This window comes from Staurois parvus, unplaced genomic scaffold (genome assembly GCF_062004578.1).
Source record: "Staurois parvus isolate SC_StPar_1 unplaced genomic scaffold, SC_StPar_1.0 ptg000340l, whole genome shotgun sequence".
Lineage (NCBI taxonomy): Eukaryota > Metazoa > Chordata > Amphibia > Anura > Ranidae > Staurois > Staurois parvus.
Genome location: NW_028318136.1, coordinates 1,609,165 through 1,681,253, shown reverse-complemented (window position 1 = coordinate 1,681,253; position 72,089 = coordinate 1,609,165). Strand labels below are relative to the sequence as shown.

The 72,089-nt window shown below is 41.5% G+C and overlaps 1 protein-coding gene across 1 annotated transcript; it reads right to left on the bottom strand.

The window, feature by feature from the left end:
- Positions 1-58,871: 58,871 nt before the first annotated feature.
- Positions 58,872-64,199, bottom strand: LOC149456943 (homeobox protein Nkx-2.4-like). Its single transcript, XM_089684214.1, has 2 exons — positions 63,944-64,199; positions 58,872-59,433 (listed from the first exon to the last, which is right to left on the bottom strand). Exons 1-2 carry the CDS (start codon positions 64,197-64,199, stop codon positions 58,898-58,900), a joined length of 792 nt encoding a protein of 263 aa, XP_089540340.1. The 3' UTR covers positions 58,872-58,897.
- Positions 64,200-72,089: the final 7,890 nt, after the last annotated feature.

Sequence of the window (72,089 nt, the reverse complement as noted above, 5' to 3'; positions counted from 1 at the left end):
ATAAAAAGAATTAAAAACAACTCAGTCTCAGGAACCCCTACCTGTGTACACAGACACATTACAGACAAAGACTGGGCACACACGTGCACTGACCTTGATGTTAGACTTTGACTATTTTTACATTCAACGATTTCAAGTTCCTCTGGGTGCTGCAGACAGAGTGTGCCATCGTAAATATTAGAGGGGTTCATGTGATACAGTTGCAAGAAAAAGTATGTGAACCCCTTGGGATTACGTGGAGTTTTGCATGAATTGGGCATAAAATGTGCTCTGAACGTCATCTAAGTCACAACAATAGAAGAACACAGTCTGCTGAACATAATACTACAAAAACATTAGATGTTGCCATGGTTTAATTGCACATAACATGTAAACATTCACAAAGCAGGGAGGAAAAGGTATGTGAACCTTTGGACTTAATAACTGGTTGACCCTCCTTTGGCAGCAATAACCTCAACCAAACGTTTCCTGTAGTTGCAGATCAGACCTGCACAACGATCTGGAGTAATTTTGGACCACTCCTCTTCACAAAACTGTTTCAGTGTAGCAATATTCTTGGGATGTCTGGTGTGAATCGCTCTCTTAAGGTCATGCCACAGCATTTCAATCGGGTTGAGGTCAGGACTCTGACTGGGCCACTCCAGAAGGCGTATTCTGTGCTGTTGCAGCCATTGTTTTCTTGAATTACTTGTATGCTTTGGGTCATTGTCCTGTTGCATCACCCATCCTCTGCGGATGTAGTAGTATTATGTTCAGCAGACTGTGTTCTTCTATTGTTGTGACTTAGATTACGTTCAGAGCACATTTTATGCCCAATTCATGCAAAACTCCACGTAATCCCAAGGAGTTCACATACTTTTTCTTCCAACTGTATGTGCTCTTCTTCTTTGGAACATTAAATATAGAAAAGCGCAATGAAAGCTTGGGTTATTTATAAGGAATATTTAGTCATTGCAATGTAAACATGTAAAAGAATTCAGCTTGATGTAAGTAATCTCATTAAAATGGGTTAATCTTTGAAAAAAAAAAAGTTTCTGGGTGTAATTTACATTTATATAGTTACATAGGGGTGGCATATTTGCTCACTATATACGCAAGCTTAGCTTTCTTTGCAGTGCCGTAGAGTGGTTATGCTTTACTGCTCCTTCTCTAGAAGTGAATTGCTAACTTATTGAAGCTAAAGAAATAGAGACAGTTCACTTAACAAAGTGAATGTTCACTGAGCTTAGTAAATAAAGAGAAGCTTGGTTAACTTGCAATCAACCAATATGAAAAAAATGCAAAACACACCTGAAAACAGGCCACAAAAATGCATCAATCACACATGTATATATGTGAACTGTGCCCCCAATGAGGTCAGATGTGACAAAACGCGTAAGACAGAGTTTGTGTCATCACCATGCTCGTTGTATTAGGAAGCTATTGGATCAGATCCCAGGACTGGTCTTTGAATGTTGAAATGCTTGTTTGTTTTTAACATTGTGAGTGGCAAAGTTACACATTTATTATTAAATTACTTATACAATTTTTACACTAATGTTGGATGGGAAATCCTGGTGAGTACAAGTGGAAGATTGGTGGCAATGTTGTTCCTTTTATAGATGGCACACTCGTTCATAAGCCTTCATGGCTCTTTATTTCAAAAGGTTCTTTCTTTTCTGTTTCATTTTCACTTTTTTATATATTAAGTCACTTTTTAATTATTATTATTATTGGTCTTTTTTAGCACAGCAATTTAGCTTTATATACACTATATTACAAAAAGTATTGGGCCAGCCCTCCAAATCATTGGATTCAGGTGTTCCAATCACCTCCATGGCCACAGGTGTATAAAATCAAGCCCCTAGGTATGCAGACTGCTTCTACAAACATTTGTGAAAGAATGGGTCGCTCTCAGATGCTCAGTGAATTCAAGCGTGGTCCCGTGATAGGTTGCCACCTGTACAATAAGTCCATCCGTGAGATTTCCTTTCTACTAAATATTCCACGGTCAACTGTTAGTGGTATTATAACAAAGTGGAAGCAACTGGGAACAACAGCAACTCAGCCACCAAGTGGTAGGCCATGTAAAATGGCAGAGCGTGATCAGCACATGCTGAAGCGCACAGTGTGCAGAAGTCGCCAACTGTCTGCAGAGTGAATAGCTAAAGACCTCCAAACTTCATGTGGCCTTCAAAGTAGCACAACAACAGTGTGTAGAGAGCTTCATGGAATGGGTTTCCATGGCCGAGCAGCTTCATCCAAGACTTACATCACCAAGTGCAATGCAAAGTGTCAGATGCAGTGGTGTAAAGCGCGCTACCACTGGACTCTAGAGCAGTGGAGACGTGTTCTCTGGAGTGACGAATCATGCTTCTTTGTCTGGCAATCCGATGGACGTGTCCAGGTTTGGTGGTTGCCAGGAGAATGGTACTTGCCTGACTGCATTGTGCCAAGTGTAAGGTTTGGTGGAGGGGGGATTATGATGTGGGGTTGTTTTTCAGGGGTTGGGCTTGGTCCCCTAGTTCCAGTGAAGGGAACTCTTAAGGCGTCAGCATACCAAGACATTTTGGACAATTTCATTCTCTCAACTTCGTGGGAATAGTTTGGGGATGGCCCCTTCCTGTTCCAACATGACTGCACACCAGTGCACAAAGCAAGGTCCATAAAGACGTGGATGAGCCAGTTTGGGGTGGAGGAACTTGACTGGCCTGCACAGTGTCCTGACCTCAACCCGATAGAACACCTTTGGAATGAATTAGAGTGGAGAGTGCGATCCAGGCCTTCTCCTCTGACATCAGTGCCTGACCTCACAAATGTGCTTCTGGAAGAATGGTCAAACCTTCCCATAGACACACTCCTAAACCTTGTGGACAGCCTTCCCAGAAGAGTTGAAGCTGTTATATCTGCAAAGGGCGGGGCCAACTCAATATTGAACCCTACAGACTAAGACTGGGATGTCATTAAAGGTCATGTGCATGTAAAGGCAGGCCGACCAATACTTTTGGCAGTATAGTGTATCTGTATGCAATTGGTCTGATTGCTTTTGCTTTTGATCTTTTGATCTGCCAGCGTGATATCTGTTTGTTTATAACTTGGTATAACAGATGTGAACCTAGCCCAAGGAAAAATACTGTTTTTGACTTTTTGTTTTCTTTGTTTTTTGTTTTTCTCTCCATTTCCAGGCACAACTGGATATTCAGTGTGAACACTCGTTCTTCTTAAACCTCATTAAAACCAATGCACTCTCCGCGTGGCTGATACCATAGAAGAAGGAACTAAACTCACTTTCTCATTCCAGAAATGTGGCAGTTAAACCACGGTATAAAATAGGTAAAAAATAGTAGGGGTGGTAAATATAGGGGGCAGTTTTACTGTTCAACCTAACCACTTATAGACCACTCATCCGCAATGTACTGCAGATGGGCGGCAGCTACAGGACCAGCAATGTACCCGTACCGCAGTTTTATTTTCCAGGGTTTGAAGCGTGTATGCACTCCCCCCCACTTACCCCCGCCGTCGTTCACTGCAGGACATGTTTGTCAGCGAAAATCATTGGCTGGGATTCTACTGATCTCCTGCAACGAATGGAGAAGCAGTGTTGTGCCTGTATTTGTAAATACAGGCACAAAATTTAGCTGGATCTTCTCTCCATAGAACTTTTTCATTCCAGGGAGATAAGAAAGACACACCATATGAGAGTAAAAGCAGCACTTTTACACCCACACAATAGTTAGATACATATTATCCCCTTGATTGCCATTTTTAACTCTTTGATCACCTTAGATGTTAACCCCTTCCTGCCCAGTGTCATTAGTACAGTGTCAGTGCTATTTATTTATCGCTGATTGCCGCCATTATTAGTATAAGAAAATAAATAAAGATTCCATTATATATACCGCCATTTGTAGACGATATAACTTTCATGTAAACCAATTAATATATACTTATTGGGATCTTCTTTACCAAAGACATGTAGCAGAATACATTTTGGCCTAAATTTATGAAGAAATTGTATTTTTAAAATTTTCTTTATTGGATATGTTTTATAGCAAAAAGCAAAAAATATTGCTGTTTTTACTGTGCACATTTGTTTGTGTGTGTTTCTTTCCGTTATTTTTTTTTCCTCCCCCTTTCAACATCTCTTATAACATTCTGCTAAAACTTTGTGAAATAGTACTGCTTGGACTTTGAAGAAGGGGACATACCCCGAAAGCTTGTCCTCAAAATTGTATGTTAGTGCAAATAAAAAAAGTATCACGCCAATACTCAATTTTTTTCAAAATTGTCGGTCTTTTTTTGTTTATAGCGTAAAAAATAAAATATGCAAAAAGGTGATCAAACACCACCAAAAGAAAGCTCTATTTGGGCAAAAAAATTACATAAATTTAATTTATGTACAGAGTTGCATGACCGCGCAATTGTCAGTTAAATTAATGCAGTGCTATAACTCAAATAATGGTCTGGTCATGGAGGGGGTAAATATTTTGGAGGGCAAGTGGTTAAGCTGTAAAAACAGCTAGGTGAGGTTGTACACATACTGTGGCTGTGATGCTTTGCTCTGCAAAGTGCGTAATGATCCCCTGTGTAGTGATCAGCAGGTAGTACCACCGCTGAATGTGACCCATTCAAGTGAATAGTCATGTCACAAATGCAAGCCAAAAGCCACACTTTTGATTTTGGTGCAGTTTTTTCATTAAAAACCCCATTTACTGTAAAAAGAAAAACAGACACTGCTGCCTCCTGAATACCTATCAGCTGCACCTGCACCACTGGAGGTCGCTTTTCAGAGAGCAACACAGGTGTAAACGATCCCTTTAAATCTTATGGAAGGACATAATTATAGAGCTGTAAAAGTCACATAAGAAAACAACTTATAGTGGGGAAAATAATTATTTGATCCCCTGCAGATTTTGTAAGTTTGCCCACTTACAAATAAATGAAGGGTCTATAATTTTTTGTCATAGTTGTATTTTAAATGGTAGAGACAGAATATCAACCACTGCACTTGACTGTAGGTATGGTGTTCCTAGGGTCAGAGTCAGCATTTGTCTTCCTCCAAACACTGTAAGTTGAGTTAATGGCAAATAGTTCAGCTTTGGTCTCATTTGACCACAGCACTTGCTCCCAATCCTTCTCTGAATCATTTAGATGATCATTGGCAAGACAGGCCTGTACATGTGCCTTCTTGAGGAGGAGGGCCTTGCGAGCGCTGCAGGATTTCAGCCAGAATATTAACCAAAAATCCAGAAAAAACACACGATACAAATGCTATAAGTTGAGTTGCAGTTCAGTGTGTATTTGATCCCCTACCAACCAACAAAAATTCTGGCTCCCACAGACCGGCTATGTGCGCATGTGGTACACAGATTAGTTCTGTCAATAAAAGAAGGTGCTTCTAACAACTCATTATGAGTATAAAAAACACTTGCCCACAGAATCTCTTTCTTGGGCAAGACCAAAGAGCTGTCAAAGGACCTCAGGGACAAGATTGTAGAGCTTCACAAGGCTGGAATGGGCTACAAGACCATCAGCAGGATGCTTAGGGAGAAAGAGACAACTTTTGAAGTGATTATTTACAAATGGAAGAAATACAAAATACCCATCAATCACCCTCGACCTGGAGCTCCATGCAAGATTTCGCCTCATGAGAAAAGTGAGGGATCAACTCAGAACTACACGGGAGCATCTTGTGAATGACCTCAAGACAGTTGGGACCACAGTCACCAAACAAGCCATTGGTAACACAATATACTGCCATGGATTGAAATCCTGCAGCGCTCGCCAGGTCCTCCTTCTCAAGAAGGCACATGTACAGGCCCATCTGAAGTTTGTCAATGATCATCTAAATAATTCAGAGAAGGATTGGGAGCAAGTGCTGTGGTCAAATGAGACCAAAACTGAACTATTTGACATTAACTTGACTTGCAGTGTTTGGAGGAAGAAAAATGCTGACTATGACCCTAAGAACACCATCCCTACAGTCAAGCAGGGAGGTGGAAACATTATGCTTTGGGTCTGTTTCTCTGGTAAAGGAACAGGCCGACTTTGCTGCATTGAGGGGCCAATGGATGGGGCCGTGTATTGTAAAATCTTGGATGAGAACCTTCTTCCCTCTTCCAAAACACTAAAGATGGGTCATGGATGGGTCTTCCAGCATGACAATGACCCAAAACATACCACCAAGGCAACCAAGGAGTGGCTCAAGAAAAAGCACATTAAGGCCATAGAGTGGCCTAGCTAGTCTCCAGACCTTAATCCTATAGAACATTTATGGAGGGAGCTGAAACTTTGAGTTGCCAAGCAACAGCCAAGAAACCTTAAGGATGTAGCGAAGATCTGTATAGAAGAGTGGACCAAAATCCCTCCTGAGATGTGTGCAAACCTGGTAACCATCTAGAAGAAACGTCTTACCTCTGTGCTTGCCAACAAGGGTTTCTCCACCAAGTACTAAGTCAGTTTTTGCTTGGGGATCAAATACTTATTTTACTCACTGAATTGCAACTCAATTTATAACTTTTTTATCATGTGGATTTTTTGTTGATATTCAGTCTCTATCATTTAAAATACACCTATGATAAAAACTATAAACTCTTCAATTCTTTGCAAGTGGGCCAGCTTACAAAATCTGCAGGGGGTCAAATAATTATTTCCCCCTCTGTACTTTAGGCAAACACTGCAATAGAAAACTTGAAATACTATATATGCTGCTGAATATACTATATTATTTACCTTTAAACATAAATATGAAATTCAATCTATGATTATGTGAAAGTTTAAAAATGCTGCAATTTTAAGTTCCATGACTAAAATAACCTAACACTACTTTCTATTAGTAAACGAATGCATATCCCCACGATAAATACTCTCAGGCATTTACGCTCATATGAATCTTCAGGTTCGCTATTTATAAATCCGACAGGTGTCCCTGGCTCATCAAGACTGACAACTCAGCCAGCAAGCTTACAACCTTAGTAAATCAGACCCTCTGAATCTCCAAGACAACTGCAGAGATTAATGATACCTTCTGTCCTGTCTTCTGTGTATGCTTTGTCAACTATACTTAGTATTTCAATGTATGAGCTTTTGAAAGAATTCAGTTTCTGTGTTTGAATACAATATGCTGTTATACCTAGTATAATACCAAGGGGTCTTTTTCTAAAATAATTTTCCGGATGAATATCACAGGCATTTACCCAGGCCTCACCAATTCTGACTGTAGTTTGCTTATACATTGATTTCCTATGATCGTTAGCTCCATCTAGTGGCCATAATGTTGTATTTTTCCTAAAATACTCGGATGAAGGAACATATTGCATAGTAGACACTAGATGGAGCTGACACTCATAGGAAATCACTATAAAATTCCAAACCAACTCCAGGAAACATACATATTACTATGGAGCTGTGCCTGCAAGGTAAGGGTTAATTGCCCATTCAGAACTAGGGGACTTAAAGTTAATTTACTTACCTGCACTCAAGTTCTCCCCTTCTTCAGTTACAGAAAACTTTATATTCTATGAGAGGAATACAAGATGTTTTATGAATGGAAGAGGTGGAGTGTCACCAACCTACATAGCCTTCACTGTATGCAGTGCACTAGTGTTGGGAGTGTAATTTTCAGTTCTGCACAGTGCTATCAGAATAAATGAATGTTAGAGTGTTTGCAGAAGCATTCACCAATGTGGAACACATCATTATGAGTAGTGAATGTTAACAAATATTATTTCCCCCCCCCCCCCCCCAGAGTTCCACTTTAACCGCTTTCCACCTAAGGCTATAACAAATGTTAATGCCTAAGCGCAATTTTGCAATTTTGACATGTGTTAGTAAAACCGTACATATCATCACAAATACTCTGTGCATCCAGGAGGATTATACCTTGTTTTTTTCAGGACAAATTGGGCTTTCATTTGGTGGTAAATGGTAATGGATATCTCCTGAGTTTTTGTATTAACAAAGGAAAACTGGCCCAAAATGGTAAAAAAAAACATTTTTTTAATGCAGCTGTATATTTCTTGCTACTACCATAACCTATTACCCAAAATAAATTCTCCTGCTCCCAAAGATCGCAGCAATATATTAGTTTTTTGTACCCGTAGTACAGCCCAGAAACAATAGTGCACATTTTGCTTTTTTTTAATCCTACCTAAATCACACACAATAACTGATGCTGATACTAATTAAAAAAAAATGTTTTTTTATTTAAATCCTGCCCAAAATATACTGTCCCTGACCTTTGACCCTAACACTAGCAGGTCAGTGTCTAGGGCAGCTGATAGCATGTCGTTATAACCCCTAACCACACGTAGCATTAGACCCCGACCGCTTCAACCCTGGCAGAACGACCACACTAAACATCTTAAACGACGCAGTCGTGCGCTGGAACGATTCTGGCACAAAACCAAATCCCCTCAAGCATTCTCCCTCTGCAAATCCGCCTTCCTCACCTACACCTCCTCCCTCCACGCCGCCACCACCCAGCACCTCACTCACCGCCCACGAGATTGCCATTCACTTCCAAAATAAGATCGACACAATCCGTAAGAACATTACCAATGCTCCACCTACCTCCCCACCTAGCCTCCCTCCCACTACAACCCCTCCAACTCTCCCCTCCTCTGACTTCGCAACCGCCCTGCCCCCCACCACCCTTAACATCTTGCACACCATAACGCCCCAACACTCCTTCAGCCTTGCCACCACTGAGGAGGTCACCAAGGTTTTCTCAGAAGCCCGCCTCACCACTTGCCCCCTTGACCCTGTCCCCACACAACTCCTCTGGGCACCCTCCCCCTCCATCCTACGCCCCCTCACCCACATCTTCAATCTTTCCCTCTCTACTGGCGCATTCCCCTCCCCCCTAAAGCACGCGCACATCACCCCCATACTCAAAAAACCCTCCTTGGACCCCACTGACCTGAACAACCTTAGACCCATCTCCCTGCTGCCATTCACTTCCAAGCTCCTTGAGTGCTTAATCTACAATCGCCTAAGCTCCCACCTCACTGACAACAACCTCCTCGATCCACTACAGTCCCTACACTCCACCGAAACCGCCTTAATCAAAATCACTAATGACCTTCTAACCGCCAAAGCTAATGGCCACTACTCAGTCCTCTTACTCCTCGACCTCTCCGCGGCCTTCGACACAGTTGACCACCCCTCCTCCTCGATAACTACACTCCCTCGGCATCAGAGACTCCGCTCTCTCCTGGCTCTCCTCCTATCTCTCCCAATGCTCCTTCAGCGTTACCTATAACGTTACCACCTCCCCCTCTCTCCCCCTCTCTGTTGGGGTCCCCCAAGGCTCTGTCCTCGGGCCCCTTCTCTTCTCCATCTACACCTCCTCCCTTGCAAACTGATACACTCCCACGGCTTCAATTACCACCTCTACGCCGATGACACGCAAATTTACCTCTCCACCCCTCACCTCACCCTCTCAGTCTCCGCCCGCATCGCCCACCTGCTGAACGACATATCAGACTGGATGTCGCTCCATTTCCTCAAACTGAACCTTTCCAAAACCGAGCTCCTAATTTTCCCCCCAGCCCGCGCCCCCCCCCCACCTTCTCCATCACGACCAACAACGCCACCATCACTCCCACCCCACACGCCAAAGTCCTAGGTGTCACTCTAGATTCAAACCTGTCCTTCCAACCCCATGTCCAATCGCTAGCAAGCTCATGCAGGCTCCACCTCCGTAACATCTCCAAGATGCGTACGTTCCTAACCCCAGACACTACTAAAATACTCGTTCACTTCCTCATTATCTCACGCCTGGACTACTGCAACTCCCTCCTCACCGGCCTACCTCATCACAGACTATCCCCGCTTCAGTCTATCCTGAACTCAGCGGCCAGACTCATCCACCTCACCAACCGCTCCTCTTCTGCCACCCCCCTCTGTCATTCCCTCCACTGGCTTCCGATTGCCCAACGCATCAAATTCAAACTACTAACACTGACATATAAAGCCATTCATAACGCTGCCCCAAACTACCTCACTGACCTGATACCCAAATACCACCCTATCCGTATTCTTCGCTCCTCACAAGACCTCCTACTTTCTAGCTCCCTGGTCTCCTCCTCCCACGCCTGACTGCAGGACTTCTCCAGGACTTCCCCCATCCTCTAGAACTCACTACCCCAATCCATCAGACTGTCACCTACCCTCCTCACCTTTAGGCGCACCCTGAAAACCCATCTCTTCAGGGAAGCCTACCCCACCCTCACCTAACTGCCGATCTCCTCCACTCCTCCTACCACTCCATCCCCCACAGCCACTTCCTCCTGTGCCATTATCCCCTCCCTCCTAGATTGTAATCTCGAAAGAGCAGGGCCCTCGAACCCCTTGTGTATTGTTTTGTTACTGTATTGTCTCATGTTCTGTCCCCACTATAATGCACAGCGCTGAGCAAACCTTTTGGCGCTATATAAATACTGTATAATAATAATAATACAGTGTCAGAGCTTTTTATTAGCACTGATCACTGTATTAGTGTCACTGGTGGTGTCAGTGGGCAGTTAGTCAGTTCCCCCCCAGTGTCAGAATGCCCTCTGCAGTCCCGCTATAATTTGCTGATCACCGCCATTACTAGTATAAAAAAAAAATCCCAGTATATATACCACCATCTGTAGACGCTATAACTTTCACATAAACCAATTAAATTACACGTATTGGGATTTTTTTTTAACAAAGATATGGAGCAGAATACATTTTGGCCTAAATTTATGATGAAATTTGTTTTTTTTATTTTCTTACTAGACATGTTTCATAGCAGAAAGTCAAAAATACATTTTCTTTTTCAAAAATTTTGATTTTTTTTGTTTATAGTGCAAAAAATAAAAACCGCACAGGAGATCAAATACCACCGAAATCTCCATTTGTGGGAAAAAAGGACATAAATTTCATTTGGGTGCAGCATTGCACGACCGTGCAATTGTCAGTTAAAATAATGCAGTATAGCAAAAAATGGCCTGGTCAGGAAGGGGGGTAAATCCTCTGGAGGGCAAGTGGTTAATTAGCCACATCTGAGTAATTAATATGTGTTCGGTTTTAAAAGGATGAGGTGGCAACCCTAGTGCAGAATGAGACTCAGAAAGTAGGCCCATGTGAAAGAGTCCTGAGTTACCAGATATAAGGTATGAGCAGAGGCGGACTGACCATTTGGAAACTCGGGCACTACCCGAGGGCCCGGGGTCAGTAGGGGGCCCCATGAGATGCCCCTGGTACCTTTTTCATAGGCTTTTTTGAGTTTGGGTAAGGACCCAGGGGCCCCATGATCTCCTATCGCCCGGGGGCCCCATGAGTTGTCAGTCCGCCCCTGGGTATGAGTTACAACTACATACAAGGTATGAACTCCAAGCTCTCTCCATTGATCGATGGCTCATGCGGTACAAGACTCCATACTCTTTTCAGGTTATAATACAATTAATGGAAAATCATAACAGTTTCCCTTTAATGGAGACCCAACATGTCTGTACTTGTGGCCATCACAGATTACTCATGTTTGTTTCATGTGATTTGCCTGTTATCAGGGCTTTTCTCCCTTCATCTCACTGATTTATCACTTTCTTCTACACTGCAGACAATGGATGGCTGTCATTTTTTTACCAATTAGCTGATAGTGTTGTCTGCGGGTCAGAAAGTCAGCAATGTTGTGACTAATCCGGAGTGTTTAACTGATATGGTCTGTATATTACTAGACAGGGATGGAACGAACTTCTCAAGGACAGAGACACAACTCACTTCACAGGCTCCTGCTACACAATATAACATGATGTCCCTCATGTAACCCACAGAACTCCCCGGTCACATCAAGCCCGACTTTGAAATCATGCGAATTACAGTGAAGTTGGACAATTTCAAAGTCGGGTGACATGCCGATTTCAGGTGCGATTTGCAAGACCTCTCACACAGATGTCTATGCAAATCACACCAAAAGTAAGGCATGTACTACTTTAGAAACCAGTGCGGCTCCGACCAAGTCAGAACCGAACCACACCAATTTGGCCCTTGTAATTGTGGACAATAGGGTGCGACTTGACATATGATTTGCAAGTCGCATAGCATGCAAATTGCATGCCAAGTCACACCCAGTGCGACTGGAGTGTTAAAGTGGACCTTACCCGAAAATTAAAGCGGAACTAAAATTAAAATTGTGAACAGGCAAGCTTTTTATTAAACGAGACATGAAATGTCTGTTCTGCAATAAAGCACCATTAAGGTGTTACTAAACCCACAACAGTAAAATCAGTCTGTATATGCAGTAAAGCATGCTTGTTATACTCACTGTGGAACCTAAGGGGTTAATCCACTGCATTGTGTAAAATGGATGTTTGATACTGTCTTCTCTGATCCTCCCCTTCTTCCACAGACCCCAATCCATCCGCTAATAGAACTGAGCCTTGGGGGCAAGCTGCACATGATCAGTTTGGTGTGTATTGCTTGGGTTTTTTTTTTTTCTTGGGAAGGTGCATGTGATCAACACAGGGCCAATCAGCACTGACCAGACAGAGGGTCAGGGGTCCTGCAGTCTCTTAGAACAGTCAGGGGAGAATGAAAACTCCTACAAGCTTTAACCAGTGCTCTGCTGGACACTGATAGAAGTCACAAGACTGCTCTAACTACTGATGAGAAAAGGTATTTAGCAGTTTATATTTACTAAAATTGCATTTCCATGTACTGTGGGAGACCAGATATAGTGAATGCAGGGTCGGGGACAGTGGATATAGTGAATGCAGGGTCCGGGGACAGTGGATATAGTGAATGCAGGGTCCGGGGACAGTGGATATAGTGAATGCAGGATCTGGGGAGATCAGATATAGTGAATGCAGAGTCCAGGGAGACCAGATATAGTGAATGCAGGGTCCGGGGAGAGCGGATCTAGTGAATACAGAGTCCAGGGAGACCAGATATAGTGAATGCAGGGTCCTGGGAGACCGGATATAGTGAATGTAGGGTCCGGGGAGACCGGATATAGTGAATGCAGGGTCCAGGGAGACCAGATGTAGTGAATGCAGGGCCCGGGGAGACCAGATATAATGAATGCAGGGCCCGGGGAGACCAGATATAGTGAATGCAGGGCCAGTGGAGAGCGGATATAGTGAATGCAGGGTCCAGGGAGAGCAGATATAGTGAATGCAGGGTCCAGGGAGAGCGGATATAGTGAATGCAGTGTCCTGGGAGAGCGGATATAGTGAATGCAGGGTCCGGGGAGAGCGGATATAGTGAAGGCAGGGTCCTGGGAGAGCGGATATAGTGAATGCAGGGTCTGAGGAGACCAGATATAGTGAATGCAGGGTCTGGGGAGAGCGGATATAGTGAAGGCAGGGTCCTGGGAGAGCGGATATAGTGAATGCAGGGTCCGAGGAGACCAGATATAGTGAATGCAGGGTCCTGGGTTTGGTAACACTTTAACTGCCTATTTGCAATCCACTGAGCTCCGTATGTACAGCTCAGTTTCCAGTCTGGCACATGGATGACTGTACTCCTGCGCATGTGTGGGAGTGATGTCATCCCATGCCAAGCAATCAAAAGAGGTCCAGCACCCAAAAGAACCCGAAACAAAGATGCTGGCACCGGAAAGGGACCTCATGGGTGTTGGATCGTTGGAACTATTGTAAGTATTCATGTCCAGTTCTTCTTGAAAGTTCTCATTGTTTTCCCTACCCAGTCTGGTCAGAAATCAGAGATGTTTTTAGTTTTGTCGGGAAGCCAGCACCTTTTCTTGCAGGTACCTGCTTCCACTTCCTCCTTACTTGTCTAGGTGAGGATGACATCATCTCAGCCAGCCCCTATGCCTGCAGTGTCCTGGGATCATGACATCAACCCAGGAGTCTCCAGGACCAATCTCACAGCCTGCCACCCTCTCATCGATGCACAGGGGAGCCAGCTGCAAATCATTAGGAATTCACAGTCGGCTCCCAAATCCAAGATGGTGGCACTGGGGATCCACAGTGCTGAGGAGAATTGACTGCGGGGAATACAGCGCTGGACTCCATGGGCTGGTAAGTATCTGTTTATTTTTTCCAAAATCAGGGTCAAGCTCCTCTTTAAACTTCTTAGTGTTCTGCTCACTCCAAGAAGTATTCAATAATCAAACTGTTTTTATATGTAGAGAATATGTGCCCACACAGTTGATATACAAGTAAGAAGAACAGTCAACACTGGGCCCCTTGACCTCATGGGCCCCAAAATGATTGTCTTCTCTGCTTCCTGCTGTACATCAGTTACAGCCTAGGTAGTAGTTAAAGGAGAACATGTGAACTACATGTGAACTACTTCCTCCCTGAGGGAGACTTACTTGAAGGAAACTTGACTTTGGAAGCTTGGCTGGAGAGGTGGGTACCTTTCGCCAAAAGTTCGAGGTATGGAAGGACTTCTTGAGAGTGAGACACCAGACATTGCTGCTTGAGGACTGTGAATGCTCTCATAGGGTCTCAAATTTACTGGCTGTCCTCTTTCTCCAGCATCATTTTGAGTCTGGTACTAAGGGGCCTAAGTCACCAGTCACACCGCTGCGATTGAAAGTCGTGCGATTTCTGAAGACTTGTGAAGATTTTCAACGATTTCTTGGGATTTGCTTTGTGATTTCCATTATATTCTATGTATGTGAAATCGCAATAAACTGCAGAAAAAGTAATGCAAGAACTACTTTAGAAATCGCGCTGTAGGAAATCACCCGTATTAAGACACTGACATTCACATTCATTAAATCCGAGTTTGGGTGGATTTCCAATTTGAAAATCGCACCTGTATGACTGGGTACTAATACTGCTAGGAAGCTGTCCTACGGGATTCTTTGCGAGTACCTTTGAGTATCCTGCACCCTAAATCCTCCTCCCTGCATTTTGTTCAAGATCTGCAATAAATTCAAAAAAGAACCCAAGACTGAGCCTGAATTTGTCGGTATGCTTCTGGGACTGGAGACAGCATGGACAGCCTCTGAAAAGGTAAGGGAGACCCAGTTTATTTCCAGGGGCCCCTTCAATGGTTATCGCTACAGTGATACAGTATATAGATTGACGTATAACTAAAGACAACACTTTTCTTTATAGTTTTGGACAGAGTGGAGATGGATTAGAACACCTGTCAATTTTTATTGCTGTCTGTGCCCCCATTATGTAGAATCCGTTTCTCCTGCTTACCATTTGCATTGATAGTAAATGAAAATCCGCAAATTCTTGGTTGTCCCCAGAAAAGTAATAGAGGGGAAATCTTCCAATGGGGATGCTAGTTCTGGTGACCTGGGGGGTTCCCAAGGAATTCTCTAAATTTTCAGGGATTTCCTCTCGCTTCTTGTTTGGCTATGGGACAGGCAGTGAAGGGAAATCTCTGCAATGGGACATAGATGGTGAAAAAAAATCTGACAGAGGTTATAACCCTCCCTTGATCTATCCAAAACGGAAAAAAAAAAGTTTTGCCTATAGTTCTACTTTAATTGCTTTCCTGCTGACCTATAGCAGAAATACTGCTACAGGGTGGCAGAGGTGCACAAAATCACGTGTGTGTATGTGTGTGTGTATGTATATGTATGTATGTATGTATATGTATGTATGTATTTATATATATATATATATATATTTATGGGTAGGGGGCGTGCGTGAGATGCGTGCGCACTCTACCCGTGCTGCATTGGCGGCCTCACCTGTCCCACCCAGTGATTCCCTGCTGGCACCTGGCGATCACTGTGTATCACAGACGGGACGGGGGACAGACCTGTATGTAAACAATACAGATCTCTCCCCTGTCAGCTCCTGCACACTGCTTTGTATGGCTCTGCATAGTGGAGCCATACAAAGCAGTTTGCTTACAGTGTACAGCACACACACCACAAACAGTAAAACAGCACACAACGCTTTGATTGCCCCAGATGTTAACCCCTTCCTTCCCGGTGTCATTAGTACAGTGTCAGTGCTTTTTATTAGCAGTGATCACTGTATTGGTGTCACTGGGGATGTTAGTGACAGTTAGTCAGTACTATCCTTTATAGCTCAATTGAGCCTTCAGTTTAAAGTGGTTGTAAACTCTTACATATACCCAGTGAAGTGACTGGCCTCAGGTGATACACAGAGATGAAACAAATCCTCCTAGAAAAGTTGTACCTGTTTATCTGCATCCTTTACTTCTCTACATCCATTCAAAGACAGAATATATAAAGCTTGTCTGAGATTTCAGAAAAAAGGGAGGCGGAGAGCTGAAGTTACACTTTGCAGAGCTCGGTGGGAAGATCTCTGAGAGCTTATTGTAGGGAAGAGACACACCCCCCTCCACACAGCTCACAGGAACAGAGCTAAGGCTGTCAATCTGCTGGAGCTCCCTCCCCTGTTACCATTTTCCTCTTGGTGTCAGAAAAACCTGTCAGAAGTGATTCATGCAGATAACAGCGGAACGATGCAGCAGAGAGAAATGACTTTTTGTGACATTTTGTGCTCTTAATTGGGACAAGTACACCCTATAGAGAGATATGCATTGTTCATATTTCATGTCTGAGGTTTACAACCACGTTAAATCAGTTCAATACATTTATTATATATTTATTTATTACAGGCACTTGTATAGCTCTGACAATTTACACAGCGCTTTACATATACAGTACATATTACATTTACATCAGTCCCTGCCCTCAAGGAGTTTAGAGTCTAAGGTTCCTTAAGCCATCCATAGATGGGTCACAATTCAACCAGGTAAGCAGGGACCAGATGACTTTTGATTCATCTATGGGCAGGCTGGTTGCACAGAAGTCAATCTCTTGATTTTTTGCCTGATCAGTGCTGCTGGCTACAGCCGGCAATACTCATTATTGTTTTCTGTCGGGGGGGGGAGGGCTCCCCATTGGCAGAACACAATAGTGCTGCAGGAGGATTCCACAATCAGTGTGGATGGGGGAATCAGCACTTTTTTTTGTTCAACCTGGTTGAATGAAAAAAAAAATGTATACCGAATGACCTGCCTACAGTTGCAAGAAAAAGTATGTGAACCCCTTGGGATTACGTGGAGTTTTGCATGAATTGGGCATAAAATGTGCTCTGAACATCATCTAAGTCACTACAATAGAAGAACACAGTTTGTGTTCTAATGTTTGTGTAGTATTATGTTCAGCAGACTGTGTTCTTCTATTGTTGTGACTTAGATGACGTTCAAAGCACATTTTATGCCCAATTCATGCAAAACTCCACGTAATCCCAAGGGGTTCACATACTTTTTCTTGCAACTGTAACTAACATTCATACATACACATAATAGGGCCCATTTAGACAGGGACCAATTAATCTACCAGCCTGTCTTTAAAGTGTGGGAGGAAAGCAGAGTACCCAGAGGAAACCCAAGCAGACACAGGGAAGACATGCAAACTCCAGGCCACTGCCAGGACAAGGTCATCCAACACCCAGAGCGAAGAAGACAAACTGCGCCCCACTTCATTATGTGCCAGCTTGGGGGATGCTACCCTGCTTGCCAAAATGCCTTGTTTCAGAATGAGCTCTCTTGCACTCCCATCCATACAGTAAACTGCTGTACCCAGAGCAGTCACCCCTCCTGCCCACCCCTTGACTTGGCCCTGCGCCAGGCAGGTAGTACCATGGTTGAGATTCTAACCAACATCCCTAGTGCTGATTCCAGTACATTCCATTAAAGCAAGATGTGTGCAAAAGTCTTAAAGTTTATTTTCATGGAAAACAGACATAGAGTAGAAAAGCCCATCCACTGCCAGCAGCTGCGAAGTGGAACCCTTGCTTGCTGTGGGGAAGCAGCGGTCTGACAAACACCCTACTTAGTCAAACCCATACCTCTGCAATCAGCAATACTCATGCTCCCCTTTGATTGGAGATCTCTAGCTTTGACTCAGCATGGGGGCGAGTTGGACTTGGACAAATGGATCACTGCTTTCAGAGAGAGAGAAAAGGTGCATACTGGAAGGGGACAGGCTTTTCTACTCAGGCTGTTGCTGCTTTACAATGAAAGTGAACTGTAAGACATTGCACACCTTTGTTTAGATGTACCATGAGTGTACAGTATTTGCCTAATTTATCCACTTTAGGACCGCCCTATAGCAAATATACTGCTACAGGGCGGCACCTGTGCGCAGGATCACGTGTATATATATATATACTGTATATGTCATTTTGCATTTCAGGGTAGGGAGCGTGCGAGCGCCCTACCTGCGCCGTCATTGGTGGCCGCGGATGTCAATTACCGGGTCCCACCCAGTAATTACCCGCCGGCGCCCGGTGTTTACCAAGCATCTTCAATGGGGAGGAAGATTGTTTTGGTTACAAACAAATTTCCTCCCTGTTGGCTCAAGCACACCGATCAGTGTATTGGTGTCACTGGGGTGTCAGTGACACCATGTTAGTTCCCCTCCAGTGTCAGAATGTCCGCCGCAGTCCCACCGATCGCTGCCACTACTAGTAGGAAAATTTAAAAATCTCATTATCTATACCGCAATTTGTAAACGCTATAAATTTCATGTAATCCAATTAATTTACACGTATTGGGATTTTTTTTTAGCAAAGACATGTTGCAGAATACATTTTTGCCTAAATTTATGACAAAATTAGATTTTTTTAAATTTTTTTACTGGACATGTTTAATAACAAAGTCCAAAATATTGTTTTTTTATCTCAAAATTGTCAGTCTTTTTTGCTTATAGCACAAAAAATAAAAAACAGACAGGTGATCAAATACCACTGAAAGAAAACTCAATTTGTGGGAAAAAAAGGATGTAAATTTAATTTGGGTACAGGGTTGCATGACCGCGCAATTGTCAGTTAAAATAACGCAGCGCCGTAACGCAAAAAAATGGCCTGGTCAGGAAGGGGGGTAAATCTTCAGGAGGGCAAGTGGTTAAAAAGAAAGTTCAATTGGGCTTTAGGTTCATTAAGTAACTCCTTCTACTGTAGAGATGAATGTGTAGAATACAAGAAAAACCCTGATACTGGCTCTGGAGGAGTGCTAATGACTCTAGCTGCGAAATTCAGATTTTAAATTAACAGTCGTGTGTTTTTTGTCACCTTGTCTGTGAAGTCAAAGGAATAAAAAAAATGTTATAATAAACTTACTGTTGTTGAGGTTTCTGCTTCTTTTAATCCAAACAAGAACAATTATGCCATAGACATTGGCCAAAAATTCCATTCTCAACAATAATGTATTCCAGAGGTTCCCTGTGGATATTTATGCTGATTCTAGGTACTGTAGACAAATCTAGTATAACATTTAGGCCTTGTTCACATGGCGGTTGGGTGTCGATTAAAAACGGGGTTGGTACGTGTTTTTACCGTACATTTTGTGCTCTTACCGTACATTTCTTAATTGAGCCCTTCCCTCAGTGGGTGGAATGGTGTCAAATTAATACTCGTTTTTGACCACAGTGACAAGAAAATCCGATGGAGCAGGATGGAAAAATTTAAAGTGATTGTAAAGGATCAAGGTTTATTACCTTTATGCATTCTACGCATGAAGGTAACAAACCTTCTGTGTGCAGGAGGGCCCCCAGCCCCCTTAATACTTACCTGAGCCCCATCACAATCCAGCAATGTGCATGCGAGCCTCTGTTCTCTGGGGACTCTCCCTCCTCATGGGCTGAGACAGCAGCTGGAGCCATTGACTCCCTCTGCTGTCAATCACAACCAGAGAGTTAATGAGTATAGAAAGGGTTCCGGTTGAGCCATGCAGGGCCATGGATAAGGGGGTACCACCAGTCCTCCTGTACTGGGTCCAGGCCAGCAGGGGGGCCCAGGCAGCTGGGTGAATCATATGTAGGCAGGGAGGTAGTTTGGTATGATGGGGGGGGGGGGCAATTACCGGAACCAATCCCCTGTATGGCTCCAGCTGCGATAGCTGAAAGCTGGCTTCTTCTCCTCTCCCTCCTGCTGGCTGTAGAAAGAGCTATACAGGGGGATCAGTTCCAGTAATTGCACCCTCCCCCTTGCCGTTGTGCTGATCCCCCTCCCTGTGCACCATATCTTTCCCCCCTGTGTGTCCCCACCCCCACAGTGCTGCCGACTTACTCACCAGCAGCTGCAAGCACTCAATAGGATCCTTCAGGATTGAGAGCAGAGGAAGGGTCTTGTATATACCAGTATGTCAGTTTCCAGCAACTCCTTTCCTGAATGATACGAATGAACGCTGAATGATCGCTCACTGTGTTCATTCATAACTGAAGCATAGTAAACTGTGTTTTTATTTTGCTGGGGGCCCCTATTATGCTGGCTGTATGGGGCCCCGTGGTTTCTTACAGCAGCCCTGGAGCCATGACTCTGTGTGTGAACAGATATAGCAGTTTCTTGGGAGCAAGCCTGCTTGGGTACCCCCATAGCAAGCTGCTTGCTCAGGGGGCACTTGGCAGGAAGGAGGGGACAGGAGCACCGGCAGAGGACCTGTGAAGAGGAATTTTGGGGCTGCTCTGTGAAAAACCACTGCACAGCAGGTAAGTATGAGATTTTTGTTATAAAAATAAATGCCTTTAATATCACTTTAAGGCCTCATGCATGCTGGATATTATAGAAAACACCAGTAGCATTAGCTGTAGAATGCTCCGTTAAAAACTTGAGTTTTCTTGTGGTTTTTAGCATTTTTACATGAGTTTTTTTAGCATTCTTAGCAAAACTATACTCCCTTAAAAGCTTGAGGCTCAAAAATGCTCATAAACACCAGATAACCATGTTTTTCAGCTTTTTTTCAGCGTTTTGAGGCATTTTTCAGTGTTAGAGTGCTTTTACAGCTGAAAAACTCCTCTTCAAACGCAGTAGTTCTGTTTTTTATTCCAACCTGAAAACACCCCTGCCAAAAAACGCTGATAAAAGCCTATGTGCCCATGAACACTTAGCATAACATAAACAGGATATAATACTTACGTGCTGCCAAAAATAAATAATAAGTTGCTGCAAGCACCTAAATGGGTTCCCACATCAATTAAAGTCCCCAAGAATAGTACTGCGCTGCCCCCTAGTGATCCAAAAAATAAACTAATAATAAATAAACACCCTCCTGAGCATCAAACCCAATGTATAATTGAATAAATCTATGAAACAAATAAAGTCAATAGTAATTAAAAAAACAGGTTGAGCCACTAAATCCAAATGATATGTGAAACATATATATATAAAAAAAAAACCATAATCAAGTAGCAATAAACACCTGGCCAACCTATAATAAACACCCGGCTGAGCTGAAGAATTAAGTGTAAAAAACATGAACCATAAAATATGTAAAACATACATCAGAAATAAAACATGATCACAATAGCAGTAAACACCTGGCTGAGCTGTAATAAACACTTGGCTGAGCTAAAGCAGAAAGTGTGAAAACCAACAAAAAAAAGCCAGGTTGAGCAATCAGACCCCCAATCAGCTTTCAAATGCTAAGATGGATGTTAGACTGAATTGTAGGCCTAGAGAGGCTGTGTCTTCTGAATCTGTTAAGGCCTCATACACAAAGATGTCTGGAGGTTGCAAAGTTCTCATTTCGAAAATCCCTGGTGCTATCCCGTGTCCAGGGCACCTCAGATGCCACACTCATGGTGAATGGTAAATGGTGAAGGCTTGGGGAAAGTACACACCTACTGCACATGGAAAACATTGATATACAAGCCATCCCCATGTACACGTGTACAACCATTCACTTGTATGGGCTGTTTTTACACCTGACAATCTGTGGGTGCCACTGAAGATCTGTTCGCCGGGACTCACAGATCACCTTCTGCTGTGATAAGTATAAATATGTGATTTTGCACAGGAGAGCCACCCTGTAGCAGTAAAACTGCTACAGGGTGGATGTAAAGTGGTTAAACCCACCCAGCGCTATATATATATTTTTACCACTACTGGCTTTTGAAATATGCAAATACATGAATTTAGAAATTGGATGAAGGGGTTTAGCAGTGTGAAACACTTTTAAAAAATAAATAGTGCATTTTATATACAACTATATAGATGAGACCAAAATGAGGGACAAATGAGGATGAAAGAGGGACAAAGGATCTTTGTTTGAAATCAGAGACAGTCCCTCGAAATGAGGGACAGCTCGAAGCTATGGTGACAAATCACCTCCTCAGTACATGCCAAATGTCCTCAGACAAACAATCCACCACAGATCGCTTTTCAGAGGGGTGTCAATTTAGCAGCACATGTGAATGAGCCCTAACTCAGAAAGTATTGAAACCAGAGGGCCAGGATGTTGAAAAACGTCTTGAAAACTTGCCTCTTAGGAAGGAAGTAAGCAATGGTGGCTCACATATTTCCCTTATGACAGGCTTACTTTAAGTGGAGATTTTCATGCTGGACTTGGATTTACCTTTGAATGAAATTGTGGTTTACTTAATAGGAGTTCTGACTTCCTCTAGATAAAATCACATTATTGAAGATGAAAGGACCCCATGCTCTTTGGAAGATGAAAGGTTGAACTTGTCAGTCTTATGTTTTTATCTAACCAGCCATGTAACTTTGTGACCCCGCAGGTTACATTTGGTAGAAGAGTGTTTTCATTGCGACTGGTATCAGCTTTGTACCTCCTGCATCTCACAGGAGAAAATATGACCTAAGGTAAACTACTATGTAACCAAAATGATTGTTTATCTGTCTGATTGAGGCCTTTACATCATTTATCAGGTATTTATCACTGCTAATTAAACAGAAAGGAATAAATTACCTTCATCCAAAAACTGTCGTCATTGAAACTATGTTTCCTTATACTTCATTTATGAGTTTTTTGACAAGTGTATGAAAAGTTCAGGTGTTATCATTTTTTATTGTTACAGATTATTTATTACAATCGAAATGGCAACATCCTATAAATGGACAATGTTAGGGTCTGCAAGTATAATAAATACAAAATGTGATTCAAGATACAGGATGATAGGGTGCAAACATTGACAAGAAGTAAGTAAACGATTCAGACTTTTGGCTGTAGAGTTAAAATGATATTTATTTATTTATTTCAGGTACTTATATAGCGCCATCAATTTACGCAGAGCTTTACATATATATTGTACATTCCCATCAGTCCCTAACCCTCAAGGGGTGTACAATCTAAGGTCCCTAACTCACATTCATACATACATGGGACAATTTAGATAGGATCCAATTCACCTACCAGCATATCTTTGGAGTGTTGGAGGAAACTGGAGTACCCGGAGGAAACCCATGCAGGCACAGGGAGAACATGCAAACTCCAGGCAGGTGGTGCCATGGCTGGGATTTGAACAGACGCCCCTAGTACTGCCAGGTGGAAGTGCTAACCATTTAGCCACTGTGCTGCCCCAATCAGATTTTTTTTTAAAGCGGAACTTCAGGATAAGCAAATAGAATCTAAATAGAAGAGTCCCGAGTATTCTTCTTTGAATCTTGGTGTGCTTTGTGTATTTCTTCCAGATTTGTGCAGTGATCCAGGGTGAAACTTTGCCTCTGTGCAGGAACTCCCTGTAATAAAGACCAGCCACTGCTGTTCTCTCTTCTTGTGCAGGGTGACTGGTCTGCTCCCCCCCCCCGTTGTTTTCTGCAAGCTATAGTGGGTGCTGGGTGGGGCCTGATGGATCCCCCCAACAGTTCTGCTCTCTGCACAAGCTCTGTACAGCTCATGATGTTGTCACTACAACTTTTACATGACATTACGTGGACTTTCAAAGGCACTGTTGATCACTAAGTGGATTTATATCCATTGCAGCTATTAAGAAATCATTTTTGTTGCCTGGAGTTTCACCAGTTGATTTAATAACTTTATCAATGAATATATTGCTGTACCTGTAACTGCCCCCCCACACCCAAGGTCCTGCCTACCGTAACCCCCCCATCACTGCACTCCTTCAGCCCTACTACCACTGAGGAAGTCAGCAGAGTCTTCTCAGAAGCCCGCCTCACTACCTGCCCCCTGGACCCTATCCCCTCTCAACTCCTCCGGTCACCCCCCTCTTCCCTCATCCGCTCCCTTACCCACATCTTCAATCTCTCCCTCTCTACTGGCGTCTTCCCCTCCCCCCTAAAACATGCGCACATCACCCCCATACTCAAAAAGCCCTCCCTGGACCCCACTGACTTCAACAACCTCAGACCAATTTCCCTGCTGCCACTCACTTCCAAGCTCCTTGAGCGCTTGGTCTTCGATCGCCTAAGCGCCCACCTGACTGACAGCAACCTCCTTGACCCACTACAGTCCGGCTTCCGTCCCCTACACTCCACCGAAACTGCCCTCCTCAAAATCACCAAAGATCTACTAACCACCAAAGCCAAAGGCGACTACTCTGTCCTCCTCCTCCTAGACCTCTCCGCGGCCTTTGACACAGTCGACCACCCCCTCCTCCTTAATAAACTACTCTCCCTTGGCATCAGAGACACCGCTCTCTCTTGGTTCTCGTCCTACCTATCCCAACGCTCCTTCAGCGTTTCCTACAACGATACCACCTCCTCTTCCCTCCCCCTCTCTGTTGGGGTCCCCCAGGGCTCTGTCCTTGGACCCCTTCTCTTCTCCATCTACACCTCCTCCCTTGGCAAACTCATACACTCCCACGGCTTCAATTACCACCTCTACGCTGATGATACTCAAATCTACCTATCCACCCCTCACCTCACCCCCACATTCTCCGCCCGCATCACTCACCTCCTAAACGACATCTCTGACTGGATGTCGCTCCATTTCCTCAAGCTCAACCTCTCCAAAACCGAGCTTCTCGTCTTCCCCCCAGCCCGCGCCCCCCCCCCCCCATCCTTTCCATCACTACCAACAACACCACCATCAATCCCGCCCAGCAAGCCAAGGTCCTTGGCGTCATTCTGGACTCAAACCTTTCCTTTCAACCTCATATCAAATCTCTCACAAACACATGCAGGCTCCACCTCCGAAACCTCTATCTTGCTCCCTGGTCTCCTCCTCCCACGCACGACTGCAAGACTTCTCCAGATCCTCCCCCATCCTCTGGAACTCACTACCCCAATCCATCAGACTGTCACCTTCCCTCCTCACCTTCAGGCGCTCCCTGAAAACCCACCTCTTCAGGGAAGCCTACCCCACCCTCACCTAACAGCCGCTGCCCTTCCCTCCTCCTACCACTCCATCCCCCACAGCCGTTTCCTCCTGTGCCTCTACCCCCTCCCTCCTAGATTGTAAGCTCGAAAGAGTAGGGCCCTCTTACCCCTTGTGTACTGTTTGATGTTACTGTTCTGTTTCATGTATTGTCCCCCTCTATTGTACAGCGCTGAGCAAACCCTTTGGCGCTATATAAACTCGATAAATAAATAAATAAAATAAATACCTCCCTAAAGTGCAAAAAACTTTCTCATATATTTATATATAACCTAGAGAAAAAAATGTGCTATTGCTATCAAAGTGTGGGTGCAAATATAATCTTCCCCACATATGCCCAAACAATAAATAAATCCCATACAAATTCACACAAATATTGAAATAAAGTGCTATTCTTAAAGTGCATATAATTTATGAAGAACATCCATAGGTGCATGCAATTTATTAAATAAAGTCCATGTTCTTTTCCAAACTCATGCATAGGTGCATTATCCTCCACCACTCAAAATCAAAACTCACCTCCACTATGCAACCTGCCCTCTTACAGGTCAAAGAGCTTAAAGTGTTACTTAACCCCAGTCCCTGCATTCACTATATCTGGTCTCCCCGGACCCCGCATCCACTATATCTGGTCTCCCGGACCCTGCATTCACTATATCTGGTCTCCCCGGACCCTGCATTCACTATATCCGGTCTCCCCGGACCCTGCATTCACTATATCCGGTCTCCCCGGACCCCGCATTCACTATATCCGGTCTCCCCGGACCCTGCATCCACTATATCTGGTCTCCCCGAACCCTGCATTCACTATATCCGGTCTCCCCAGACCCTGCATTCACTATATCTGCTCTCCCTGGACCCCGCATTCACTATATCTGGTCTCCCCGGACCCTGCATTCACTATATCTGGTCTCCCCGGACCCCGCATTCACTATATCTGATCTCCCCGGACCCTGCATCCACTATATCTGGTCTCCCCGGACCCTGCATCCACTATATCCGGTCTCCCACACTACACACAACATGGAAATGCAATTATTTTAGTAAATATAAACTGCTGAATACCTTTTCTCATCAGCAGTTAGAGCAGTCTTGTGACTTCAGCAGAACACTGGTTAAAGCTTGTAGGAGGAGTTTTCTCTAGGAGGATGGAAATCCCCTGACCTCTGTCTGGATAGTGCTGATTGGCCTTGAGCTGGTCACATGCACAGAAAAAAAAACTCTCTAGCAATACACACCAAACTGCGCATGCGCATGGGGCTACAGATTCAGTTTGTATCAGGTGGTCATTTGAACAAGAGGAGGGGCAGAGAAGAAGGGATCAAACAGCCTTTGTACACAATGCAGAGGATTAACCCCTTAGGTTCCACAGTGAGTATAACAAGCATACTTTACCGCATATACAGACTGATTTCACTGTTGTAGGTTTAGTAACACTTTAATTCCTTAGATTTGGATTCCTGGAGGTAATATCTCTCCCATATATGGACTCTCTGCCATCCAATAATCTTACTTTCAATGATTCAAATGGATCCTTCAATTTGTATGTGTGTAGCCCTTTAACCGTTTCAATACCGTGCAATTTTACACCTTCCTGCCCAGGCCATTTTTCAGGTTTCAGCGCTCTCACACTTTGAATGACAATTGCGCGGTCATACAACATTGTACCCAAACTAAACTTTTATTATTTTCTTCACACAACTAGAGCTTTCTTTTGGTGGTATTTAATAACCGCTGGGGTTTTTATTTTTTGCTAAATTAACAAAAAAAGACCAAAAATTTTGAAAAAAAAACACATTTTTCTTTGTTTCTGTTATAAAAGTTTACAAATAAATAATTGTTCTTCATAAATTTAGGCCCAGATGTATTCTGCTACATGTCTTTGGTGAAAATAACCCAAATTAGGATGTATTTTTTAGTTTGTAGGAAAGTTATAGAGTTCACAAACTATGGTATAGATCTGAATATTGATCAATCCTGAAGTACTGACAGCCAATCTAATATCTTGAGGTCCAAGAATGTCAGAACAGTACAGATATCCCCCAAATGACCCCTTTTTGCAGAGTAGACAGTCCGACGTACTTCATAAGAGGCATGGCGAGTTTTTTGAAGTTGTATTTTTTTGTCATAATTTTTCGGAAAATGAAAAAATTAAAAAAATTATTTTCACTATTTTTTTTTTTACATACTGTCACCAGTGCAGTACAGCATCATCATATAACTGGCATGGCGGTGAACAGCGACACTGACTGGTGACAGTATGAAAAAAATATATATATATATATTTTTTATTTTTTTTATTTTTTTATTATATTTAATTTTTTATTACATTTTTTTTATTTTTTTTAAGATTTTTTTTCATCTTTTACTATGACCAAAATAGTACAATGTTACCATAGTAACATTGTACTACTTTGGGGAAGTGATCAGTATTTTTTTTTTTTTTTTTTTTACACAATTTGCTTATAGCAAAGAATTACTTTGCTATAAGCAAGCATTTACCTGAATGAAATCGATTCATTCAGCTTTTTTTTTTTTTTTTGTGCTTAGCTGTGATTTGGTCACAGCTAATCACATGACATGTGCATGTGATTAGCTGTGACCATTCACAGCTAGGCACTAGTATACAATGGATGGCATCATGAATGAAGCCATCCATTGTATACAACTGTCATGTGACCTGCTGTGATTGGTCACAGCAGGTCACATGGTACCGGCAACGGGAGCCGGTACTCGGATCTGTCATCGGCCGTGTCCGAGGTGCACGGGCGGTGACAGATCGCACTGCTGCGTCGCTCTCCAACCGCGCAAACCGCGCATGTGCGGGAGCACGCCAAATGGCGTGCACCCGGAATACAGGAGCACATTTGAAGCCGCCAAACGGCCATTGGCCGGGCGGCTAATGGTTAAAATAGCAATTCCTGGTCTGCGGTGAAAACTCACACAAGAGGGGGGATCCCCATAGTGTAATATGTAAAAACGTCATATTTATCACATAAAAAAATGCCTTACAAGCAGTAAAAACAAATGTGCATATCTGTATATTTTGGAGCTAATGTTCTCGCGCCACTTCCGGTTCCAAGGTTCCTGCTGCCCAGCTCCGCTTACACTTGTATTGTCACGATCACGTGACTTCCTCAGTAGTCACATAAATTATATGCACTTTAAGAATAGAATTTTTTGTGATTTATTTTTTGTTTGGGCATATGTGGGGGATCACTTTATTTGCACCCACACTTTGATAGCAATAGCACTTTTTTTCTCTAGGATATATATATATATATACAGTGGGGATCGAAAGTTTGGGCACCCCAGCTAAAAATTTGTATTAATGTGCATAAAGAAGCCAAGGAAAGATGGAAAAATCTCCAAAAAGGCATCAAATTACAGATTAGACATTCTTATAATATGTCAACAAAAGTTAGATTTTATTTCCATCATTTACACTTTCAAAAAAATGGGGTCTGCAAAAGTTTGGGCACCCTGCAGAGTTAATATCTTGTACTGCCCCACTGTATATATATATATATATATATATGAGGTTTTTTGCACTTTAGGGAGGCACAGCAATATATTTATTGATGGATTGATTGCTTGGTGGGAACACTTTTTGTTGCTAGCAGCCACCCATAATTAGAAATGGTAAATTTTATATAGCTTGGTGGCGTGGGAGTAATTATACACTTTTTTTATTTAATAACTTACTAACTATGCAGTTTCTTTATTTTTTTTAACCCGTGCCTGTGTTCCAGTTTAAGCTTCCCTAGGGTTCTTGTTTCAGGGTGGCTCCTTTCTCTTGCAGCATCCTATGGAGCCACCGTTGCATGCAAGGACTAGAGTTGTCTCTCCCTACACTGTTTGCATCTATAGAAACACACAGCCTCATGGCCTAGGATGATAAGACACTCCCCTGCTCCTCCCTCCTCCCCTCCCTTCTCCAAGCTAACATACTGATTGGAAACTGCACTGTCCATGAAGACCATTCAGGCAAGCAGCACTGAGAGAACAGGAACCAGCAGCATTGAAAGTAAATTGCTGGGATAAGAATTGTAACAAATAGTTTACTTGGGAAAGGTTATTTTATGGTTTTCAATGTGTTAAGCTGCAGAACACTAAGAATTTAATAGTGAAGTGTGAGAATGGAAATAACAAACATTTACACTTACCTAGATGACTGCAGCACTAATTAGATGCTTCAGCTGTCCTTCGCTGACTCTCCACTGAAAACTGATTGATTAAAGATTGCTGATTGCTCAGTTCTCAGGTCCGCTCTGAGTACAGAGCAGTTTCTGTCAGTCATCAGCTCTGTGCTCTGCCCCTCCACTGCTCACTGGAATGCTGGGCTGTGGATAGGATTGGAGTAACTGGTTCAGGCTCTCAGTGGCATGATGAGAGGTTGAGCCGGCTGCAGGTCCAGGCATCTGGGCGGATCCCAATATTATTATCGGAGTCCCTGCAGAGCCTGGACTGGCACTGTCATCTGAATTGGGTCACAGAAGTGCAGAACTACGTGCAGTCCTGTGACCCACAGGAGAAGTATGACCAAAAGAGCTTTGGCCATACTTCTTCTTTAATACCACTTTAGGTCTTATGACTTAGGATTCTCAAATATGACACTGTTCATGCTAGCTATATATACATATTTACATGGTTGGTAAGGCTGAATAAAGACACTAGTCCATTCAGTTCAATGGAGTGTGTGTATGAACAATATCACTGTACATTGTGTTTGCTAAGAAACACATCTAAATGTTTTTTTATAAATTAACCTACACTCCCTGTTGACACCATCAACTGTGGAAGGGAGTTCCACATCTTTACTGCTCTAACAGTAAAGAACCCCTTACACAATTTAAGACTGAACCATTTCTTATTCATCTTCAAGGCCCCAGCCCCATGCTGCAGGGGTTCCATGTGTGCCAGGATAGGAAGGGTGGAGGGAACGGCTACATATAAAAAATTGATCACTCTATTTCCTTCTGCAGCCACTGAATGCCTACATTTCCACCTCTCCCTCCGCAGGGATTCAACGGCTGCATGAGGTTGGTTTCTCTATATGCAGCTGCCTCTGCCACCCCTCCTATCCAGTTTCTTTCTGCTGATCTCCCCTGTGTTCTCTTTCCCCCTATGGTCTCAGGTCCTCTCTGTGCTCTTCGCCCCCCCGCCTCACACTCCGGCTCCCCTGTGCTCTTTCCCGGTCCTCTCACCCCCCCTCCCCCCCAGCATCTTTTCCAGGTTCCACCCTCTCTCTTCGGCTGCTGTGGGGGTTCTCTAAGGATGAAGAGCCGGTAAATGTGTCATTTACTGGCCCCTTCCTTTTCTGAATGGAGAGTCAGTGATCCATACTGATTACTGCCTCTGTCCATTCATAACTGAAACATAGTAATTTGTGTTTACTATGCTTCAATTTATGAATGAACGGGAAGCTCTGCACAGAGCTATTCCTGTTCATTAATTTTGTGATGCTGTGGCTGCAGATATGTAGATTGAGAAATGTGTCCTCAGTCTCCTTTCTCTGTCTCAAAGGTGAAACATCAGAGGTCTGTTTAGACTCTTGATATCTCCCCAAATCCCCCCCCCCCCCACACACACCCAAACAGGCTCCCAACAAATTTAATAAATTAATTTAAAAACCGTATTGTAAAAAAAGAATTCTATTATTCTGTTCTAGCTATTTCTATATATGTGATGCCAGAACTGGATTGTAGCCCCAGTCTATGTTTGCTATGTGTATGCACCGGTTGTCTCCTGCTTTGTTCTATATACGTTCCAGCCCTCTTCCCCCTCTAGCACCCTATGAGTTTCCATGACAATGTATGGTGGCTCCTTCTGTAAGTGGTCATAGCTCACCCGTCTTCTCTCGTTATCTGCTCTCCTCGCTACCCTACCCACTCTCATTGGTCACGCTCCAGCTCTGTTGCCAAGCAGCTTAACATAACAGTACTTAATCAAACACACACACATCTAAATGTCTCAACCCTGTGTGTTTTTGCATACACTGAAGAAATGTCAGCGTAGGAATGGCCTTTTGACATCATTAAGGTGTGCTAGCTCTAAGTGTAGAGAAAATAAGAGCCTCTATTGTTTGGAACGTAATGCCTACGATGGTATTAAACAGCAAAGGGAAGAATTTTGTTACAGTAAATAGCAAATTTAGAATAGGTTGCAGAATCAGAAGGTTGCGGGTTACAACAAACACCAAAATCTAAATCTTCAGGAAGGGCAAGACAGTAAACACAACTGAAACAGATATTCTCTAAAGCCTAGTACACACTTTGAGAAAATCGGATGACTGTTTGTCCGATTTTTCGATATACAGTATTACCCAGACTGCATATATGTACCTCATCCCTAATATATCATGAAAAAGGAACAAAAACTAATGGGACTTTACTGGTACAAAAAGTGGACAACCTCATATTCAGGTATAAAACATATTTATTGAAACACATCTTCCAAAAGCTGCATATGAAAGCAGTATTTGGCTAATAAGGCCAAACAAATCACAGCATCATGTATTTGTGGCATCCATGTACTAAAGAAGTCGACGTGTTTCTCTTATTAGCTTCTTCAGGACCCCAAAAGCTGGAGATAAAGACATCCGCTGCCTTCACTGGAAGATATAAATACAACATTAGTCATAAGTTATAATTTTACATATTAGTCATATGCAGGGGTGGACTGACCATTTGGAAACTCGGGCACTGCCCGAGGGCTTGGGGTCAGTAGGGGGCCCCATGAGATGCCCCTGGTACCTTTTTCATAGGCTTTTTTGAGTTTGAGCAAGGACACAGGGGCCCCATGATCCCCTATTGCCTGGGGGCCCCATGAGTTGTCAGTCTGCCCCTGGTCATACAGTTATAATTTTAAGTCTTAACAAGAAAGAACCTTCTCCACAAACACACATGAGCGGTGATGCGAGGTAGCAGCATGTCAAAAGATGGTCTCGGATGAGCATCTACATACAAAGCCCCTTCCCTTCGTCTCCAATCAAATAGAGTCCTGTGTATAGATCAACAGACCAAGTTCTACTACAGAGCAGAAGAAAGAAAGAAAAGGAAAAGGGGGGAGATAGAAGAGAGAGCGGGATAATGGATCCCAAATGTAGTTCACATTAAATAACTCGCTGACATAAGAAGCTGGAAACAGATATATCCATATGCCAATGCAGGGGCGGACTGACAACTCATGGGGCCCCTGGGCAATAGGGGATCATGGGGCCCCGTGTCCTTGCCCAAACTCAAAAAAGCCCATGAAAAAGGTACCAGGGGCATCTCATGGGGCCCCCTACTGACCCCGGGCCCTCGGGCAGTGCCCGAGTTTCCAAATGGTCAGTCCGCCCCTGTGCCAATGTCATCCATATGTAATGCATCCTGTATATGCGTTCCACAGAATAATCTAGGTATAATATCAAGAATTAGTGGAAATCTTTATTCCACACAATAACAATGGTATCCAACATCCAATTATAAAACCCTTACCTGGTTATTCCATCCAGAGGGGAAGTGTCAAAAGAGTCCACAACCAGACACTAGTTGTATAATATACGAGGGGCGACTGAAAAGTTCTTGGCCTACCCATGAAGCATTTGTCTTAGCCCAATTTTATTTTTGCTACTCATAGAACATATCTTTGCAAGGTTCCATACCAAATTTCTCACAAATGGCTTTTTCTTTGTTTCAGTTATTGAAGACTGAAGCACAGAAGGTCATCATTATCTGAAAGATGGAGAAAGTAGATGCAGTAAAGTTTCAGCACCACAAGCGGTAACCCCGAGCTACACTCGGGCTTACCATGCAGTGCTGCTCCGGGATCTCTTCTTCACATACCTTGTCCTGCGCTCCCGCGATGTCCCTCCTGCAGTGTCCCCTGTAATGTCCTCCGGCCGATGCCGGCATCTGTCTTCTGGGTTCCGTTCCCTGCGATGTCAGGACGTATGGGGATGGAACTGGCGGGAAATTTAACAATGGGAAAAAGAGACATTCACTAAAATCACATAGTATAACATTACTGTATCAAACCATTTCACATACATTTTGTCCCGAGTGCTTTGTCCTGTGCCCTGCCTGCATTTTTACTGTTCTTTCTGCCTGGAAACTGAAAAATGTCCATGGCATCCAAAAAGCGTCCCTTTAGGTCAGAAGCGGTTTTAGACTAGGTAGAGAATAACGATAGTAAATCAGAACTTGTAAAATAAAAAGTGCAGCGCTAATAAAATATATATATGAATGCCTGAGGTTCAACGTTAAACACATAAATTAATATAATAAGATAATCATTTCCTGCACGACACCGAATTTATGCCTTATTGGGAATATCTGAGTCACCTTCATAATTACATCTTCGTAAAGAGCACTATAGAACTCTTTTACACAATTTTATACCACTACTGGACTTTATAATTTATGGTCTTATTATATTAATATATGTGTTTAACATTAAACCTCAGGCATTCATATATATATTTTATTAGCGCTGCACTTTTTATTTTACAATATTTAAGAGGGTTTTAAGGTTTCCTTTTTAGTGCATTTTGCTGCTTCTATTTATGTTTTAGCTCTCGCTGAATTTGCATTTTTATAAGTAAATTAGAACTACTTGCAGAATTGAGTGATAATGATTCCTGGGGAAATTCGTCATCAGACACTGAAAATGATTTTGCGACTTTGCTCAGTGATGTGCGAACTTGGCGCTATATTTCAAATTTCAGTGTTCAGTGTTTTTGGATTGATTATATTATTGAATTTAATGTATTATTATTATATTATTATTTTTTATGATTATTTATTAAATTATAATTTATGATTTTGTGTTTCAAATTGTAACATACCTGGGACAGATTTGTTCGGACAGATTTCAGTGAGTTATTCCTAAAAATTACAGGCCTACAATAAAAAAAAATACATATTTCCATACAAAAAAATGTACCGCTTTGAGCACAGAAATATGGACATAATCAGACCGCTAGGGAGGCTACGATGCATGCAATTTGTGCTCTTCCATTTCCTGCCGTAGAAATCACTGGAGACTCATGCAATGCTAACTTTGTTGTGAGCAGGGGCGGACTGACCATTTGGAAATTCGGGCACTGCCCAAGGGCCCGGGGCAGTAGGGGGCCCCATGAGATGCCCCTGGTCCCTTTTTCATAGGCTTTTTTGAGTTTGGGCAAGGACACAGGGGCCCCATGATCCCCTATTGCCCGGGGGCCCCATGAGTTGTCAGTCCGCCCCTGGTTGTGAGCACATTGGAAGGATTGTACCCTCTTAGGGCTCCATGCACACTGGGCTTAAAAAAAAAAAACGCCAGTTCCCTTTGCAGAAAAAAAAGCGCCCGTATATATTTTGTACAATGTTTAGCTGCCTTTAGAAGTGTTTTGTGTTTTTTCTCAAAAACTCAAACCAAATGGATTTTTTTCTGCCTCTAAGCGCTGAGCTTAAAATATGCCTTTCATGCAGTATGTTTCGTTTTTCTTGGAAAAAACGTGACTTAACTGATGAAAAAAAACGGATCAGTTTACATCAGTTTTTCATCAGATTATGTCAGTTTACATCTGTTTATCATCATTTTACATCTGTTTTTCATCAGTTTACATCCGTTTTTTTACATCCTTTATCAATGTAAAAATGGACTCTATGTCCGTTTACATCCATTTGTCATCTGTTTATATCCATTTTTCATCCATTTACATCAGTTTTTGGCTGTTTACATCCATTTTTCACCCATTTACACCTATTTTTAATCCGTTTACATCAGTATTTGTCTGTTTCATCCGTTTACATCCATTTGCATCTGTTTTTCATCAATTTGGGGTTTTTTTATGGAAGAAAAATAGGGTTTTCTAATGTTCAAAAAAATGGGTGTTAATGGATGCGGACATTAACAGATGTAAACAGATGATCATCTGTTTACATCCGGTTGTCCATAGAAATACATGGGTGTTTGTTTTTCATCCATAGACGGACAGATGAAAAACGGACATATGGAACATCTGTGTGAAAGGGGCCTTAATGTGCATGGACACATAGGGGGGGATTTACTAAAACTGGAGCACTCAGAATCTGGTGCAGCTGTGCATGGTAGCCAATCAGCTTCTAACTTCAGTTTGTTAATTTAAGCTTTAGCAAGAAAAACTGGAAGCTGATTGGTTTCTGTATGGAGCTGCTCCAGATTCTGTACTCTCCAGTCCTTTCACACGGGCGTTCAATTTTTTTCATCAGTTAAGACGTTTTTCCAAGAAAAACATCCTTTACCAATGCAAAAATAGACTGTATGTCCGTTTACATCCATTTTTCATCCGTTTACATCAGTTTTTCATCCACTTGCATCGGTTTCCATCCATTTTCATCCATTTACATCCTTTTTTTCGTCCGTTTGCATCTGTTTTTCATCCATTTGGGGATTTTTTATGGAAGAAAAATAGGGTTTTCTTCCGTTCAAAAAACGGGTGTTAACGGATGCGGACATTAACAGATGTAAACAGATGATTATCCGTTTATATCTGCCAGTCCATAGAAATACATGGGTGTCCGTTTTTCATCCGTAGACGGACAGATGAAAAACGGACATATGGAACATCTGTGTGAAAGGGGCCTTAATGTGCATGGACATATAGGGGGGAATTTACTAAAACTGGAGCATTCAGAATCTGGTGCAGCTGTGCATGGTGGCCAATCAGCTTCTAACTGCAGTTTGTTAATTTAAGCTTTGGCAAGAAAACCTGGAAGCTGATTGGTTTCTGAATGGAGCTGCACCAGATTTTGTATTCCCCAGTAGTTTCACACAGGCGTTCCATTTTTCTTATCAGTTAAGTTACGTTTTTTTTCCAAGAAAAAACGGATCAGTTCACATCAGTTATTCATCAGTTTATCATCAGTTTACATCCGTTTTTCTACATCCTTTTACCAATGCAAAAATGGACTGTATGTCCGTTTACATCTGTTTACATATTTTTGTTCGTTTACATCCATTTTTCATCCATTTACTTCCATTTACATCTACTTTTCATCCTTTTACATCAGTTTTTGTTTGCTTTAATCCATTTACATCTGTTTCTTCATCTGTTTGCATCTGTTTTTCATCCATTTCAGGGTTTTTTACGGAAGAAAAATAGGGTTTTCTTCCGTAAAAAAAAAAACGTGTGTTAACGGATGCAGACATTAATGGATGTAAACAGATGATCATCCGTTTACATCCGCTAGTTCATAGAAATACATGGGTGTCTGTTTTTCATCCATAGACGGACAGATGAAAAACGGACATATGGAACATCTGCGTGAAAGGGGCCTTAATGTGCATGGACATATAGGGGGGAATTTATTAAAACTGGAGCATTCAGAATCTGGTGCAGCTGTGCATGGTGGCCAATCAGCTTCTAACTTCAGTTTGTTAATTTAAGCTTTGGCAAGAAAACCTGGAAGCTGATTGGTTTCTAATATGGAGCTGCACCAGATTTTGTACTCCCCAGTCCTTTTACACAGGCGTTCCGTTTTTTTCATCAGTTAAGTTCCGTTTTTTTCCAAGAAAAAACGGATCAGTTTATCATCAGTTTATATCCGTTTATCATCAGTTTACATCTGTTTTTTACATCCTTTTACAAATGCAAAAAAAGACTGTATGTCTGTTTACATCTGTTTACATCTTTTTGTTATCCGTTTACATCCGTTTTTGTCCGTTTACATCCATTTTTCATCCATTTACTTCCATTTACATCTACTTTTCATCCTTTTACATCAGTTTTTGTTTGTTTTAATCCTTATACATCCATTTTTACATCTGTTTGCATCTGTTTTTCATCCATTTCAGGGTTTTTTACGGAAGAAAAATAGGGTTTTCTTCCGTTCAAAAAAAACAGGTGTTAACGGATGCAGATATTAACGGATGTAAACAGATGATCATCCGTTTACATCCGCTAGTTCATAGAAATACATGGGTGTCCGTTTTCACCTGTAAACGTGCAGATGAAAAACAGACATACGGAACATCCTTGTGAAAGGGGCCTTCATGTGCATGGACATTGGGGGGAATTTTACTAAGGCTCCATGCACACGGGGCATGTTGATAACGCTGGTAACGTTAGCAGTGTAAAGTCACGTTAAAAACGTGAGTTTTTTTAGCGTTTTTGCATTAGCGTTTAGCGCTGTTTTTCCGTGTTTGCATTTTTTAAAAGTCCTCATGCACACGGGACGTTTTTGGCTTTTGATGTTTGTTTCTACAGCCAGTAAACCCCCCAGCATGTTATCCTATGTGTCCATGCACACATAGACTGTAATCAACGTTTTTTGGCTGGAAAAACCCCCCAGAACTAGTGGGTTTCTACAGGAGTTTTTTTAGCTGTAAAAACTCTACCTCTGAAAAACACGGTAAAACGACGCAAACCGGCATTTTTAGACTTTTTTGACCCAAAAATTTTTTTTTAAAATAAAACAAAATGGCAAAAAACAGTAAGAAAAATGCAAACGCGGAAAAATGCGGGTAAAATGCAGCTAAACGCTAATGCAAAAACGCTACAAAAAGCTGAAAAACTCATGTTTTTAACGTGACTTTACACAGCTAACGTTACCAGCGTTATCAAAACGTCCCGTGTGTATGAGGGCAAACTGTAGCACACAGGTGCAGCTGTTCATGGTAGCCAATCAGCTTCTAACTTCAGTTTGTTCAATTAAGCTTTGGCAAGAAAACCTGGAAGCTGATTGGCTTCTATGTGGAGCTACACCAAACTTTGCACTCTCCAGTTTCAGCTGAAGGATAAGTTCACCTTTCATAACATTACATCCATATTCAGGGTGTATGACATGTAACATGTTATGACTGCACCGCCCCCCGCTCCCCCTACTCCCCACGCTTTGACAGCTAGCGGGGATCTTTTCCTTCTTGCTAGCTGTCAAATTTGGCTGGGCGGGCGGAGAAACTACAAGTCCCAACAGCCTTAGCAGCTGTCGGCTTGTAGTTCTCAATGACCTACCATGGTGCTGTAGATCATTGATTCTTTCTGTCAGTATATCTGCTTGTCAGTACATCCTGTATGGGGGAAGCAGATATACTGACAGACCTACAGGAGACCTGCATGGCACCAGCGATCTGCAGGAGACCTGCATGGCACCAGCGATCTGCAGGAGACCTGAATGACACCAGTGATCTGCTGGTGCAATGGTTTCCAGACTCCTGCAACCAAAAATAATAAATGCACATTTTTTTTACCTGCAAGAAAAAGTGCATTTATTATTTTTTTGTATAAAGGCGAACTTATCCTTTAATCAACCCCATATGTTAACACTGAGCTGCTTCTACAGGTAAAATATAATCCTCCTGTAGAAGCTGAGTTATCGAAGCCTGCGTGCATGGAGCCTTACAAATACATTTTATAATTTGTTGTTGCTATTGCTAATCCAATGTGAGCTCTACCTACTGATAAGCTGTCTGCCTATCTTTTTAATTGTAGCAGCGCTCTGTGAATTGCGATTGCATCAATCTCTGACAAGTGTGTTTTTCTTAGAGATCTTAGACAGCCATGAGTGGAGAGGTGAAGACGTGGAGTGGAAACTATTTAAAGAGGAATGACAGTCTTTAAAGTGGTAGTAAACCACAAAAAAATACAACAAAAAAATCTCCCTGCAAGTTAGGAGCATAATGTGCTAGTATGCATTGCATACAAGCACGCTATGAAAAACGTACCTGAAAATGAAGCCCTTCAGCAGATCTCAGCATACTGGGGCTTCCATCTTCACCCGGTCTTCCTTCTGGGTTTGCAGCTTGACTGGCCGAGCCACGATGACGTCACTCCATCACATGCACCTGGGAGCCTCGGCACGGCTCTCTCAATGGACTGCACGCCATCCATTGAGTGCACAGTGTGCCTGCGCCAGTGACATCACTTGCACTGTTAAAGTAAATATCTCCTAAACGGTGCGTGTTTAGAAGATATTTTCTGTAACTACAGGTTTGCCTTATACAGGTGAAACTCGAAAAATTTGAATATTGTGCAAAAGTTCATTTATTTCAGTAATGCAACTTAAAAGGTGAAACTAATATATGAGATAGACTCATTACATGCAAAACAAGATAGTTCAAGCTGTGATTTGTCATAATTGTGATGATTATGGCTTACAGCTCATGAAAACCCCAAATCCACAATATTAGAATATTACATGCAATCAATAAAACAAGGATTGTACATAGAACAATATCGGACCTCTGAAAAGTAGAAGCATGCATATGTATTCAGTACTTGGTTTGGGCCCCTTTTGCAGCAATTAATGCCTTAATGCGGTGTGGCATGGAAGCTATCAGCCTGTGGCACTGCTGAGGTGTTATGGAAGACCAGGATGCTTCAATAGCGGCCTTCAGCTCTTCTGCATTGTTCGGTCTCATGTCTCTCATCTTTCTCTTGGTAATGCCCCATAGATTCTCTATGGGGTTCAGGTCAGGCGAGTTTGCTGGCCAATCAAGCACAGTAATCCCACGGTCATTGAACCAGGTTTTGGTGCTTTTGGCAGTGTGGGCAGGTGCCAAGTCCTGCTGGAAAATGAAGTCAGCATCCCCATAAAGCTTGTCTGCAGAAGGAAGCATGAAGTGCTCCAAAATCTCCTGGTAGACTGCTGCGTTGACCCTGGACTTAATGAAGCACAGTGGACCAACACCAGCAGATGACATGGCTCCCCAAATCAACAGACTGTGGAAACTTCACACTGGACTTCAAGCATCTTGCAGAGTGTGCCTCTCCATTCTTCCTCCATACTCTGGGTCCTTGGTTTCCAAATGAGATGCAAAAGTTGCTCTCATCAGAAAAGTGGACTTTGGACCACTGAGCAACAGACCAGGTCTGTTTTTCTTTAGCCCAGGTAAGACGCTTCTGACGTTGTTTATTGTTCAGGAGCGGCTTGACAAAAGGAATACGACATTTGAAGCCCATGTCCAGGATCCGTCTGTGTGTGGTGGCTCTTGATGCACTGACTCCAGCCTCAGTCCACTCCTTGTGAAAGTCCCCAACACTTTTGAATGGCCTTTTCCTGACAATCCTCTCCAGGCTGCGGTCATCCCTGCTGCTTGTGCACCTTTTTCTTCCACACTTTTCCCTTCCACATAACTTTCTATTAATGTGCCTTGATACAGCACTTTGGGAACATCCAACTTCTTTTGCAATACCTTTTGAGGCTTTCCCTCCTTATGGAGGGTGTCAATGATGGTTTTCTGCACAACTGTCAGGTCAGCAGTCGTTCCCATGATTGTGATTCCTACTGAACCAGACTGAGAGACCATTTAAAGGCTCAGGAACCCTTTGCAGGTGTTATGGCTTAATTAGCTGATTAGAGTGGGACACTTTGAGCCGAGAATATTGCACCTTTTCATAATATTTTCATTTTCTGAGATTGTGGATTCGGGGTTTTCATGAGCTGTAAGCCATAATCATCACAATTATGACAAATCACGGCTTGAACTATCTTGCTTTGCATGTAATGAGTCTATCTCATATATTATTTTCACCTTTTAAGTTGCATTACTGAAATAAATGAACTTTTGCACGATATTCTAATTTTTCGAGTTTCACCTGTATATTTTCTATTTGTTTCAAGGCAAGTGAATTTATTTGTTCAAACAAAAAGGATCCCTCTGATCATAGAGCAGAGCATACTAAACAATTGACAAAAACAGGATAAAGGGCTAGTGGTGAGGATTGGTCAGTATTACAAAAAAGAAAGCAAAGCAAAAAACCATAGTATATATATTTCAGTTTGACAAAAAATTATTTCAAAGAAACAACCTAAAGTTTCACTAATAAAGCAAAACAAAAGAATAAAAATTGAAAATCACTAACTTCTAGAGCAGGGGTGTTAATCTCCATTTAATCGAGGGCCGCATCAGCATTATGGTTGCCATCAAAGGGCCAGTTGTAAGACTAGATGTCCAGAGCGCCCCACTCCCCTCTTACATCAGATATCAAGAGCTCCCCCACCATCAGAAGTTGAGTCCCCCACTCTCCCTTACATCCCAGTGCACCTCCTTACCTGGGGGCGGAGCTGGGAAATAGTGCAGTGTCTGGAGAAGGACCAGAGAAGGGCTGGAGTCTGCTGACCAGGGAAGGCAGAGACAAAGGGGTACTGCGGCTGCACAGAGAGGTGCAGGATCTGTAGGAGTTCTGTCCTCTTCTTTGCTGTTGACTGTTGATATGGGGAGGAGGCAGAAACAATCCTCCTTGCGGCTGCACGGAGAAGCGCAGTATCCGGTGAAGGAGTTCTGTCCTCCTTTCTGCTGCCAACTGCTGAAACAAGGTGGGGACAGAGACGAGGGGGTGCTGCAGCAGCAGGAGAGGAGCAAGGGCCACATTAAATGGCCTGGTGGGCCAGATTCAGGCCACAAGCCTTGTGTTTGAGATGTGTTCTAGAGACTAGGAGGGGAAAGCTAACTACCAAAAACATGCACGGTCAAGAAAAAAACACTAATGTATAAGCCTCTTGCAGCCATTGTATGCATATCATATATGCAAAAAACTGGAGAGTGCAAAATCTGGTGCAGCTCTGAATAGAAAGCAATCAGCTGCCAGGATTTAGAAAACTATTTTTCTGGATCACACCAAAATGTACAGTATGGTTGCCACCTTTTATTTAAAGTGTTACTAAACCCCGGACCCTGTATTCACTATATTTGGTCTCCCACAGTACACACAACATGGAAATGTAATTATTTTAGTAAATATAAACTGCTAACTACCTTTTCTCATCAGCAGTATATAGCAGTCTTGTGACTTCTATCAGTGTCTGGTCAAGCACTGGTTAAAGCTTGTAGGAAGAGTTTTCATTCTGTTCTGACTGTCCTATGAGGCTGCATAATCCCTGACCCTCTCTTTCTGGACAGTGCTGATCACCCCCCCCCCCCCCCCCATAAAAATGGATTGGGGACTGTGGAAGAAGGGAAGAATCAGTGAAGACAGGATCAAACAGCCTGTTTACACAATGTGGAGGATTAACCCCTAAGGTTCCACAGTGAGTATAACAAGCATGCTTTACTACATATACAGGCTGATTTTACTGTTTTGGGTTTAGTAACACTTTCATTGAAGAAGCTGAAGTTAGAAGTTGATTGGCTGTCATGCACAGTTGCACCAGATTTTGCACTCTCCAGTTATAATAAATCAACTGCACAGTCTATGGCCATGTCCCTAGGTTTGTGGTTTTTGTACTGGACATTAATAAACAGGTTTGTCGCGGTTAAGGCCCGTTTCACACATACGGATCGTTTGTCCATTTTTTATCTATTCATTGACAAATGAAAAACTGACATCAATGTATCTTTATGGTAAAACGAATGTAAAAGGATGATCATCCATTTCCATCTGCATCCACCCATATTTGTTTTCTGAAACGGATCAAAGTCCTTTTTTGATCCTTTCAAAAAATGGAACAGGCGAAAACCAAATGTAAACGGGCAAACGGTCTGTTTTTGCATTAGTACTGGTTGTAAAAAACTGATGAAACACTGATGGCAAACTGATTAAAAAAACTGATGAAGAACTGATGGCACACTGATGGTAAACTGATTTTAAAAACTGATGAAGAACTGATGGCACACTGATGGTAAACTAATTAAAAAAACTGATTGTACACTGATGGTAAACAGATTAAAAAAACCGATGAAGAACTGATGGTAAACTGATTAAAAAAACTGATTGTACACTGATGGTAAACAGATTAAAAAAACTGATGAAGAACTGATGGTACACTGATGGTAAACTGATTTAAAAAAAACTAATAAAGAACTGATGGTACACTGATGGTAAACTGATTAAAAAAACTGATTGTACACTGATGGTACACTGATGGTAAACAGATTAAAAAAACTGATGAAGAACTGATGGTACAGTGATTAAAAAAACTGATGAAGAACTGATGATACACTGATGGTAAACTGATTAAAAAAAACTGATTGTACACTTATGGTACACTGATGGTAAACAGATTAAAAAAACTGATGAAGCACTGATGCTACACTGATTAAAAAAACGGATGAAGAACTGATGGTACACTGATTAAAAAAACTGTTGGTACACTGATGGTAAACTGATTAAAAAACGGATGAAGAACTGATGGTACACTGATTAAACAAACTGATGAAGAACTGATGGTACACTGATGGTGCCCTGATTAAACAAACTGATGAAGAACTGATGGTACACTGATTAAAAAAACGGATGAAGAACTGATGGTACACTGATGGTACACTGATTAAACAAACTGATGAAGAACTGATGGTACACTGATGGTAAACAGATTTAAAAAATGGATGAAGAACTGATGGTACACTGATGGTAACTGATTAAAAAAACTGATGAAGAACTGATCGTAAACTGATTAAAACTGATTAAAAAAACCTGATTGTACACTGATGGTACACTGATGATAAACAGATTAAAAAAATGGATGAAGAACTGATGGTACACTGATGCTGCACTGATTAAAAAAACTGATGGTACACTGATGGTAAACTGATGAAGAACTGATGCAAGCTTCATCCATTTTTTCATTAAAAAAACATGACTGAACTGACCAAACGATCAGTCTGCACTTGTGAAAAGGGCCTAACTGTCCTCTGCAGATGGTGACTCTCTAGGGCCACCCTTATTTCGCTCCTATATTTTTTAAACCAACACATAACGGGTCCAGTAGCCTTTCCATTATAGACCATAAAAGCATGATCATTTCTAGAGATAAATGTGTTACAATTAAAATAATCAGGCAGATAGTAACTGTCACCTGAATGTGCATTAGAAAGTGTTGAGCAACAGATGAGAGCTCTGCACAAGTTACATTTGTGACATTTAGGCCTCGCTTACATGGGCGGCCAAAGGGTGGATAAAACAAGTGGTTGGAAATATTTTGTTTTCTTATGTTAAAAATAAATAAAAATATTTACAAAAAAAAAAAACAAGTGGTTGAGCCAGCAGTTTTACTGTCCACACTAACACCGAGCCGCAAGTTTACATTGCCAACAACCATGATTGTACACATTGCCGGGTTTGTGATGCCATGAAATATATACCACCCTTTTACATCTGAAAGACAGAACTGCCATCAAAAGAAATTCATTCAAGTGCTGTGTTTTGCTTGTGGATGCAGCACGCTACAACAGGTTAACAGTGAGGAGGTGAAATAATGCAAATCGCTTTTCAGAGGGCCGGTAACCACAGCTGCATGCCTAAACAAAACTTTAAAGCAACCTTTATTCTCTGATATTCTGATTGGAGTTTTATGATACTTGTCACAAGGATCTGCTCTAGGTCTTTCACATTTTTCTTCATTTGTACATAGGAAGTGGTGGCCATTTAATTTCAACACACAATTTACAATCACAGCTTAGCAGTTAGCAGTGTCTGTTGGTGATTTTATTACATCTATTAGATAAAAAAAATTGTCTCCAAATATCACCCAAACCGCACTCTCCGCTCCTCGCACAACCTCCTGCTCTCTAGTTCCCTTGTCTCCAGGACTTCTCCAGAGCTTCCCCCATCCTCTAGAACTCTCTACCCCAGTTTATCAGACTATCCCCTACTCTGCTCACTTTTAGGCGATCTCTGCAAACTTATCTCTTCAGGAAAGCCTATCCTGCCCTCAGCTAATAATGGAATCTTCTACTCCTCCTACCAGTCCATCCTCCACAGTTACTACCTTTTGTACCACCAGCTCCTCCCTCAGATTGTAAGCTCCATAGAGCAGGGCCCTCCTAACCCTCTTGTTTTGAACTGTTGCTATATTGTCTCTAGTTATATTGTAAAGTGCTGAGCAAACTGTTGGCGCTATATAAATCCTGTATAATAATAATAATAGGTTTGTACTGTATTATTGTTTGTTCTGTCTGTATTTGCAGTTTGTGGAATACCACTGATTCCTTCATGGGCTTGAAAAAGAGCTCAATTCAACACATCAGTGGGATAACCCCATTCCAGCAATGTTTTACACATCATTTCAATTTGTATGTAGCGATCTTCAATGTTGGAACAAATGCATACAAGTTAAGAGACTAGTAAACAGTCAACTAAACATCTGGAATTATTATTATTATATTGGATTTATATAGCGCCAGCCGCCAACAGTTTGCTCAGCGCTTTATAATATAACGGGAGACAATACAGCAACAATACAGTTCAATACAAAAGGGTTAGGAGGGCCTGATCCTTGGAGCTTACAATCTAAGATGAACATTAGAAAAGTATTAACAAAGTGTTTCTACAGACTGAAATTTATTACACTTTTCTACTGCGTAAAAGATTTCTGAAACAAGGTGGATTGAATAGAGCTCTTTTACAAGTCCTCGAAAGAGTCATTGTTGATATCAGGGGCGGACTGACAACTCATGGAGTCCCCGGGCAATAGGGGATCATGGGGCCCCTGTGTCCTCGTTCACACCCAAAAAAGCCTATGAAAAAGCCAATGAAAGGTACCAGGGGCATCTCACGGGGCCCCCTACTGACCCCGGGCTTTCAGGCAGTGCTCGAATGGTCAGTCGGTCCCTGGTTGATATTCTACACACTGCAAGGCTGCACAGAATACAATCTATGCAAATCCACATTTCTTACCTGAAAGAAATCTTCATCCTCATTTGGGTCACATTTACTATATCCATCTGTATTTTCATTGTGGCATGGATTTTTGCATTTATCTCTTGCAATGTTCATGCTCTCGGTTCATATTAAAAAAACTACCGAAGTTTCAAAACATAGGAATGGCATAAGGGTGGCCCTGGAGAACCACAGTCAGAGACCAATTTATTGGTTCATAACAAACACCAAACCCACAAAGTTGCGTGGTCACTGTCCCACTCGCTGGTTCTATGAGGGGTGTTCAAGACAAGCCGGGACTTTTAAGTTTATATAATGAAAGAACGAATTTCAAGGAGTAGAAACTGCATTTATTTTTCCACATACTCCCCTGCTACATTTATACACTTAACGTGTTTAATTAATGCATGAAAAGCTTCGGCATAGAAAGATTTGTCAGTATGCCTGAACCATCCTAGGACAGCCTGCTTCACTTAAAATTCATCTCTTGTGCAATTTCATGAAAGGCTGTGCATCGATTATCCAGGATCAGATGTTCCACGTGCTGAATGTTCACAGGAATGACTGCTGTGGGCTGAGAACCACCATGGCTGGGATCATCACTGATGGATGTATGGCCACCTTTTAAACTTTTACACCATTCAAGTAAAGCGCAGAGCAAACTGTTGGCGCTATATAAATCTTGTATAATAATAATAATATTACCGCGGCTAAATACCACACTGCTGTACCTCTATTTACCCATTTGTTGATATATAAAAGTTTTTTGTTAGCTTTCCCTTCTTTTTTTTATGTTTATGTCTGTGGTTTTCTGCTTCTTTTGTAGGCTTTTTTTTTCTTTTACATTTTTGAGTTTAGGTTGGAGAACGGTTGAGTTTGTGTTGGAATGGCCTCAGCCACCACTCTAGCCACACCCTCTGATGCATTTCACCCCGCCCACTGGGGCTTGATCACAGGGGCACAAAATGTCTGTTATCAGTGCCCTGATTATCGGTGTAAACAATGTACTCATTGTGCCCTGTAAGACTTGCCGGTTATCTGCTCTCCTTTTCTCACACAGAGGGAGCATTTGATGAAAGAAATACCAATACCTGGCAGATCTGTTGACGTGGGACCAGCTGTGGTTTGACACAGCTGATCACATGGTAAAGGACTGCTGTGATTGGCCCATTACCATGATCTGGGATCAGTTGTATCCAAAGGACACAGTGGTCACAGAGTGCGCCAGATGTGTGCCCCAGGGGGCATACGGGAAGAGCACATGTGGGAGGACGTCCATGAATGTGCTCTCAGAACTGGAGAACCACGCTGTAGCCAGGGGAGGACTGACCATTTGGAAACCTGGGCACTGCCCGAGGGCCCGGGGTCAGTAGGGGGACCCATGAGATGCCCCTGATACCTTTTTCATAGGCTTTTTTGAGTTTGGGCAAGGACACAGGGGCCCCATGATCCCCTATTACCATGAGTTGTCAGTCCGACCCTGGCTGTAGCCATCTTTCAGCTATAGCATGGTAGGGAAGTGGTTAAGTGTCCGTCATTTTTCTTTAATTTGTCATGATCTGAGTAACTAGCAAGCCAAAAATTTTTCCGTTTGCTTACACATTCTGGGCTAAAAGGAGTCCTTTTACCCATCTCAGAAGATTGGAAGGTATGGTCAGTATCCTCCTTATAGTATGAGCGTTTATGCGCACATCTTTATAGACCCCTGCAGAGACAGCTAAGGCAATGAAAGGGTGTTATTTGCTCAACTAATCCTACATTTGTACAAACAAGATCAAACAGTTATCTGAGAACCATCACCAACAAGGTCGGGAAAGTTCCTTCCATTTTGCAAAAGGACCCTGGCGCCGGGCTCTGACCTGAGAAGAAAGCATTGGACGACTTCACTATCTCCAACCAAGTCAATATTGACCCAAATCTCCATGTATTAGGCAGGCATGATGTCACTCAGATCTCCAAATGGAGTTTGCTCACTTTGATAAGGCGAAGAAGTAGAAGAAAAAAAAAAAAGCCAACCAGGAAATTTGGCTTCTGCTCGACTTGAGTAAGGAGCTTTAATTTGGGCTCTTCTCTGCTTGTGCATTCCAGTGTAAGTAAAGAAAGGAGCAGAGGCACAGTGGCTTATTCTGTTTACACTGAGCCTGAGAGCAGGCCGGGCCTGGAGCCAGCACTGTCCTATATGAGGCAATATACAGGCCTATGATGTATGTGCTCATTGTTGCAGGATGCCAATTGGGAAATAATTGCAGAATGTTCTCTCATGTTTGCTCTCATAAAACAAAAATCAGAGACTAAATCATCATTAATCAGCCGGGAGCGACAACTCCCATCCATTACCCTCTCTCAGGGCTGCAGCTCTTTCATGCCTTGCAGCCTGCGTAGGCCGCAACAACATCTAATGGAGAGCTATATGGCTGTTACATGGCGGCTTTGCTGTAATAAAGCCAGAATGTTGATTTTAATGGAAAGGCCATGCATTGTTTATTTTGATGGTGTGACGTACGTTTTAACTGTTAGGGTAGGCTTTATAAAAAGGACATAGATTCTTAGTCTGTTTGTCATCCATGATGATTTGTGATTATTTTTTGGCGTGTTAAAACTGGCATGGTTATTTTGGCTGTAATAAGATGGCGCCATTCATTTTGGCATTGACAAGTATGACAGGAGCGTATTTATTTTTGGTACTGATCTGTAATATACCTAGTACACACAATGAGAAAATTGGACGTAAAATACGGCTTTCAGAGCGATCATCTGATAATCTGATTGTTAGTACATAGTTTTTCGAGAGCCGCTCACAACAGTTCATGCGAAATTATACGAAGGGACAAGCACAAACATTTTTCTCGTACAATCACAGAAAGAACCACGCATGCTTGGAAATGGAAGAATACAATACATTACATAACATCATCATGGGATGTTGTATTGTTTTACAAGAATTTTCATAACTTTAGTAACCTATTCTCTATCAATATGAGATTAGCATGCATTAAAAAAATTGGACGATCACTCGTCTGATATTCTCAACGTGTGTACAAGGCTTTAGGCAGTGGGGGGTAAATTACAGCTCATCATAAGTATGGGGCATACAAATCAACATTTAGCAAGTAGTTAGTTTGTATACTGTTGCCATTGCTATTGTAATTTATCATAATGGTGGCTTTGGATTGGGAGTTAGAAATATTTTCCCCTAAACCAGACCTTTTAATCTGATAAAAGTTTTCTTTTGGCACCCCCTCCCGGCCCACCCTGACAGTTTTATCACCTATTTAGTCTAGGGGGATATACCAGAGAGGAATATTTACCTCATTCTTTGCTTGTCATCATGTCATGTATTGCCAGAGTCAAACAAATCGTCCTTGAGGCCTTCTGGCATATGTTATTGTATTACCTTAGGGGCTCATGTACACTGCAGCTGCTAAACTGACGTTCAGGAGCTGTTCAGCGTTTTTTTCAGCAGCCCCTGAACTCTCCCTAATGTTTTCCTATGTGTCCATGTACACATCTTCGTTTACAGGTGTTTACAGGCAGTTGAGTTTACGGTCATTTTTTTTAATGCACCAAACTTGCGTTCAGGAGTAGATTTTACCAGCTTTTCAAATGCCAAACACTTGTAAACGCGTGTAAACACTTGTAAATGTGGTTAACCGTGTTTATAAGCTTTTGTGTTTAGAAGCGTTTTTTAACTGTTCCATATCCAGATGCTTCCCAGAGCCTTTTTTCATCAGAAACGCATGCAAAGCGTTTTTCATGTATTCAAATGGGCCTAGTACACCAATGCAGTCAGTTCCAGGATTCACGTGAAGGAATAAATGGTAGAACGTGCCGCATTATGCTCATGATGGGATCCATAGTGAATACAACCTGAAAAGACAGGTCATCTCAACACATACTGCTCTCCCTGCTTCTGCTCTCTCTATTCCTCTCAAAATGTCTGAAATAGTTAATTTTTTACTATTTTTCAGTGCATTCTGGGCATTTGGGAAGGTCTCCTGAGGTTATCTTTTAAAAACGCTTCTAAATGCAAATGCTCATAAACACAGTATGCAAATGTGGCTAAACTGACGTTTTTTAACCTGCGTTTTCCAGCCGTCAGTTTCCATCGTTCAGAAGAGTTTTCCAAATGCCCCGTGTACATGAGCCCTAAAAATGTATTTCATAAATGATAAAAGTAGGCATTGTACTCACAAAATGACAATACAGTCAAAGGCACATCATAAAAGAACAGCTCTGTCCAATCTGCACTACGTGTCTGTCTGCAATGGGAATTCTGGACTTCCAACAGGCTAACGCGTTTTGAGGACTTGCCTCTTCCTCAGACTTGTCCAGAAATCCAGAATTCCCATTACGGACAGACACGTAGTGCGGATTGGACAGAGCTGTTTTTTTATGATGTGCCTTTGACTGTATTGTCATTCTATGAGTACAATACTCACTTTTATCATTTATTAAATACATTTTTAAGGTAATGCACTAGGCCGGTGTGCCCTCTGTTTGTTTTTCTCTACTTAGTACATTTGGACTTCCCCGGTCTTTTGAGGGCAGCAAGGTGTGCATATCCCAAGACATTCATGATGTGGTCCTAATCCATACAGAGCCCATCCCGAAGAGCAGGAGTATCTGGGTTTGCATTTTTGGATTTTTCTTTACATATGTTATTGTATGCCTGCTAGATGGCCCTGGTGTTGCCAACTCAAAATCTGATTGGTTACAGCAACAGTTTCAGTGCCATTTACTGTAAGTTACAGGAGCCAGCACTGTTGATTCTGAAGGCCTCAAGGCAGATTTCTTTGATTCTGGCAACACATGATGGCTATCGCGGCCTCAAATATAATTGGTTAAAAGCTAAACCTGAACATGCACAACTGGAAACAGTGCAACCAAGAAAAGTTGTGAAATTTAACCAAGAAAATTTAACCACCTGAGCGCTGGAAGATTTCCCCTCTTCATGACCAGGCCATTTGTTTGCTATTCGGCACTGCTCTACTTTTTCTGGCATTTGCACGGTCATGCAAAATTGTACCCAAATGGAATTTATATCATTTTTTTAAACACAAATAGAGCTTTGTTTTGCTGGTATTTGATCACCACTGGATCTTTTATCTTTTATTATCTAAACAAAAAAATATTTAAATAATGTGAACCAGCACTTTGGATGTGATCCCTTAATTCACTACATCTGCTGTATCAAGTGCTATACTAATTGTATCAGCCCTTATATATACCCTATCTTTTACACAGAGCTATTGTTTTTTGTTTAACCAGTTGCCGCCTGGCCTATAACCAGATGGCGGATGGGTGGATGCCATATGGCGTCCTTTCAGGCAGGCACAGTGCGCCTGCCTGCAGGGCCACTCTGCGGCGCGATCTGTCACCGGCCATGTACCTCGGACACGGCCATTGACAGATCTGTGTACCGGCCCTGTTGCCAGTACCATGTGACCTGCTGTGAAAATCATTTTTTTAATTTTCTGAAAAATTATGACAACAAAATTACAACTTCAAAAAACTTGCCACGCCTCTTATGAAATACGTCGGACTGTCTACATTGCAAAAAGGGGTCATTTGGGGGATATCTGTACTGTTCTGACATTCTTGGACCTCAAGAAATTATATTGGCCATCAGTACTTCAGGATTGATCGATTTTCAGATCTATACCATAGTTTGTGAACTCTATAACTTTCCTACAGACTAAATAATAAATACTAATTTGGGTTATTTTCACCAAAGACATGTAGTAGAATACATCTTGGTCTAAATTTATGAAGAACAATTATTTATTTGCAAATGTTTATAACAGAAACAAAAAAAAACATATTTTTTTTCCAAAATTTTCAGTCTTTTTTTGTTAATTTAGCCAAAAAATAAAAACCCCAGTGGTGATTAAATACCACCAAAAGAAAGCTCTAGTTGTGTGAAGAAAATGATAAAATTTTAGTTTGGGTACAGTGTTGTATGACTGTGCAATTGTCATTCAAAATGGTGTGAGAGCGCCTAAAAAGTGGCCTGGGCAGGAAGGGGGTAAAAGTGCCCTGTATGGAAGCGGTTAAACATGTGCAATAAACAAGCATATTTACTGCAATGCTCATATCCAGGGGTGTCCCTAGGGTTGGTGTCACCCGGTGTGGTAACAACATGTAGGGAGAGATGGAGGGAGATATCACGGCTCCGGCCATTCATACTGCCAGAACCAGTGAACCCAGAAGCAGTGGCGTCCCGTGGCAGGTGCGGGGGGTGCATGCCGCACCGGGTGATATCTACAGCACAGGGTGACACCGGACCCACTCCATGAAAAGGTAAGTTGTAAAGCAAGCCAACGATCCCCGCAGGATGGTTCGGATCTGCGGATTGAGCATAATGGCTCTGCTCCCCAATCCGCAGATCCAATCCATCCTGCGGGGATCGTCGGCATGCAACCTATACGGGGTGACACCGGATCCGCTCTACGAAAAGGTAAGTTGTAAAGAAAGCTGACGATCCCCTCAGGATGGATCGGATCTGCAGACTGGGGAGCATAATGGATTGGAGTCCGATCAGTTATGCTCAGTCTGCAGATCTGCTTCATTCTGCGGGGATCGTCGGTGGGGGTGTCACCAAGTGTTATCGCACCGGGTGACACCAACCCTAGGGATGCCCCTGCCCAGAAGGAAGTAGCTTGTCTTGCCAAAGGTGCAAAATAGTCTGGCACCGGTCCTGTAGACAGCATTTACAATCCCCTGAAAACCCCACTTACCTATTGTCACACACATATTATTCAATGTGCCACAATGAACAACTATTGCTGCCTTACAACTATCTAGGAATTGTGATTATTAGAACACAGGCTTAGTAAATGGTTTCATTATAGCATTTCCTGTTATCAGAAAACCATGTACCGTACAAGCATAACCCTTTAGTAATACTTTGTAAAGAGCCATGAAAATGTGGAAAATGCCATAACCCACCAATTCGATTTTTATCTTAAAACATGCCATGGAAGGTGTTCGGAAACATTAAAGAGGATCATAATATGGGAGATATCTCATCCATGTGTGGGATATGAGCTACCGATTTTATCACCAGAAGCATGCTCATTCATAGTGACTTCATCACACGCAGGGTACTTCTGATCTTGGAGGATTGGGGCCAGTTCACAGGAGATCTTCTTTACATTTACCAAAACTATATTATATGAGAACAAGCCTTAACAATGCACTCAGTTTGTATCCATTTGCTCAAACACTTATATTTCAAATTAGATTTCAAAGAGATTGTGCAGTTATATTGTTTATTGCATGGTCCGCTTTAACCTCCCTAGCAGTCTGATTATGTCCATATTTCTGTGCTCAAAGCAGTACACTTTTTTGCATGGAAATATGTATTTTTTTTATTGTAGGCCTGTAATTTTTAGGAATAACTCACTGAAATCTGTCCGAACAAGAGCCTAGTAAACATCCTGGGTAGGATAAAATGTGAAACACAAAATCATAAATTATAATTTAATAAATAATCATAAAAAATAATAATATAATAATAATACATTTAATTCAATAATATAATCAAACCAAAAACACTGAAATTTGAAATAGAGCGCCAAGTTTGCACATCACTGAGCAAAGTCGCAAAATCGTTTTCAGTGTCTGATGACGAATTTCTCCACGAATCATTATCACTCAATTCTGGAAGTGGTTCTGATTTACTATCGCTGTTCTCTAGCTGGTCTAAAACCGCTTTTGACTAAAAGGGACGCTTTTTGGACGCCATGGAAGTTTCCAGGCAGAAAGAACAGTAAAAATGCAGGCAGGGCACAGGACAAAGCACTCGGGACAAAATGTATGTGAAATGGTTTGATACAGTAATGTTTTACTATGTGATTTTAGTGATTTTAGTGAATGTCACTTTTTGTCACTTTCAAATTTCCCGCCGTTCCGTCCCCCGTACATCCCGACGTCGCAGGGGACGGAACCCAGATGACAGATGCCGGCATCCGCCGGATTACATTGCCGGGGACACTGCAGGAGGGACATCGCGGGAGCGCAGGACAAGGTAAGTGATCGAGGGATCCCAGAGCAGTGCAGCATGGTATTCCCGAGTGTAGCTCGGGGTTACCGCTTGTGGTACTGAAACTTTACCCCGAGCTACACTCGGGAATACCTCCAGGGAGGTTAATGAGAGAGGAAATGGTTTGATAGTCACAAGGGAGCATCTCCTTGTATTATTAAGAGGTTTATGAGCTTAAAGTGTTACTAAACCCGTAACAGTAAAATCAATGTGTATATGTAGTAAAGCAAGCTTGTAATGTTGTGGAACCTAAGCGGTTAATCCTACACATTGTGTAAAAAGGCTGTTTGATCCTGTCTGCTCTGATCCTCCCCTTCTTCCAGTTTCCCCAATCCATCTGCTGTTAGTATGGAGCCCTAGGAGGCACTCTGCACATGCTCAGTTTGTATTGCTAGAGAGCTTTTTTTCTTCTTCTTGGGAGACTGCATGTGATCAGCCAATCAACGCTGTCTAGACAGAGGGTCAGGGGTCTTGTAGCCTCATAGGACACTCAGGGGAGAATAAAAACTCCTCCTGCAAGCTGTAACCAGTGCTCTGCTGGACACTGATACAAGTCACAAGACTGCTATATATTGCTGATGGGAAAAGGTACTTAGCAGTTTATATTTACTAAAATAATTGCATTTCCATGTTCTGTGTACTGTGGGAGACCAGATATAGTGAATGCAGAGTCCGGGGTTTAGTAACACTTTAAAGCAGGGGTAGGCAACCTTTGAGAGCTGGAGATCTACCTGAGCAACAGGAAAGTGATCAAAGATCACTGGGGTTCAGCACCATTTAAAAAAAAAAACAAAATGAACTAGCAAGGCCTAACTAAATAGCAAGGAAAATGTAGAAAAATATAATAAAACAGATTTCACTGTAAAAATACAAACTTAACCTACCTTAAAAATGGACAGTGTCAGTGAGTACAGCAGTGGACGGTGTCAGTAGAGCAGTGGATGGTGTCAGTCAATAGGGCAGTGGATGGTGTCAGTAGAACAGTGGATGGTGTCAGTTAGCAGGGCAGTGGACGGTGTTAGTGGGGCAGAAGTTGGAGTCAGTCAGTAGAGCAGTGGATGGTGTTAGTAGAGAAGTCGACAGTGTCAGTAGGGCAGTGGATGGTGCCAGTGGTTTTTATTTTTACATTTTTATTTTGTAATATTTTTCACAATTTCTTTAGGAGCCCTGTTGAAAGGGGAGCACTTGGGGGAGGGACCAGGCAGCAGAAAAAAGGAGGCACAAGGATGGGAGGGGCAGCGGGGGAGGAGTTTACTTGAACCGATCCCCTTGATTTTCCTCCTGAAGCAGCTGTACTCTGGTGGGAGGGCGAGGAGGAGATTCTAGCTTTCAGCTGCTTCAGGACAATAAAGGGGATCGTCGGAAGGTAGGTATTTGAAAAATCTGTCTGGATTTGGGTTTTTCTGCCTCCAAGCTACCCTGGTGCCCTAAGGCGGCTGCCTAAGCAGCCATATGCTGGGTGCTAGCATAAGGCTGCTTTGGCAGCTGCCTTAGGGTACCAGGGTGAGGGCAGAAAAATCCCCCACTTGCTGGGAGTTCTCAGATTTTTAAAATACCTGTCCATGGGGGGGGGGGGGAGAGGACACTGCTGGTGGGGGGGGAAGGTGGGGCTAGAGGTCACAGGTATGGGGGAAAGGGGGGTAGAGGACATTGTTGGGGGCTGGACAGGGGGGCAGAGGTCACTGCTATGGGGGAAAGGGGGACAGAAGACATTGCTGGGGGGGAGAGGGGGGCCAGAGATCACTGCTATGGGGGAATAGGGGGCAGAGGACATTGTTGGGGGGGGAGTGGGGCCAGAGGTCACTGCTATGGGGGAAAGACGGGGCAGAGGACACTACTGTGGGGGGGGGGGTGATGTGAAGGGAGGTAAAGGACACTGCTATGGGGGTGGCCCTGCCCATAGCAGTGTCCTCTGCACATCACCTCCCCCCCTCAGTAATGTCCTCTGCCCCCCCTTTCCCCCATAGCAGTGACCTCTGGCCAGCTCTCCCTCCCAGCAATATGCTCTGCCCCCCTTTCCCCTATAGCAGTGACCTCTGGCCCCCTTCTCTCCCCCCCAACAATGGCTTCTGCCCCCCTTTCCACCATAGCAGTGACCTCTGGCCCCCTTCTCCCCCCACTCCCAGTAGTGTCCTCTGCCCCGCCCATGTTTTCTGCCCCCCCCCCCTTTCCCCGGCCTCTTCCACTGCTGATGACATTCTCAGTGCACAGTGGAGAGCAGAAGGCAGTACGGTTCAGGACGGAGGGTGGGAGGACCGACCTATCAACCAATCACCTGCGGATTAATAGAGGAAAATGCACACCTGAGGATATCATCTGATCTAAAAATAAATACATATATATATATATATATATATATATATATATATATATATAATACATTACTGACATCAACCAAGACTGAGTTGTTTGGGAAGAACACACAACACTATGTGTGGAGAAAAAAAGGCACAGCACACCAACATCAAAACCTCATCCCCACTGTAAAACATGGCGGAGGGAGCATCATGGTTTGGGGCTGCTTTGCTGCCTCAGGGCCTGGACGGATTGTTGTCATTGATGGGAAAATGAATTCCAGAGTTTATCAAGACATTTTGCAGGAAAACGTACGACCATCTCTTCTATATACATTACTGTATACATGTCATATCACTATAATGGAGTACAGGGGAGGGGGGATATACATTACTGTAAATATGTCATATCACTATAATGGAGTACAGGGGAGGGGGGATATACATTACTGTATATATGTCATATCACTATAATGGAGTACAGGGGAGGGGGATATACATTACTGTGTACATGTCATATCACTATAATGGAGTACAGGGGAGGGGGGATATACATTACTGTGTACAGTTTTATATTTTGGACTCTTTATTCTAAAGAAAAATGTAATTTCATAAGCTTTAAGGGGGCGTGGATGGGGCGGGCTGGGGTTGGGGGCAGACCTGGGCATGGTTGGGTGGGGCAACTGGTGGAGAGTAAGTTTTGTGACCAGCTAGTAGGTCTGGACTCGAAATTTTAACCCCTGCTGTACACTATATATAAAACACAAATATACATATATACATACATAAACATACAGTATATAGTTACAATTTATATCAATGTTTAACCCCACTGGTGCTGATATTAGGATGAAGCCTTCTTCCTCACATCACAGCAGCTTCTCACCAAGATTCTCCAGCTCTGAGCTGGAGAATCTGGGACAGAAATATTTTAAAGAGATGGCCAGTGAGTTCTTCAGATCTCACCTTCATAAACTGGCCTTCTCTGTAAAAGTGAATGACAGAAGGGTGTGTCCTGTGATGAGAAGTGAAGAAAATGTTCTACGCTCCTCACCTAAGCTTCATATACTGGCACACCTAAGAGATCGGATGTGATCTTCAGGATCTCGACTTTTCTCTCTTTCTTAAACAGACACCATAGAGATTGCTCATTCCAGCCTTTTCATCTAACATCTGAAACATGCACATGTGAAAATTGTTTGTCCAATAAAATTAATGCCCAAAACTGCTTTGCTTTAAATTTTGTCTAAAATATGCCACTAATTGTAAAAACATAAAAAAATAATAAAAATAATAATGAGAATAATTAATACATGGGGGAGGAACTCTTTCCTATTGTTTCATGTTATTGTTACATTTCTCTTAACAACGTCTTTGGAATATTTTATGTATTGCACTCCCTAAACTATACTTCCTACCCTTGTTGTATCTATTATTTTCTACAGTGCCATATTGGATGAAAGTTTTATATTCAAAGGTATAAAAATATATATATAATTTTAATATCGTAAATGATTGTCCCTAATAATTACAAGTGAAAATTACAAGGTTTTTTTTTCCTGTATGCATTTTGTAAAACAAATATTATACAGATAAATAGAGAACATAATAATCTATTTGTCAAATAAACAGTCTCAAAGTTTTTTTCTTAAATCAGAAGATTAATTTATTAAACAAGAGCCGTAAACAAAAAAACTACTTTTTATGTGTAATCAAAATAAAGATTTAATATTGGCATAATTCTTAGATCTAAACATCAGAATAAAGTTTTTGTTTTGTCATTATTTTTAAATCTAAGCATTAAAATGACAATGAGAAAAAAAATAATAAATTACATGAACATATTGCTTACGATTGAAGATCTATAAATCCTTTATGGTGCCAATACACAGCAGAGACGTGTCTGCCCCTATGATCGCTGCTACAAAAGATGTACTTCTAAAGCAACAATGTTTCTTGAATTCAAAAACTTATATATTCTCATGAATCCTAAACTATGAAACATTTTAACAAACTATTTTTAAAAAACATGCACGTCAGAGAAAATATTGTAATAATAAATATAACAAAAGCAAATAATAACAAAGTCCGACTGGAGTACTGTCAATTTTTGTTTTGTACTCTAAGGGCTCATATGTCCAAGTGCTAATTTTTTTTTTAACCTGAAAAAGTATATTTAAAGTGTGTTAAAAATAAAAAACATTCACATTTGCATTAATACTATGGTGGGTTCTGTGTTTATCAAAGCTAGCAGCTACAATTTGATTTAATCATCAGATATATACAGTATTTGTTTTGTTAAACTGAAATTGAAAAGTGGCTAAAATAACCCAGGGATGTATGCACTTTTCGTGTTTTTAGCTGCAATAAACAATGTCATGAAGTATATTAAGAACCAAAAATACAGAATTGAATATATGCAAATAAGCGGTAACACTGTGCATCTAAAAATCGTTTCAGTTACAGATTTTGTGCCAATGCATACTAAAAAAGGCAGGCATTAATTCAGTAATTAATTACAAACAGAAAAATAGTAAATATTAATATAAGAGCTACTATTATTATCAAACTTAAAATGTAATGTTCAGGATATCAAAAATCAAATCTCCTGTCTTGAATATTTAAAAAACATAAATCAAATAGTAGGCAACATTATGACCTACTTGTTTTAATAACATGTATTTTAATATCCTCGTTTTCTGGATGAGAGGCAGATTTTCTTTGCAAATCTGAATTTTTTAAAATTTAGTGTGAAGGTGCCATAAGTGTTCTATGTGAAAAGTCATATTTTATTTGTCCTTTCATAACTAAATGTCTAAAATGTCACACATTTTGTACTCGTGTAAGGCCGTCTATCAATAGAATTAGTAATTCTTCTTATGATTTATGAATACCGATTGTACTTCCTTTTTTTCTTAATAAATGTTGATATGGCAGTAAATGATTGTTTAGTATGATCCAGCATTTGTTTAGAGCTAAGTGTGGCCCTAACATTGATAAAAGAGTTACTGTCACTGGTCACCAAGGCTTGAAGACAATATTCCGAGACGATTTATCAAATTCATGGATATCTGTAGGAGAGCTAAGAAAGTCCTGTCCCAAAAACAAACTATGACCTTGGAGTTGTTCTTGGATGGAGGCCTTGTAGTCCAGCTTCACATCGCTATAATCTTCCATGGAAGTGCATGGACTAGTGCAGGTCACCTTCACCTCTTCTGAGTCTATGTTGTAGGCTTTGGCTCCTTCCTCTGTAGGATGATCTCGGTTTTTGCCTTGCCTTTTCATTTTGTAGCGATGGTTCTGGAACCAAATTTTCACCTGATTGGGAGTAAGGTGGATATGTTTGGCTAGCTGTTCCCTCTCTGGGGCTGTAAGATATTTCTGCTGTTCAAATCTTTTCTCAAGCTCATACACTTGGGCCTGGGAAAAAAGGACCCTCCTTTTTCTCTTGGATGTATGCTGAAGGTACAGAGAGGTTTTGGCTCCTTCACTGATGTATCCCAGACAGCTAGAAGGTGGTACGCTAAATCCTGAAGGTGTAATTATCCTGGAAACTGAAGAGTAAACAATAATATGTTATGCAATCTGAGTGTCTACCAATTTCATATTTATATTTAATGGGAAAAGATACTCCAATACAACATGCAATAATCAAGAAAAAAAAAAAATGCATAACAGTAAATTTCAGAGCTGGGTCAGTCAAATAGTTTCAGAGGTTATCAGTAGAATTTAGGATTGTTTGAGAGGAAGAGGAGATATGTATCTATTAAATTTAATAGGAATAACTCCTATGAATCGGGCACTGAAGTCATTTTTGAGTCACCTAATCTACTTGGTGATGCATCTAGGGGTGCTCAACCTTTTGAAGAGCAAGGGCCATTTAAGTAATTTGACAACCGGTTGTGGGCCGCAATGAAATGAACTGGGTCAGAATTTAACATTTTTAATTTTGAATAGCCTGATGAACATTTTCCTCTTGCAGCCACTGAAAGATAGTGGGAGGGAGAGGAGGAGAAGCCAGCTTTCAGCGATTGCAGGAGGAAAATGGAAGGGATCAGTTCCTGTATATGCTGCCCCCACCACCCCTCCTGTCCAAGCGTAAAACAGAATGTAACAGGGAAGCCACATGGGCCCCCTGGATAATGGGGTGGGGTCACCATTGCAACCACTAACGCTACACCAGTGATTGGGTGGGATGTGGTTAAAACATGTCTCAACTATGCAGGTTTACCACCCCCCAAATAGCAAATATAAATGACCCCTTACTGTTCTAAGCCCCCTATAAGGCTGCATTCACAATAATGTGCTGCGATTTAGCTGGTTTACCTGCACCATGGATGCAGTGCAATGCACCTGCGTCTTTCCTATGGGTTAGCTGTGCTTTGCCATAGACTTCTATCATATCATATGGGTGTGGTGTACGTTCTGAAAGTGCATCAAACTCACAGGATATAAAAATTATTATTTTTACAGTTATTTATATAGCGCCATCAATTTATGCAGCACTTTACATCTTTAAATGTTATAAAAAATGACCATTATTGTAAAAAATATTGAATTCTGATTACTGTTTACAAGTCAAGACAAATAGGTGCAGCGCTAAATCATAATGTGCAACTTAATAAATATAAATAAATCACTATATATTCGCATCCTTAAAATACATCAGGTGCACTAAATGATATCACCATGTGGTGATCTTAGTGAGATAATTGTCCAATAGAGATGTAAACATGTGGATCCCAAAGGATCACAATTCTTAGTGTATGGATATCCAATCCGGGAGTGACAGATGATGTGTTCCAAGTGAATAACACATGATGTGTTCCAAGTGAACATCATCTGTCACCCCCGGATCGGATATCCATACACTAAGAATTCTGATCCTTTGGGATCCACACGTTTACATCTCTATTGGACAATTATCTCACTAAGATCACCACATGGTAATATCATTTAGTGCACCTGATGTATTTTAAGGATGTGAATATACAGTGATTTGTTTATATTTATTAAGTTGCACATTATGATTTAGCGCTGCACCTATTTGTCTTGACTTATATTTTTGGAAGGTTTCTTTGGTTGCCTTTTTTTGGTGTTCTAGCAGCTACCTTGTTTCTCTCTTTTTCTTCGTGTAGCGCTCGCTAAACATTCCTTTTGATTACTGTTTACGGTTTACAGCCAATACAAGTAAAGGTAGACTTAATTAAATAGTATTCATTTAAATTTAATTTTGTACAATTTTTTCATTTTACATGCCTTGTTTTAAAAAATTATTTATCTCCACATTTACCTGTAGGCCAAGCTGCCAACTTAAAACACTGATTGAGGCGCTTCCACAGTTGCAGCAACGATAATTAAAAAGAGTTAAATTATGTGGATAAACAATAAAAAATGTAAGTACATCTGGCATGCTTATATTTTGTCCCAACCCCTGTCACTTATAATGGACAGCGTAGTCTGCATGCAAATGCACAAATTGTAGATAAAGCATGTGAATTTTTTTTTAAATTACCATTTTGAACACTTGCATGTCAACTATACAGAATACAATATTTTGTTGCGGTAGATTTTTAGGTAGCTATATTTTTATTATATAATAAATTAAAAATTCATTAAGAACACAAATAAAATACATATAATAAACCCACAAAAACAACTCTATACATGTGCACTATTAACTCTAATGTAGTATTTGGCTTACAAAATGCTACAGATCGAGCAGTTGCTTATTTTTTTTAATCCTGCAGTAATATCTATACAATTTCTTAATCACTATTATTATCATAATTGCCATAGACATATCCTGCTTTTCTGTGCACAATATTATATGTTATTATAGATAATTAACTTTATATGTATTGAAAAAAATACTGTTTGTATTTTTTTTTTGCCTGGTTGGTTTTCAGTGCAATGGTATAGACAGAGAGCAGACTGTCTGATGAGGTCACTGATATCTTGATTCAAATATTGGTGGAAGGGCTGAGATAAGATAACATCTTCAATAAGGTTATTTTGTTAAGTAAATAGTTATTGGGGTGCTACAATAGATTTGAAAAAATAGAAAACCACGCAGAGATAAAGAGGCAATTGCCTCAAAAAATAAATATGTTCTTCTCTATGTTTTCTGGGTTATCTTTATGCATAATATAATAGGTAAACAGAAATACAATGGAGAAAGACTTTCCTAATAAAGACTTTTAAAGCAAAGCCTGACTTTTAATTTGAATTGCAGAGCAATTTCTTGACCACAAGCCAGTGTTTTCAGCGATAGGACCCTGACTGACAACTCCGAAAACTTTCTGATTACCGCAGCTTTTACTGTCTGAGGCTAAGGCCGGCCATACATGGGTCGAAATTCGACCAATTTTTTGTCCGAAATAAGGACCTAATAAGGTCCTTTTAATAATAATAATATAATAAGGAATAAATTTGGACCTAAGAATAAACGGAAGATTTTTGCTCCGTTAGTGGGCCGATTTTCGTGGTTCCTCCCCTTTTCGGTGATTGAGCATGTTGGAAAATTCATGAAAAATGACCGATTGATGGTCAAATCGTATGATCGTTTTTCCAAAAAGAATATGCGCATGAGCCGTGACCTGGAAGGAACAGAAATTTCACCTGTTATATGGGGTGAACTTTATGACTTGGTCGACGATTTTAAAAATCATTGATGGTACCATTGGATTACCGTGCGAACAACGTTTTTGATTTTCGGATGAAAAATCGTTCGGAATTCGACCAATGTATTGTCTGCAATAGTCTCCATGCACACTGGGCGTTTTGATAATGCTGGTAACGCAACTGTATAAAGTCACATAAAAAATTTGAGTTATTTAGCTTTTTTTTGTGTTTTTGCATTAGCATTTAGCTGCAATTAGTGGCGTTTTCCCACATTTTTCTGCTTTTGCAGGGTTTTTTTCCTACCAAAATAAAAAAATTTTTTTGGGTCAAAAAAAGTCCCAAAACACCAGTTTACCATGTTTTGCAGCATTTTTCAGCGTTAAAGCGTTTTTACAGCTAAAAAACTCCTCTAGAAACCCATTAGTCCTGGGTTTTTTTTCCAGCCAAAAAACGCTCCTGCCAGAAAACGTTGATTACAGTGCAAGGACACATAGATTATTGAAATGAGATAACATACTGGGGAGTTTACTGTAGAAAAAAAAAAATTTAAAAGACGAAAACAGCAGCTGTAAAAACGTCAAGTGTGCATGAGGACTTATAAGTAGTTGTCATTTTTTTGGATCATCCAAAAATGGTGTAAGCGATTATTGTCATAAATCAAAACTGAGCAGAAATGTCATATTTTAAATCTTGGTGAATGAATATAATCAATCAGCTAGTGTCAATTCATTTTTTATTGTAATAAACCCAAGGAAATATTGTTCTATTTTTTGTCAAAAATTATATTGTTATTTTTTTAATGATTGTTATAGCAGTCTATTGTTTTGAGAGATAATGAATAAATAATAATGAGTAAAATATCTTCAAATGATTCAATAGTCTAAACTATTATTAAATTATCTACAGATTATTAACAACGTTTAAATTTTTTTTATTAATTCTATATTTATTTGCATAAATGCTGTCAAAGTTATAAAGATAGAATAAAATATTGAGACATGAAAACAACATTTGTGGAGAGTGATATGCTGGCTAAGAAAATCAAAATCAAAATAGTGCAATAATATAAATATCAGAATAGTGCAACAATTATCCAAAATTACAATACGAATATAAAAATAATGTCCTTCAAAAATATATACTCAAAAAAAATTATAATAGTCACTCAATGATAATAATCAAAAAAAAACATTAAACAACATAACTTCAGGGATTATTTACTAAAACTTGAGAGTTCAAAATCTTTTCACATAAATCAATCAGCTTCCAGGTTTTACTGTCAAAGCTTAATTGAACAAGCTGAAGTTAGAAGCTGATTGGCTACCATGCACAGCTGCACCAGATTCTGAGTGCACCAGTTTTAATAAATCTACCCTTTTGTGACATATACTATGGCCTAATTCCATGTATCATTTAGTATGTGGCATGTTATCTACTTACATGAAGAATAGTGCATGTCCTGACTGTGTCCATACCATTCTGCACCCCTTATGTTGTCCTGATACGTGGGAAGATCTCCAGAACTGTTGTAACCCCCTTGGCAACAAGTTCTGATTGGGTTCTGAGTAAGACAGTGGGTCATGGTGAATCCAGGGGACCCCATGGATGGTTGAAGGCAAGGCTGATGAGACACCTGCACTAGAGGTCCATAACCTTCTAGACAGGAGTCCAGGGAAAAAGCTTTGAGGTCCTCCATGCAAGCTGCTGTTTTGGTTCGCAGCGCTGAGCCCAAGAAAAAAGAAAATACGCCACAGATAGATGTCTCTGTTAAGTTGCAGGTAACTTCAACTATAAGCACTGCTCCTGTGCACAAATCTTATCAAGGGTATGTGGGCCAGGGAACACCTGAAAGGAGAGGGACAAGTGGCAGAAAGGGAGGAGCCTCCTCCAGAACAATGGTGTTAATAGAATGTTGAGTGTCTCTTAATCACTCAGAGGGGGAGATACAAAGGGGCTTAATGTGTTTCAAACAATGAGAGTAAAAGCAATAGATTATCAATGTCTTAATGGTAGTGTTGTACAATAACATGCCCTAAGTAATCTGAGGCCCATGTATAATGACTTTACTTTAAAACACAAACATTCAGGTAGTCTTTTTTTTGGCTTTACCAATGTTGTAGTACATGATATAGTACAATGAATGGTTTTCTAATCTATCGCTGACTTTATTTAGAACAATCTATAAAAAAGGAAGATACTGAAGTTTGAGGGCGCAAAATGCACATGCCGAGTAATGTTCTTTGTACTGAACTGTATGGGATAGAGAAAATTATATTGAAATGAGACATTTGCACAAAGTAGGTTGATGACTAAAGCCGGCCAAGGATGGTTTGAACCTCAGATGGTTAAGCGGGGATCAGCCGAGATTTGAACCATGTATGGGCAGGATGAATGTACCCAAGTTGATAGATTGATCAACTTGGGTACAAGCAGCCTATTGGATTTTACATACAATCACTGCTAGTAGCTAATATAAAAATAATGAAGATCTCCTGCGCTACTAATACGTGATAACTTAGGTGAGTGGGAGCTGCTAGCACCTAACCATATACCACGTGGAAATAAAAACTAACGAAACCAAAATGATGCAGCGCAACCCTAATAATAAAATATATGGCAAAAACAAACAAAGTGACATAAATATATATATGTGACAAAATAATCAGTGGATTGATCCTCTCTGGGGATCTCAATATAAAGTGATATAAAATATATATACACGTGCCAATAAATCAGTGGATTGATCCTCTCTGGGATCTCAAGTGAAAAAGTGATCACAGCTGGTATAAAAAAACAGGAAACAATACCCCCACTATCCAAAATAGGATCATACACAAAATAAAATAAAACACAAATAAGCGTGAATCCCTAAATAGGGATCAATAATATCATGTAAATGATGGTGAAAATGAGAACGTGAACCCCTAAAAGGGACAGGGGCGGACTGACCATTTGGAAACTCGGGCACTGCCGAGGGCCCGGGGTCAGTAGGGGGCCACATGAGATGCCCCTGGTACCTTTTTCATAGGCTTTTTTGAGTTTGGGCAAGGACACAGGGGTCCCTTGATCCCCTATTGCCCAAGGGCCCCATGAGTTGTCAGTCCGCCCCTGAACAGGGATCAACAATATCATGCAGATCGTGACAAAAAATGGCTAAATTAAGCCAAAAAGTAAATAGTGACATAAAATGGATCCCTAAATGTGGGATCAATTAAATACAATAGTGCCAAAAAACACACATACAAAAAGTATATTTATAAACAAACACATGAAAAAACCTGTGGTTACAGGAAAGAAAATCGATCCGTCTATGGCTGGCTTTAGGATGGCGATAGATGCCTTTCTGTTTTTCCTTCAGCCATTGGGCTGATTGAGAAAAAACTGAACAGATTTCCCCATCTACACAAGCTGTGAGATGCTGTCAGAATACACTGATCAGTGGCTCATAAAAGTTCTCCAACAGTCTTGTTCAACAGAAGTCAGTCGTTAGAATGGCCATAGATGGATCAAAATTTGACTGGTTGCTGCTGAACTGGCTGAATTTTGACTAATCTATTGGCAGTTTAAAAGTAAAAACATACAAACATAATTATTGAAGATGATTCTGTCTATTTGTTTGTCTATGTGCATGAAATACCTAAAAATATACATCAATATAGTGTAAATATTTTTAACTTGAATGCAGTTATCGCAATAAAAAAGTGTAAAGACCCCTGCCCTCCACACATTTGAATGCAAATATCCATGTAGGGTACATTCGTGTATGTAAACAGCGATTAATCAACACATATCAGGCATTGCCACACTTGACAGAGCAAGAAGAATAAATCTAGAACCATTATTTACAGTTAATTCTGAACTGATAAGATGAAGACAATTTAGGGTATCTTGGTTTGTTGACGTTTCTTGGATTCATGCATTTTATGTATCTGTTTATTTGACTCAGTCTTTCTATTTTACAGAAAATTGAGATTTTAGTGTCTTTGTGTGCACTAAAATTAATTTGAGTGTGTTTCAGACACTCATTTTATTCACTCAATCTTTCCCTTCACACTCATTTTATTCACTCAAATTAATTTTAGTGCACACAAAGGCACTAAAATCTCAAAATTGTCAAATAAACAGATACATAATATGTGGAGACCTAAAATTGCATGTACCCAAGAAATGTCAACAAACCAAGATACCCCAAATTTATATTTGTGTTTGTGTGCACTAAAATTAATTTGAGTGTGTTTTAGACACTCATTTTATTCACTCAAATTAATTTTAGTGCACCCAAACACAAATTTAAATTTATAAACAGTAGCACTAATATTACTCACTGGAAACTTTCCCCCTCTCCTTAGCCTTAAAACCACATATCTATTCCTATAATAAAAACGTGTGCAATTCCAGCCTTGATTGTGTATTTTGGCTCAGCTAGATATGAAGGCTGACAGAAGATTTGCTAAAGTTCATAGCATTGCTGCAGAAAGTAGAGAATATCAGGGAGATCAGATAAGACAAGATACTATCCTTGTGCATTTAATTCTTTCCTGTCTCCCTGGCAGCAGAGTTTGTCTTGTCACCTCTCCTGCTTTTCTTTTTTCTCTCCCCAATCTGTGTTCTGTCAGCACAGCACAGTAATTTCTGGTGCTTCCACCCCCCCCCCCCAAACCATAAAGTAGCCTATAGAATATGTGATTTTCTTTCCTTCCACCAAGTAAGCAATGATTACTGCTAGTAGCTATAGCTGCCAGCAGTAATCACATGTAAAAAATCCAACAGGCTGGTTGTATACAAGTTGATCGATAGATCGCCCACCCATAGATGGATTGAATCTTGGCTGGTCCCTGCTGCACAAGCTGAAGGTTGATCCATTTATGGCTGGCTGAAGGCAAGCCATATGAAAGCCTGAGCACCAAAAAGTGGCACACAGAGCACAGTGCTCAACTCGCTCATATGCGTCCTCTAAGGATAGTGAGACCAACAGAGGAAAGTGATCAATGCTTATATTTCACTGCGCAAACTATGAAAGAAATGCGAAGTATCCAAAAAATCAAAACAAGTTCGATCCAAAGTGAATATCAAAGAATGATAGAGTGGGTAGCTCTGAGCAGTGGTGTATTTAGGTTTTGTGCTGCCCTAGGCAACACAAAAATCATATCCCCCCCCATGGAGAGACCCTGACACCGACCAACACCCCCCTCCCCCATGAGGAGTGCCTGACATTAACAACATCCCAGCCCCCCACCTGAGAGAGCCTTCCACTACTACCGCCCCCCCCATACACTAACAACCCCCCACCACCACGGCGAGAGAGAAGACATTCACCTTCACAGCTCCGGACATCCCCAGGAACAAGAGTCAGGCTCTGTATACACCATCAAGCAGCCCACAGCCTCTCTCAGATCCCACCTGGTCCCCATGCTGTGTGTGTCTCTTCTTCCATCCCTTCTTTAGAGGAGAGGTACTGCCCCCTGAAAAATGCTGCTGCCCCCCTGAAAGATGCCACCCTGGGCAAATGCCTTGTTTGCCTTGTGGTAAATACACCCCTGGCTCTGAGCCAGACATGGAAAAACTGACCCTGAAAGTGTGCTGCTGCCAACCATGGAGGAGGGTGTCCACCTGACAAAGACAAAAGAGGGTGAAGAGAAAGACAGCACCACTTCTCTAGTGTAGTATACCAATAAAAGCCTGTAATAAAACAGTGTAAAAGATCTTACTCGCAAAGGTAGGTGCATCAGAAGCAATACAGGGCAGTGGCTGTGGAGCCTCAGGGGAAGCTCCCTATTTATTAATTCATTTTCTTTAGGGTCAGTTCACACTACATGAGTTTCAGTTGCTTTTTTTCTGCATCCAAAATACACAGAAAGTAGGTTATATGGTTGTCAATGTCGTAGTTCACATCAGTGTTTTCAGTTTCAGTGCGTTCCAGTTGCAGAAAAAAAAGTAGAACAGGCTGCATTTTTTCTGCGCAGAACTGTACAGGGAAGTGGTAAAATGCATAAAAAATGCACCGGAACGCACCAAAAACGCACTGGAATGCACAGTTCCCTATTTAAATTGAAGAAAAAGAGAGGGGAAAAATGAACTGGAATGCATCAAAAACAAGCTGGAACATGTCAAAAATGCAAAAAAACCACACATGCAGAAACGCATCCGGAACGCATCTGGACTGCGTTTCTATAGTGTGAACCAACTCTTTATCTCCATTCTCCCTCCCTGGTGCCCGACACCTGACAGTGCTGTCTTTCCCTTCCCCCTCTTAAGGCAAGCTGCAACCACATGATCTAGCGCAGAGGGGCCACTCTGCCGCAATATATTACTACTCCGTGGGGGTTTCACTGTCTGAGCATAGGCTTGGGGGGGGGGGGGGGGACTAGACCTGTGAATGTTACTTTACCCTCCGGAGGATTTACCCCCCTTCCTGACCAGGCCATTTGTTGCAATACAGCACTGCATTACTTTACCTGACAACTGAGCGGTCATGCAACGCTATACATAAATTCAATTTATGTCCTTTTTTCTCCACAAATAGAGCTTTCTTTCGGTGGTATTTGATCACCTCTGCATTTTTTATTTTTTGCTCTATAAACAAAAAAGACTGACAATTTTGAAAAAAACAAACAATATTTTTGACTTTTTGCTATAAAACATGTCCAATAAAAAAATGAAAAAAAAAAATTTCATCATAAATTTAGGCCAAAATGTATTCTGCTCCATGTCTTGGCTAAAAAAAAAATCCCAATATGTGTAAATTAATTGGTTTATGTGAAAGTTATAGCTTTTTCAAATGGTGGAATTTTAATTTTTTTTATACCAGTAATGACAGCGATCAGCGACTGTGGGACTGCGGTAGGCATTCTGACACTGGGGGAGAACTGACTAACTGCCACTGACATCCTCAGTGACACTAATACAGTGATCAGTGCTAATAAAAAGCATTGACACTGTACTAATGACACTGGGCAGGAAGGGGTTAACATCTGGGGCGATCAAAGGGTTAACTCGCCGGGTGGCGGCGGGGAATCTCTGACCGGGACCCGGTGATTGACATCCCTAGCCACCAATTTAAATCACGTATATAAACGTGATTCTGCGCAGCCCTGCCGCTCCGTAGCAGTAGTTTTACTATAGGGCGGCAGAAAAGCGGTTAATTGGAGTAAAGACAAACCAGGTCTTTGCCCAACTGTGCTGTGTGGCAGAGCTGTGTAAATCTTAGGATTGGATGGATAAAAAAAAATCCTTTCACGCAAGTAGTACAACTACCATATATGCATTTCATCTGTGTATTTCGTAGTGTGCCTGGAGTTCAGCTTTAAATGTATGGAAAAGCAACATACAAAAGGAAATCTCCCCAGGAGGACACACGCAGCAAAGATAACCTTGTAGGGATTTTAACCCTTCTGTACTCAAAAGCAACAATATTTTGGCTTTATATAAACTTTACATTAGAACCTTTTCACAATCCTGAATTATTTTTAATTTGAACCCTCTGTTCAATAAATGCAGGTAGTGTACTGTAGCTGTCATCATGAAATCCAGTTTCAGGGATACTACATTTTTTGAGATTCTCAGCTCAATAGTGCCATTCAGTGGTCATCACAGCAAAGCACATTACAATAATTGTTGAATTCTGTTTCTTTCATTGATCACAACGGGCGTCGTTTTATTAAATATCTGTAAAAAATCTTGATTTTGCAAATAAAGATTTGTTGCAGGGCTTCCATGACACTGTGGGGTAGATTTTCTAAACCTGGAGCCCTCAGAATCTGGTGCATGGTATCCAATCAGCTTCTAACTTCAGGTTTTTCAATGAAGCTTTGGTAATAAAACCTGGAAGCTGATTGGTTTATAGGCAGATGTAAGCCTGATTTTGCACTCTCCAGCTTTAGTAAATAAACCTCATTACTTGCAGAGGATGCTGGATTCATTAGAAAGACTACATGCTTTTGGCTTCTTAGATTAACTGACAAGTTAAAGCTGAACTTCAGACAAACAGCTAAATGAAACACAGATGAAATGCATGTACTGAAATGATTTACCGTCCAAAGGATTTGTATGACTGTCCATCCACACCTGAAATTTTCACAGTTCTGTCGCATGTCTGGTAGGGCAGAAGACCAGATTTTTCTCTCCTGCAGTTAGACATTACAGGGTTTATTTACTAAAGCTGGAGAGTGCAAAATCAGACTCACTTCTGCATAGAAACCAATCAGCTTCCAGGTTTCATTGCCAAAGCTTCATTGAACAAGCTGAGGTTAGAAGCTGATTGGTTTCTATGCAGAAGGGAGTCTAAATTTGGACTCTCCAGCTTTAGTAAATAAACCCCTACAGGTCTTGTACAAACAACAACAAGCGCAAGAGGGCGCAAACGCCTCGAGCATTATCCACAGCACTTTATTAAAGACAAAAGATACTAATTATATTACAAATCATGGTAGATAAGTGGCATATCATGAGATCAGAAACTAGAAGTTCGCCCTCTAGCCTCATAGGACCAAACAGTTGACAATACCAACTGACGTGTTTTGGGGGACCGGCCCCCTTCCTCAAAGCAAAGACTGGTAAATGAAACACAGATGAAATGCATATATTGAAACTGTTTTACCCTCCAAAGGATTTTTTATTTCTGTCCATCCAGAGATTTCACAGTTCTGTCGCACAGCACAGTCCTGTCTTGTATGGCAGAAGACCAGATTTTTCTCTCCTACAGTTGGGCACTATAGGTCTTGTTCCTCCCCTGTACACTGAAACAGAAGCTGCAGACTACTAATGAACTAAGGTTTGGGATGACCCTACAGGACACTGTTAGGTAATAGCAGGCTGTCCGCCCATCAGCTGTGGCCAGGGAATTCCCTGCACCACATGCAATAAAAGGGTGGCGATGCTGTTGACATCACTGACCTAATATGGCCACATGGCCTTGCCATATGGCATTTTAGGGCATTGTTTTTGTTTTCTTTTTAGTTTTTTTTTTAGGAAAAGAATTGTCAAAAACTGTGTTTCTGGGGTTTTTTTTTTAACTTTTGACACTTTTTTTGGTGATTGAGTAGGGGTACTATATACCCCTACTCAATCACACGAAAGGGGCGCCTGTTAAAGGGAGCTTCCAGATTCCGAGAAGCCCCCTGCCCACAGATCCCCACAACTACTGCCCAGGGTTGTGGGGAAGAGGTCATTGTGCCCTGCCAGGCTTCATGTCGCATAAGGGTCTGGTATGGATTTTGGGGATGACCCACTCCATTTTTAACCTCTTGGCGCCGGCAACACGCAAATGCCTTGGGCCTTGACGCTGAACGGCCGAACAGCCGAACATTTACATGCAATTAAGAAGAAACATATGTGCTGAGAGCGCGCATCCTGCGTGCTTCCAGCACACATGTCCGGTACTCACGGAAAGGTCCCGATCTCCTCTTTTGATCGGGACCTTTCCCGATCATGTGACCGCCATAATGGCGTGTCACGGTGGTCACATGACCCTAAACCCTGCCCCCGCCTCCTGGCTTCTGAAACCCTTAAAGGGCCAGGAGGCGCCAAGGGGTTAAAATTTATTTTTTGGCATGGGGTTCCCCTTAAAATCCATACTAGACTTAAGGGT

Coding starts and splice junctions, on each gene's coding strand:
- LOC149456943 (XM_089684214.1), bottom strand. CDS start 64,199: ATGGAGGACCTCAAAGCTTTTTCCCTGGACTCCTGTCTAGAAGGTTAT. Junction 59,434..63,943: donor GGACATGCACTATTCTTCAT/GTAAGTAGATAA, acceptor TTTACTCTTCAG/TTTCCAGGATAATTACACCT.